The following is a 70871-nucleotide window of genomic DNA, read 5'->3' as shown; positions in this document are numbered from 1 at the left end:
AAGAGGGGAAAAGATCTGAATGAACATTTCTCTAAAGAAGTTATACAAATGGCTAATAAGCACATGAAAAGATGCTCTCAGGGAAATGCAACTCAAAACCCTTCACACCCACGTGTAATAAAAAAAGATGGAAAATAACAAATGTTGACAAGGATGTGGAGAAATTGGAATACTCATACATTGCCAATGAGAATATAAAATGGTTGTTACTTTGGAAAACAATTTGGCAGTTCCTCAAAAAGTTAGATTCAGATTTACCATATTACCCAGCAATGCCGAGCCTAGGTATATACCCAAGATCAGTGAAAACATATGTCCAAAGGGTTGCACACAAATGCTCATAGCGACATTATTCATAATAGCCCCCAAATGGAGAAAACATAAATGTCCACCAACTGGTGAATGGATAAACAAAACATGGTATATCTATACAATGGAATATTGTTTGGGAATAAAAAGGAATGAAGTACTGATGCTACAATATGGATGAAACCTGAAAGCATTAAGCTAAGTGAAAGAAGCCAGTCACAAAAGAACACATATGTCTGATTCCATTTATTTGAAAAGTCCATGATGTGCAGATCTGTAGAGACAGGAAGTAGTTGCTGATTGCCTTGGGCTGGGGGGTACGGCAGGATTGGGAGTGAAGACTAAAGGGTAAGGGTCACTTTGGGGCTTATGAAAAGGTTCAAAAATTTGATTGTGGTGATGGTTGCACAACTCTGAATATAGCACAACTGAAAACCATCAAACTGTACACTTTAAATGGATGACTTATATGGCATGTGAATTATATTTTAATGAAGCTCTTTCCGAAAAAAGCCTCTGATGCACAGCAACACCTAAAAAAAGTCAAGTTTATATTCAGAAAACATTACAGCACATACAGCACATGCTATTCTAAAATTTCATATTTTCCACTTTCACACTTGGGAGTAACAGTGGCACCCCTCTTTAGAGGGTGGTGATCAAGCTCTGTCTGAATAACTGCTTGTGTGGGGACAAGATTACACACTGAGACACCGTGGGTAAGGGCTTTGCCGGGATCCGGGTCACCGAGATCTCCTGCTCTCCCCACAGTTGAGCGCAGGCTTCTGCTGCCGCTAGTGGGGCAGCTTCCAGGATGACTGAGGGCCCTGGCAGCAACGTCCGTGGTCACCAACGAGGCAGATCTTCTTGGCCAAGTATATTGTCTGGAGGGGCTACGGGAATGCTCGGCGCTCTCTCAGTGGTTACAGGAGGGCTGTTTACAGAACATTTTAGATGGAGTTCCAGACCACTGCTGGGGAGTGTGGGAATACGAGACTGTGCCCTAAGACTGCTTGGCCAGTCCCCAGTGTCTTTACAAGCGTGACAGCAAAACAGAGGAAGAAAAGCCAGGTACACGCCATACACCCGCTCATTTCTTCAGCTAGGGGATAGAAGATCAACTAGGACACTGGTCAACACCCCTTTGCCCGGTGCTGTTATGGACCCGCCACGCTCTGGGAGGCATCCGGTGTGGATAAGCTGGCTGCTAGCTCTGGGAGCTGTCCTGAGGCCCGAAGCACTGGCTTGGGGAAGCGGCATGGGCCTCTCGCTGGGCCATCTCTTGGATGTGTCTTGCCCCTAATGTGTAATATGGACTAAAACAACTCACCAGTCTGAATCTTTCTGCAACCTAGGACATGCATTTCAGATCCTCAGCCTAAAATTAAATGTCACAAACAAGGCAACAAGTGTTTTCTACCAGTTAGTCCCTTCAGCCATGGCTGAGCACAGCCCTTGCTCCCAGCAGGAGCATGTGCTACAATGTGCAGGTCCCCGTGTAACCCGACAGAGTGGTGGCTGAGGCAGGAGCCCTGTGGCTTCCCTAGTGATTCTCCTCTGGGCTGACAGGTGCCTCAGCCCAGCGTGGAACGCTGGCAGCAGCCTGTTCTTATTAATAAGAGTTGGACCGTGAGCAAAGGATGGGGAAGGTTCTAGACGGGTGATGTGTCCAACCTGCTACCTCCTGCATGAGCTGCCGCTTGTGGACTATGAAGGCATCCCCTGATCTCTTTAATTTGCTTCAAAAGTTTTAACACTAACACATGGTTTAGCAACACCACTCAATTCCAATATATCCCCAGGTTAAGTCATTCCTTAAATCCACATTTCTCAAACTGTGTTCCAGACACCTGAAATTTTTCAAAATTTTAATAAGAGCTCCTTTGAAATGTACCAAAGCAGAGTGGGAAAGGCTGCATGTCATCCCCCCAGAGCGGGGATGGAATTGGGAGAGCTGCCTCTCTTCCTCCCACTGGCCACGACCCCTGCATCCCTCTCCCTGATAGTCTCCCCTGTGCTTTCCAAATCACTGGGAGCTGGGGGCCTTAGGCACTTAGACATTCTTAACATTTTGTGTGCCAGGGACTTCTTTGGCAGAGGGATGAAGCCTATGAACCCCTCAGAATACTGACTAAGTCCACAAAATGAAATATATAATGTTAAAAAGAAAACCAATTGCATTGACATTCAGTTATCAAAACCTAAGAAAAAACAAATTTGTGATTAAAGTATGACATGCACCTCTTTATTAATTCATTAAATAATGAGACCCAGTGACAGGTCTATTGCCCACTATGTTTTGAAGCAATGATGCATGAAGATACTATTTTGAGGTGTCTGCAACAACTGTAGTGAGAGGTGAAAATACCTGTGACTTCTCTTGGAATAAAGCCCCAGGTACTGCTAGTGTTGCTGTAGTTTATAGCCAATATTCCTAATAGAATGGAAACTAAATTTCAGTTAGAGCTTATTGAGAATAAGGATGTTGAGTTTTCCCACTCAAGTTCATAGAGGCTTAAATTCTCTCCTTGGACCCCTTGGTAGGGGGTCCATGGACTCCAGGTTAAGAATTTAGAGGCTTAGAGCTTATTTATGCTTTACCTTGTCCCTGGTCAGTCTGGTTCTCTGTGAACATTCACTTGTGTAGTGGGGGCAGTAATTGTGCTTAGTGTCACCTGTGATTCTAAGAACTCAGTCTTTAAACGGATGAGATCACAAACCAATTTATGCAAGAGGAACCTTATTTTTTATTATTCGTGGAGTGACTTTGGGCATCTTGGAGAACTAGTGTTACGCACTTGACAGCTCAGAGCATTCCCCTGAGTTACAGGGGACCCTGGGCTGTGGATGTTCTCAGCATTTAGGGCAACCCGGTCAAGCCTGGGATGGTCAGAGCTCCTGGCCTAGGGCTCCTCAGAGGAAAGCTAGGTTTGGCCAAGCATCCCACAGTCCCTGTAGGTGACAAACCCAGTGGGTGACAAGTGGCATCTTGGGCTTGCTGCATGTGATCAGGGAGAAGCTGGACCGCTCGGACGTCTCCTCCAACAGAGCTGCAGAGGGTGCCACCGTCCACTGTGGACAAGGAGCTATGAAACATGGGGGTAGCTGGGGCTCTGTGCACCCAAGCAGAATTCTGTAGCCCAAGGGCGGCCACCCGGGGACTGTGGGGCAAGGGACCGGAGGAGGGTAGCTGGTGCAGGTGAGACAGGCTGGGACCTGGGAGCCTTTGCTGCAGTGCTTGCACCTGGACACGCATATCCTCGAGCAACAGAATACAAAGAACGATAAGGGACTAAAAATAACTGCATGCATGTGCAGTCGGGGCAAATTATGAACAACAAAACACAAAAACACCAAAAACCCACACAGCACCCCCAAGGGAATGGGCAGACTACCTAAGCCACCCCTCCAGCCCAACCCTTGGACCAAACCCTACGCTCACCCCATATAATTAACCAGCTAACCGAACCCCTGCCCCTTGGGGATCGAGGAAGGGAACCTGTTGTTTGTTCTCGCTCCCTCCTGCTGCAGCAGGGGCCCCAGTAAAGCCTTGCCTGAATTTCTTGTCTGGCCTCTGATCAGTTTCTATTGATTAAGGAGGCCAGGAACCCTGGTTGGTAACACAGGGAGGCCAGTCGGAGTTCCTGTAGGTACAACTCTAGATGGCAGTCCTGAATCTCTGTCTTCACAAAACAATCCAGTAGTCTCTGAATCTCAGGACATGCATTTTGGACCCTTGGCCTAAAATTAAATCCTACAAACAAAGCAAATGTTTTATCCAGCAATGGTCAGATAATCATACCTCTCTGCTGTGTACCCTCGCCTCTCACCCCGAGCCAGCTACAAGATGACTCTACTCCAATGAGAAACAGAAGTTCCCTAAACTAGTGTTTCTCATAACTTAACAGTTGACTTAAAAATGCTTCATTGGATTCAAAATCTCTCCATAAATTACTAGAAACTTCAACAATAAATTTGTCAGTTAAAGAAGAGGAATTGCAATGAGTCTTTAAATACATTTTGTAGTGCGGTAGTTTTCAAATTAATGTTGTAAAGAAAGTTATCACTACTTTGTAAAGTTTCTCATCAAGGTGGACTAGAAGGAATTTAAAGACACTGTTAGCTAAAAATATCTTAATTAAGAATTGTTTGTAACAATTTCCAGTATAAATTCTGATATAAAAAGTTAAGGTCATTAATCATACTTAAAAGCTTTTGCACAGCAAAGGAAACCATCAACCAAATAAATGAATAGACAACCTACAGAAAGGGAGAAAATACTTGCAAATGATATCACCAACAAGGGGTTAACTTCCAAAATATACAAATAGCTCATACAACTCAATATCAAAAAAAACAAACAACCCAGTCAAAAAATGGGCAGAAGACCTAAACAGACATTTCTCCAAAGACATACAGATGGCCAACAGGCACATGAAAAGATACTCAACATTGCTAATTATTAGAGAAATGCAAATCAAAACCACAATGAGGTATCACCTCACATTGGTCAGAATGGCCATCATCAAAAAGAATACAAATAAATGCTGGAGAGGGTGTGCAGAAAAGGGATTCCTCATACACTCTTGTTGGGAATGTAAGTTGGTGCATCCACTGTGGAGAACAGTATGGAGGTTTCTTTAAAAACTAAAAATAGAGCTACCATATAATCCAGCAATCCTACCCCTGGGCATATACCTGGAAAAGACAAAAACTCTAATTTCAAAAGATACATGAACCTCAATGTTCATTGCCAGCACTATCTACAATAGCCAAGACATGGAAGCAACCTAAGTGCCCATCAATAGGGGAATGGATAAAGAAGATGTGGTACATGTATACAATGGAATACTACTCAGCCATAAAAAAGAATGAAATAATGCCATTTGCAGTAACATGGATGGACCTAGAGATTATCCTACTAAGTCAGACAGAGAAAGACAAATATCATATGATATCACTTATATGTGAAATCTAAAAAATAATACAAATGAATTTATTTACACAACAGAAACAGACTCACAGGTATAAAACAAACTTATGGTTACCAAAAGGGAAAGGGGAGGGGGGAGGGATAAATTAGGAGTATGGGATTAACAGAAACAAACTACTACATATAAAATAGATAAGAAACAAGAATTTATTGTGTAACACAGGGAACAATATTCACTATTTTGTATTAACCTATAATGAAAAAAACCTGAAAAAAAATATGTAACTGAATCACTTTGCTGTACACCTGAAACTAACACAATATCGTGAATCAACTATATTGCAATAAAAAAAGTTAAGGTCATGAAAGAAAGCTCAGGGTTTTCATTAAAAATTTTGAAAAGATCATATTGGAAGTTTTATATAAATTCAATGTCTTTCCTAATACTTGCATTTTATTTTTATCATCAAAATTACATATTGCAGAGAAAATGTAATGAATTTTGTCTCATATAGACACCCTTAAATCCTCTCCAGTTTACCCCAGAGGGTTGTGCAAATATTATTGTCTATGCTTTTCATGGGAAGTCTTCCCTTAAATGAGAAGGGGGCCTCGGTGGCGAGGGAGGGTTTGGCATGGGTGCATTGTAGGCTACCCTTCTTCCTCTTCTTTTATGCCTGAGCTAAAATATTTCTGCAGTTAAAATGTGTTGTGATTAATAGTTAAACCTATGTGGGCTACTCAGATGACAGTTCATCCATTTATTAATTCATTCATCAAATATTTAACCAAGCAAACTCCTCATCTTAGAAGCCTGAGCTCCTGTGATTCCCTGAAGATGCCGGCGACACAGACCCCAGCTCCCAGAACCTCTGACAAGTGTGCGTGACGGGTCTAGTAACACACCTGCGCCCTTAGCAATTTGCATCACCAATGCTTAAAGAAGGCCCTAGTGCCCAGCGGGATGGGCCGAGTGAAATGAGTCTGAGAGCAGAGAGGGAAACCTCAAAGCTGGGTCTCCACTTACCAGCTGTACGCCCTTGGGCAGTTTCTTCATATGCAGAATGTGGACTCTGATACTCGCTCAGTGAGGTTGTCCTGAGGCCAGGTGAGATGCTGAATAGGGAAGAGAATCAAAAAGCTGTTGATGGGGCCTCACAGGTAATATCCGTCACTGAAGGGGGCAGCTGTAGGAAAGCATCCACTCAGGGGCGGGTAGCTGACCCTGGCTTCAGGGTCTGGGAGATGGTCAGAGGGAGAGGGGTAGGAGGACCTGGGCAGCCAGCCCGTCCAAAGCGAGCACTGCAACTCTGTTCCCTGTGGAGCTGTTCACAGGCTTCTTGGGAAAAGTTGCCAGTCAGATTTTAATGTGATTTTCCTGATTTTTAAATGGTGGCTGCAGTTAACACTGTGCAGTCTGAACAGTAAGGTTTGTAACCTCTACCCACACCAGTGTGGAGGTGATAAGGATGACCTGGGGCCAGGCTGCATCACCACAGCCAAGGCCTCTAGGACAGGGGTTGGGGAGGGCCGCAGGAGGACAGGCCACCTTCCCTTGTCTGCAGAGCTCCGAGGGACACTGAGGCCACAGCAGCTGGCTGTCTGCCACGTGCTCCTTCCATCCTCCAGGGAGAACGGAGCTCATAGAAGAGAGTGACTTCCATTTAGAGCTAAAACTATAAAACCTCTAGAAGAAAACAGGAGAAGATCTTCGTGATCCTGGGTTAGGCAAAGATTCTTTTTCTTAGATGGTGGCATTGGGTGATTTGTTTTCCCCTGGATTTAACAAATGCCGGCATTTCATCATATATGCTTCAAAACTTACCTAGCATCAAAGATTACCGAAAACTTTTCTGTGATCCTTTCTAATTTCTTGCCCTTTCTTCTATCCCCAGAAGCAAGTGCTATCCTGGTGATAGTGTTAACATTTCACAACCATATTTTTATATTTGTACTAATCCACAAAGAACACACTGCATGATTTCAGGTACTATAATTGTTATTTCTGTACACTAGAAAAAAACAAGTAGAAAATGAACTTAAAAATTGATACCATTAAAAAAAATTGATACCATTTACTGCATCATGAAAAATACATCTGTGCTTACTTAGAAATATATCTAATAAAAGATATGCAAGGCTCTAAAAAAGTTTACTAAACATTACTGAGATAAAGCAAGAATTTCCACCCTCATCCTCTGAAGAGGGAGACGGTGAAGGGAGAGTGGGGTTGGGATGCATCAGATGAGTCTTGTACTGGTGGCTCAGGGCTCCTGCCACATCGTGGTCCTGGAATATAACAGATATATCCACCAGCCAGTGGGTGGATTGGTCAACTGCTCTCACTTAATGCCCCTTTCAGCAGAAGTGCCCAGTAATGTAATAGCTGCCTTGTGGAGTGCAGAGCTCCTGGTCTCTGGAAAATTCTGGGACAGGAAGGGTGGGCAAGTGTTGGAGACAGGATTTCTTCTTATTAGGCTGGAATCAGTGACTGGCATGATTTTATGAGGGGCCTGCGACCTTCGGATTCTTCAGGGAACAACACACAACACATCAGTATCATCCTCGTGATGCTGGTGACAACTGTGGTGTGGTGATAATGACAGCTGAGTCTCGCTGAGCCCTTCCTATGTGCCAGGGGCTTTGTTCACTGTGTTCTTTTTCACTCATTCAAACCCTATAAGAAGCTTACATGGTGGGTGCTATGATTATCCCCATTTTAGTGATGACAAAACTGAGACAGGAGGCTTGGTAACTTGCCAACAGCAGTGGCAGGTGGCCGCGCTGGGCTGGAATCCGGGTGGCTGACTGCACGGTTGGTACCATCCTCGTGTCATCCACGGATCCGGCCTCAGGAGCTCTGCGAGGAGGGGTCCCTGGGGATCCTCAGGCCCCGCCCCCCTCTACCCTGAGTCAAGCCAATGTTTACAGAGCGAAACTGAGGTTTCAGTCGTGCATTAATGGCTCCTGACCGCACAAGGCAACTTTTGCTCAAACAGTGACCAGCGGCTAAGAGGCCATCTTTCCTTTGAACACTCTTGTTGAGCTTTAAAAATGTCAAGTAAAGCTTTCACAGACAAAGTCGATTTCCTCCCAAGATCAGGTTCTCTCCACTGCATTTCTCCTGGGAGGTGGGGAAGGGGATCTGAGGCTGATGAAACAGACACGAGAGGGTTCACAGTGCCCACGCTCATCATCCAGTCCTGAGGGCAAGGTGGGGAACAGCCTCCAGATGCCTACGGTGTCTTGGCTACATTTAATTTTTTGTCGTATAATGAAATGACCAATGTTAACTTTCAGATCCCCTTGGTGTTCACATACACACTAATACATATGCAGACCGGCAGAGCGCTCACCAGACAATTTGTCATCCCACAGTCATTTCTTTTACATAAACGTTCCCCGTCCTCCCTCATCACCACTCCTTGTCCATATGGGAGCTGCCAGGGGCCCCTCACTCCTAACATCTGTTCTCCATTAATCGTGTGGCCCAATTCCTCCTGGCCATTCTCGGTGTGGCTGCCCCTCTGCCCTCATGGCACGATCCTCCCCACCGTCCTCCCTGCCACTCTAGAGGGGGCGTCCTCGCCCGGTCCCCACACAGCTGGGGTGGAATTATGTCTGATTCCTCGTGTCACGGAGGCATTCAGCCGTCCCCCCAGTGGAAACAGAGCAATCTCAGCACATGCCTAGGGCGGCAGTTCCCCCGGGAAGAAGGGCACTCCTCCAATCAACTGGTTGCCCCAGTTGCTTTTTGGAGGTGAACACCAGGAGTACGCCCAGCCAGGTGGCAACCCTTGTGTCCCTTAAATCCACATTTCCCACAGGGGCAAAGGAGCTCGTCGCCCAGCATATAGCTTTCAGTTAGTTGGGAAAAAGAAGATGACTCAACAGTCTTTTGGGTCAACAGCCATGTAAATAAATCCAGTGATTTATAATTTCGTTTTTGAAAGGACAAATTGATGTTCACTTCAAACACGTACTGATTGCTTATTCTAAATGCAAGGTACTGTTTCATCATGAGATGAAATAACACACAAGTTCGGGGTGCTTCCTCCTTCCTGGAGCATCATGTCTGTGTGCGTGTGTGTGCTCCACGTGGGTGGGTTGGGTGGTGACCTCCTGGAGCCCAGAGGTGGTCAGGACGCCTCCAGAGCAACAACCTCGGGTCTATGGTGGGAGGTGACTGATTGTCCGTCTGTGGGCAAAGTTGCTGGGAAGCCAGCGCTCACCCACTGGTCTGAATAATCTCCTGTATCATTTGGTCTTGGCTTGAGTTTGGCTGCCTTTCGGTCAGAATTGGCAAATGCGTGGTGTACCTCACCCTTCAGTCCAGTGTCTATGGATCACTAGCTAATCACAATACTCTTTCCTACTGAGCCCGATGTGACCTCAGAATCCTTCTTAACCCAATGCTCCAGGCAGCAATGGCCAAACATGTGGAGAGCCGGTTTAAGTCCAGGTTTCCTTCTCATTCTCAAACCCTTGTGACTCAGCTTTGCCACTGGATACACAAGGATCTTGAGGCATTTTGTCTCTTTTATGTCTCATCCTGTAGGCGCTTCTCTTTAGAGGATCGGTCTTGGGGACAGTAATGCTCAAAGAACCAGGAGCTCTGAGTGTTCACTGGACCATTGTTTTCTGAGACATCAACCTTCCCTCCTGAAGATAGGCCTGAAAATACTCAGACTTTGTCAGTAAAATTGTTTATGCTTTTTGGTCTTAAATAACAAAAGATGTGCCATTTTTGCAGCTCTTTCCTAAGGTAACGGGTTTTCCTGGGGTCTTAGAAGCTTTCCTGTAGGAAGGTTTATTCGCTGGGCTTGTTTGGGTGGGACCGGCAGGTGCCTTCAACAGTATTTGTGTTCCTGAACGGAAGCACCAAGCGTAGGTTATAGAGCCTCCTTCAGACTGGGCCCTGGGGGAGAAGCTGGGGCAGGAAACATCGTTAGATGAACGAAAGGCAACTCCATAAGACTATTCATGGCCAGAGGGTCCCTGACCATCCTCTGCCATCACCCTTACCAGCAGGGTGACCACCTGCAGCCAGCACTGCTGCACCTGTCCGAGGTCTCCCCTGGCTGTGGTGCTAAGAGCTATCCTCCACACTGTCTCCTAGAGACGTCCTCAGCACCTTGCCTCTTCAGAGTCCAGGAAAAGGAGGAGACTCTGGGATTTTACCTGCCTCCCTATTAAAACCAGGTTTTGTTTGAAGACCTACATTTTCCACCAACACCTGACCAAATTATGCCTTCTCCAGAGGTGGCGAACTTCTGGAAGCTTTTCATGGACACCTTGTCTTAACCAACACACTAGTCCTGGTACTCAAGTAAGAGGAAGCATGGAGAGTCACAGGGCAGGTGGAGGTTCATGTCGTCAGAGGAAGCAGCACACAGTGTCACCGGGAGACGAGGAGGGCCTGAATTACGGCAAAGGCTGCTCAAAGGAACGCTCACGGCGTTGGACGGTTCCCAATAGGGAACACGGCAGAATGGACCAGATTTCCTCACTGAAGGGGATGCTGGGGTTACTAGTGGCCACCATGAGTTTGACTTAGGGGATGGGGATGCATTTGTTGGGGGCCCAGGAGGAGGTGGAGGTAATCTAGGGGAGAGAAGTGACTTTGGTTCAGTATCTTTTGACTCAGGCATGCGGGTGGGATATTCCAAGAGACGGCATCCCAGTTGCCGCCTGACTTTTAGTTTTCTTTAGTTCTGCTCACTAAATCAGAGATCCTGTCAGGGGCTGTTGCTTCCCCTTTGGTCCCTCAGGCAAGAGAGGAGCCAGCAGCGCAGTCTGCTGGGGGCCGCAGGGCAGGCTCTTAACCCAGCAGGGCCCTTCAGATGTTCCGTCACTGACAATCCCAGGCCTACCGCCTGCCAGCATCTGTTCACGGAGACACAGCATCACAAACTCTCTGGACTGGAAGGGATTTTAGAGGTCATCCACTGCAGCCTCGGGGCTGACATTTTCAAACTGGTCTAAGAATTTGAGAGTCCCCCCTACTATTATGCGGAAAGTGTGTCTTCTGACTTTCCCTTATCATGCTGTTAAAGATCACCCGTGGGCCTCCTTCGTAAGGAGAAGCGTGCTGGGGCTTGTGTTTGTGGGTCTAGCAGTGAGGGGCGTGACAAGGCCAGATTTGGGAACACGAATTCTTTTTGTCCTTCACACGACAGCTATGAGAATGGTCTCCATGGTTACGGCAGCTTCTTAGAGGTGTCTAGATTTTCATTTTCTATATTTCCCTAAATGTCTAATTTATGAATAATCTGTTTCGATAACCTGCTGGAAAGTTTCTGCAAGTATACGTATATCAAGGAATATATATTTATATATATTCACAACGACAACAAAAAGTAGGCTGATAGGCATTTTTGGAACATTTTTTTTTCTCCCACTAAAAACAGAAATTAGGATTGAATTAAAAAATTTCAAGTTAAACAAGATTCAATGAAACGAACACTGCCTTTATGTTCTTCAAAGGCACGTGTGCCGGAGAGGGGCTGGAGCTAACCTAATTATGTTTGCTTTAATGTGAAATAGCTATTTGCCTGACATTCTATTTGCATCTCACCATCACATTCAAATATCTGGGACATTGATTTTTTTTTTCCTAGCGTTCCCTTTGAACATCAAAGTGTTTTTTCCTGTTCTTTACCCCCCTTGTGAGAACAGTGATAAGCATGGATCGATAATTACATTGTTGGATAAAAATGAATATAAATTTTATTGAAAAACAACACGAGCAACAATGTGGGGGAAAGCATACTCAACAGCCAGTGGCCCACACAACTCAATGCACACGTTATGAAAACTAATCACCTCTTCAGAGCTCCAACTGCTCATCCAAATGAAAAGAAATGATCGACCTCAGATAAACTGACGGGGGACACAGATGCCGACAACCTCTGAATGCTTAGCCGACAGCAAAGGATGCGACCATACCATTCTGGTCCCCTGTTTGCTGTGGGTGATCGAGCGTATTTCAAGAATTAAACTGGTTTGGAAAGAACCTAGTCCTTCCGGTTAGTGTGGCATCAAAGACCCCAGACCACTGGGAAAACTTTTCTATTTTTCCCGTCCTTTAAGAAGAGGATTTCACAAACTTTCTTGGCAACTTGTCCCTCCTGCTTAACAACAGGAAATACTTTATGTCTAGCCTAAATCTTTCATGCTTCAGTTAATCTATTTATTTCCTTTTAATCTCAGCAGGCTGTGAGGGGTTCGCCCTGGTGGGACAATGTAACATATGGGGAACACACAATGATCACAATCAGATTGAAAACGGAGTCCAGCTGTGCTGGTGGCGCTTCCGAAACAAGCTGAAAAGAAGTTAATTGCGGTTGTGTTTGTAGCCCATTTGCCCCATCCTACTCCCCCCACCCTCCACGATACTCCATGCCCTTCTGGGGACTTGCAGCAAAAGCTCTCTGAGTTCGATCAGTTCCAATCCTTCACTGGCGCAGGAATGAGTGTGGTCAAACTGTTCCATCCACTCCTACGGGAAGGGATTTCCGGGCAAAATACTCCCCAATCCTATTACATTCACGTCGTCTCACCATGCCAGGAAGGGCCCCAGTCTCGCCTCACAACTTGTGCGTGGCAACGACGTGCTCCATGTATACACGAGGAAGCGCTGAGAAGCCACTAGAAAGCACTCAGTGAATTTAACATAAACATCTCAGCTGCATTTTTCAAATTCTGTGTAAAAACCCCGGTGATAGATTCAGCCTCAAGGGGATTTGCAGCGCCCGCAGCTCCGCACATCGGGCACCAGGAGGCGCCCGTGCCATTCCGCTGGCCGCTGGAACGCCTCGACCGGGAAACAAAGATAGGGATTTGAATAAAAGACTTCGAAATGCAACCCCGAATTCTACCCTGAGCAGCGTGCGTGTAAAAATTCATGAAGATTGGATTTCATTTCATGTATTTTTACTTTAGTGGGAAGAAATGCACGTGTCGTCTGACTGTGCCTACAGCTGTCTTTACAAGGGGCGGGGGCGCCTGTTGAAATGAGCAGGGAGGGCCGCTGATGCTCCCCAGCGCTTTGAGAGGCTGGGCCTCCGTCGCCGTCTAGGGACAGTTCTTATTTTTCTGGGTGGCATCCTTTGTGTGCTCTAGAATGTATAGATTAATTGTATTGTTTTGTAAAGGATGCATGCTGTTCCCGGCAGGACTAGCAGCCAGCTCTGGGTTCAGGGAGTGACATGAGTCATAGAAGGCACTTATTATTTTGATGAAACACAGCACATTTCTTTCAGCCCATAAAATCAAAGGGGTGAGAAAAGGCTGTTTTCAGGGTGTAGAAACTCCCCTTGTTTCCCTGTTGTGGTGCACAACGGTTCTGCGTCTGCGGCCTTTGTGCATTTTCCAGACATGAGTGACACGGTGCTGAATGCCTGGGTGGCAGAGCCTATCAGAGGACGGCTGGACACAGGCCAGGGCAGCTTGGCCCTCCATGGTGTACTGCCCTTGAGTTCCAGGGCCCCCTGCCTGGTGGAGGATGGGCACCCCGTAGTGACACGTCTCTGGACCGGGCCCATACTGGGTGACAGTGGGGGTTTTCGGGGCAGAGATCCTAGGGGGATGATGGACTGAAGTGTTAGGAGTCTGGAACTTGAAACAGGCCTGGGCAAGAGAGGCTGCTGCCACCCACCCTGAGCTCTGGGATGGCAAGGGCAGGGCCCCTTGGTTTCCTCTGTAACCCCAGCATGAAAGGTCAACCGACGCCGTACCTGGTGCTTATTAAGTGCTCCACGAACATTTGTTGAATATACAAACGTGAGGATGAAGGCTCAGGAGGCTGTGAGGATCCTTGGGGGCCCTGGCTGTAGCTGAGTCCGGGCATGTGGAGCGACAGTGTGCGGAGGAGAGTGCTGGGCAGTGCTGGCTCTCAGGGGCTGAGGCACTGATAGGCAGGGGCTGCAGAGCTGGAGAAGCCAGGAGGGCAGGCGGAACCACCTCCAGTGTCTCCATGTGCTGGGATGGTGCTGCAGTGGCCACACAGGGCCTCTTGGGGCCTCTCCATCCTTCCCTTCCTGCTGCCCTTGCTGGAGCCAGCCTTTCTGCTGTTGCCATGGCAACGTTGGCCCGAGGTGTTGCTAAGGGCCGGCTGGGCAGCGATGCTTCTCAGGCCTGAGCAAGTAAGGGGCTCTGGACTGTCCCTACGGAAGGCGGGCCCTGGGGGGTCTCTCTTGTCTGAGAAAGGGAGGAGGGAGCATAGGATAGCGTTCAGCACAGAAACTGCTCCCAAGACAGGTCGAGGTCCCCCCAGGTGTGGCTTTGGTGGTAGGGATCTTGGGGCTGGCAGGGCCCTGTTATCGTGGGGGCCCCTTGGCACTGCGGCAATCTCACTACTTCACCCAAAGTCTTTATTTAGGGTTATCTCCAGGGCTCCCCAAGGGCCCAGCAGCCTCCTGGGGCCTCCTGTGAAGGGTGTGGTGGGGGGGCCTGAGAGGGCCTGGAGGGGCCGAGTGAATTGCTCTTAGACAGAGTGGACTGAATTACTCCCTCTGAGAGCAGAGTCGGAGGTCTTACATCCTTAGACTCAGGTGGCAGGGCTGCCATGTATCCCTGCACCTCCTGGCCCCTACCCAGGACACCAAGAGCGGGCACCGGCTGCTCTTGGCCTTGGAGTCTCCCATAACTTTTCTGTTGCCACATTCCCAGCACACACAGGGATTGTGGAGGCCCTCAGCCCCTAGTCAGCTGGGGGGCAGTTAGTTTCCTCTCCACACCTTCCTTCTCGGACCCTGGAACAACAAGTGGCATCGGGAATGCGGAAGGTGGTCAGGTCTGGGAAAAAGATGATAGTCCAGCCTCCCCTGGGGTCCAGGAGTTGGTGAGAAACACTGTGATGCTCCTTGAAAGGGGCTCTAGGATTCAGGATGACTCAGCCTCGTAGAGTACGCCCTCTTCTCTCTCCCCATCATGGGAAAAGCTTTCGGCCCGGGCAGCATCCCTGCTTTCCCACACCAGCCAGATAACAACGACAGCATCAGCACGAGAAGGGGGCATCTGGGCAGTGGTGTACAGTTTACAATACTTTAGATTTACATAGCACCTTTGTCTTCTAAAGGGCCTTTGCCTCTGTCCCCTCGGCCACCAGAACACAAACGTCACAGCTCCCGCGGCAGAGCAGCGAGACTGAGGCAGAGGCCTAGAAGGGATTCCATGCAGACTCAGGGGTGTCTGGGGCTCTCTGCACTGCCCAGAGCAGGGGTGGCGGGGCCCCAGCCCTCACTGGGCGTTCACCTTGTATTTCAGGATGTAGGAGTAGAAGTTGTGGTTGGCATTCTCCAGCACCATGACGTAGACCTCCTGGCAGCCGGCTGTGTTGCAGCTGCCCTCCCAGTAGCCCTCGCGGTTCAGGGTCAGGGGCCACGTGTCCTGCCCCTTCACCAGGGCTTTGGCGACACCGTGCAGCTTCAGTTTGAATGGGACGTTGTGGTTGGCGGGCAGCACGCCCGACAGGGGCTCCAGTAGCTCATTGTCCTGCCCCCAGTTGCCGAAGCTCTCGGGGAACACGGGCCACTTCACCTTGCTGTTGGTGCAGCACAGGAGGTAATTGAAGACGAAGACGTAGTTGCCCGGTTCCTGCCTCTTCTTGACGAAGATCTTGAGCGCGAACTTGCCGGCGTGGGGCAACTGGACTTTCAGCTCTGTCCGCTTCTCCCGCTGCAGCTGGAAGATGTAGCGCCGCTGTGTCTCCTCGGTGACGGGGCCATCGTCCCCGTGCAGTGATGCCAGGACGCTGATGCCCTCCTCCACGCCGAAGCTGACGGAGCAGCGCCCGTCGCTGGTGTAGATGACGGGCTCAGGGTGGGACGGCTTCGTGATGCCCATCTGCTCCGAGAACCAGCTGGGCCCCACGGGCTGGTGCAGCTCCGCGGGCAGCCGGACGTCGATGTCTGCGTAGTGGCACTTGAGTGTGTACTCCAGCACCGAGCTGTAGATCTCCGAGTTGCCCTTGGCGAAGATCTGCAGCTTGTGGGTGCCCACGGTCGGAGGGTACACGTCCAGCTTCATCCCGTTCTTCCTGAGGCTCAGCAGTCCATGCTCCTGCTTGCCGTTGAGCATGAACATGAACAGCGTCGGGGCGCAGCTCTCGATGGTGACTGTGACCTTCCCGTTCACTGTGGGGAGAGAGCCGGGGTCAGGTGAGAGGGGTCTGGCCTGTGCAGATGTGCTGGTAAATGTTTAACAACAGGATCTCTGGGGGGAAAGCGCTGACATATAGCGTCTGCCCATTTCCATGGTGTAAATACCTTCACCACGATAGTGTTTTTTTTTTTTTTTGCAGTACGCGGGCCTCTCACTGTTGTGGCCTCTCCCGTTGCAGAGCACAGTCTCCGGACGCCCAGGCTCAGCGGCCATGGCTCACGGGCCCAGTCGCTCCGCGGCATGTGGGATCTTCCCGGACCGGGGCAGGAACCCATGTCCCCTGCAACGGCAGGCGGACTCTCAACCACTGCGCCACCAGGGAAGCCCAACCACGATAGTTTTAAGTCACCAGTGTGATCTCACTGAACATGATATAAGCCAGAAGCAGCACACCTCTGGAAGGGCTCCCCTACCCCCTCTAGGTGGCTCTCTTTGAGAGCTGCAAGCTGGGTGGGAGGGTGTCTCAAGAAAAAAATCTGCCCCCAGCTGTATGTGCTCGCCTTGCCCATTTGATTCGTATCAGATGAGTGTTACACAGAGCCTTAACCTGATTCTAGGGCAGGGGAGAGGGCCGAGGGACAAGGAGGGCCCAAGACCCTGGTTGGAGAGCCTCCAACTCTCAAGTCTTGCTTTCACACTGCTCCCTCCAGCATCTGGGCGTTACCTTATCACAGCTGTCATGTCAACACACCACCTTAAAAACGGGTTGGAATGGCTTCCCTCCTGGAGGCTGTGCTCAAGGGGCAGGGCTGCTTCCTTGCGTGTCCCCCACTCTCCCTGAGCCCCCCCTGCCACCCCAGGCCACATGTCTCTAATGGGGTCAGTGAGTGCAAGGGAGGGTCTTCTGCACCCACCTTCCCCGCTCCTTGCCTCTCCCCTTGCCCTCCAGTGCTGTCTTCCTCTGTCCTGGTCATTGCTGTCGGGGAGAGGGGCCGAGTTCTCCGGTTATTGCAGCCCACCAGCACACCCCTACCTGGCCCTCCCTGCTTCGCAGGGCCACAGGGAGGGGGAGGGCTTCTCTGAGAGCCTTGCCTTCCTCTCAGAAGCTGATCTCCTGCTCCTCCCAGCTACCTCCCCGGTCCCGTGCGTGGATGAGCACAAAGGAAGGAGACAGACTAGCGTCTGATCCATGCTCCGTAGTAGCCTTTCCCCAATCAGGGGTCCAGTGCTCTTGCTGGGTAGGCAGAAAGCCATGCCCAGGCTCTAGGACAAGTGTCCCTGAGACTTCCTGTCTAATCAGCCACAAGGTCCCCGACTCCAGGGTGCTCAGCGACTGCATTCAGTGCTACCTCCTCCATCTGGAAGACTTGCCCTGCCTTCCCAGGTACTGCCAACTCCTCACCTACCTTACTCTCCCAAACACCTGCCCACGGCAGTCCCCCTCCACCCAGTCAGCTCTCTGAAGTCTGGCCTCCGTTCCCATTCTCCAAGTGTTCTTGGATGAGCTGCGCCACTGGCCATGCCCTCCTGGAAGTCCTCTCCTCGCCTTGCATCCACCACCTTCTCCAGCCTGGCCCTCTCTCCACCCTCTGACCACCACCTGATCCCTTCCCTTTCCCATACACTAATTGTGGCATTCTTTGTGCTTATGTGCTATTTTCTTTGTCTACACTCTTTCTCCACTGCCACCAGCCACCATGGGACCTGGTGACCTCCAAAGGAAAGTGACCAAGAACAGCAAACTTGTTATCAACCTCTCTCGGTTGAATCCCTTCTCTCCCCTCACTTCCTAATCTAAAGCCAGCTCAGAGGGGAGAAGCTGTCTCAGCCCTCAGCTGCTCATGGACCCTGTCCTGCTCCATCCTGCACCACAGTTGGTTGTGTGGTCCCCGTGCAATTCACCTTTGATGCATGGAGTACTCCCAGCATCTCCACATGGCAGCCCGAGGGCTCCTGAAAATATCCACCCGGTCACTCTGGGGCTCACTTCACCATCAAACCAGAGGCCTGTCCCCTCCTGCCTTGCCTGAGTCAGGACCGTCTTCGGGCCCGCACGGTATTCCCTCACATCCTCCCGGGGAACACCCCTTCACGTCCCAGGGCCCTCACACATGCTCTTCCCCATACCGTTGTCCCCCAAACTTGGATAAGACCTCAGTGTAACGTTCTGACTGCAAAGAAAGCTTTCCTGATGTCCTGGGGTGAGGCTGAGCTGCCTGGAAGCCTCTCTCCTGGCTCTGCATCTCCTCCAGGGAACTTAGCACTGTACTAATGAATTGGTTATGGGTAACGTCCGTCTGTCCTCCCTGAGGGTGCCACAGGGAAGGGTCCACCTGCCTCCTTTCCTGCCATGTCCCAGGCCTGGCCGGGGCGCCTGGCCCAGGGCGTTCTTGGCAAAGGTAAGTTGACTGGCTGGGAAGACTTGAAATCAAGGATTGGAGACACCTGGGGACCAAGCTGGAGCCTGTGACCACCTCTTCCTCTCACCCCTCCTTTGCCTCCTCTCACTCTCTCCTCCCTGCCTTTTGCCCACCTCAGTTTTCCTCTCAGCTTTCTTCCCATCCCCAATCTTAAGAAAACTAGCTCCAGCAAAGAAATGTTCTATAAATATGCTTCATGAATATGCAATCACATTTTAGGTTTACTATATATTAAGAAACCCAGTGTTTACATTTCTCTGTCTCTTGAAAAGGCAAACCCCTTGGGGGCACTGTTTTGATGCTGGTGTGACCTGGCCCATTCCTCCCTGTGGCCCCGTGGCCCATGACAGCTGGAGCAGGGCCCCATCTGACATACGTGTAGGAGCCGCACTCCTGAGACGGCAGCTTCACGACGTTGTCTTAGCAGCGGGAGCTGCCAGGTATTTGTAGTGTTAGAAAAAGTATTCCCAAGCTCAGCAGCCTAGTTAAGGAGACTGTTGTGAGGTAGAAGGGACAAGTCAGCTGGGACTCATGTGGGTGCCCCTATATTCCTGAGTGTGGGGTGGGGGTCCCCCGAAGACCCTCCCACAGAGCCCGCTGTGCTCATACCAGGTGAGCTCAGGCCTTCTCTCCTGGGAGCACACAGGGCCCTGGGGGCAGAGATGGGGCCCGTAGGCAGTCCTTGGAGGAAGTGTGGGGGTGCACTGATCCTGCTGGGCTGAGCCCTGACTGTGGCTCGGGCACCCCTGGGCCCAGCCCCCCCCATAGGCCTTGTAGTTCCCAAACACACACAGCTGGCTGCCCGTGGCCCCTGGGGGGAGGTGGGGAACAAAGGTCACTCCAGGCCAGCCTTGGGGACAGCTCGGCCGGGGGTCCTGCACGCCCAGCCCTGGGGAAGTCGGCTGAAGAGGCTGGTCCTGCCTTTAGGAGGGAAGCAAACAGGGCAGCGGGCAGAGCCGGCCGGCATCCAGGCGGCGAGGGGAGCTCTGAGAGGCCAGGCAGCGCCCCTGGAGCCCGGCCGTCGTCTGGGGTGCTTGAGCTCAGACCTTGGAGGCCTTGCTGTGTCCTTCCTGGAGCACGTCCTTCCATGTCCCGTGATGCTTGCTCTCCTCCAGCTCCCAGCACCCAGCTCGGTGGCTACCTCCCTACTACAGCCCCCAGCGCTCTGTCCTGGGACACGCCCGCCGCTCGCCCACTAGGTGCTTAAGCCACTGACACACAGACCCTGGCTCAGCCGGGTCAACACACGTTCTCTGCCAGGAGTTTAGGAGCATCTGTCGGGCACCTGAGCTGGGAGGCAGGTGTAGCCAGGTCTGAGGCAGTCCTTTCCCTGCTGTGTGAGCTGAGAGAGACTCCCCCAGCTCGGGCCCACCAGCCCTGGTGCCCCGACCCCGGGCTGAGAACGTGGCCCTCAGGCCAGGGAAACCTCGGACCCCCTACGCATCCCTGTCTTGGTTTATGCTGGTGGGAGGGGCTTCTGTCCCCGCAAATGTGACCTGAGGCTGCGTCATGCCCTGATGGCCTGACGGCCCGGGCTGCCTCTGTCTCCCCTGCACAGCCCCCATATACAGCGTCCAGTGAGCTGGGCCCTGGCAGGGGAGCCCCACGGGCCCGGGTTACCTGTTTTGATGACGGAGGTCTGCGGGTGGGCGCTCAGCATCCCCTTGTTGTAGAACTCACTCTTGTGATACATGTTATTCTCAAACTGCCTCAGAGATTGAGGAGGCTTGAGCAGCTGCCAGTTCTTGTTGTCCGGGAAATGGTCCTCGATGAACAGTGCAGGGTGGGTGAGGAAGTAGAATTCATTGTAGCTGGAGGAGGAAAGCAGGTCAGTAGTCATGTGGGGGGAGCAGGCCCCGGCTGTGCAGAGGCGCAGGGGGGCCCACAGGGGGACTTTGGGGCCTTCTTTGGGCTAACGTATCCTAGGGGGGGTCCAAGCCACTACCCAGTGGGAAGAGGCACCATTTCCGACCCTAACGTGGGCGCTGCAGATGCCCCCTCAGTGGCCGCTTCTATGAATAGGAGGTGAGACAGGATCTGAGGCCCCTTTTAAGAGAAGGCCACCACCCAGGAGGGGCTGTGACCAGGCGGGGAATGGGCTGCCCCTGCTCTCAAAGCCAAAGAGATTTGAAGGGAGCAAAGCCGTGACCCGCAGACCAGGTGCCAGTGGAGTGGAGGGAGGGCAGGGAGGGAAAGCCTGGTGCACCGGCTCCGTCCACATGGTGACCTGATGGGAGTAGCTGTGCAGGTGGGAGGCCCTGATGTGGTCCCTGGGGCTGCCTAGACACGGCTCTCTGGTCAGTGATGCAGATCAGGAGAAGAACGGGGGACTCATCCGACATGGGCGAGCCTTCAGTGAGCAGCGCCCAGAGCTGAGGCAGCAAAGCAGGGGTGTGAGTGAACACGTCCTGCATGTACGGGCTCCGTGCACGCACTTGTAGCGGCCCCGTGTGCAGGACCACCAGGATTTTAGCTGCACAAATGGGGCCGTGCTCTCATTTCTCTGGATGAAAAGGCATCTGAGCTGCTGACGGCCATCAAGATCCAGCACGAATGTCAGGGCCTTAGCTTAAGGCTGGAGCCTCAGCAGACAGGTGCGCTCCAGCCCCCGCTGTGGCCACCGGGAACCTGCACACCCCAGCACCCCGTCCCGCACACCAGACCCCCTTTCTCAGAGGTGGGATTCAGCTGCATTCAGCCCAGAGAGCAGGAGGAGGAAGCCCGGTGTCTGCGAGAAGCAGTAGGAGACAACTCTGGCAACTGTAACACGGTCAGTGGCCAAAGGCCTGAGGGGAACCTACAGACACTTAGAGAAGCTTCTCAGCCCGGCCTTGCCTTGCACTTGGCCTGTGGGCAAACACTGTGCTTTTGGTACTTGGGTGGAGGGAGCGCTGGGGAGACAGAGGGGGGATTTAGACAGTGGAGAGTGAGGTGACAGGAAGGCCTGGGCCCTTATCTTGGCCTGGAGCTAGCTCACTCCCTCCACCAGAGGAAGGGTGGGAGCGGCCAGCAGCACACGGAGGAGGCCCCCCAGCCCTCCTTCCCCTTCCATCCAGCCTTCTCCACCTGCTGCCTCCTCCATCTCCACCCACCAGGCACCCCGCAGAACCGAGGTACTTACAGGAAGGTGAATTTGGAGGTGGTGGAATCCACCAGGCCGCTGCCCCAGGTGCTGTCCACCAGGTGCCATCTCCCCTCCAGGAACACGGCGTTCCAGGCGTGGTCAAACTCCCCGGAGAAGCTCTGCCCCGGCTGGTAGCCAAAGCCCTTGGAGTAGCCAGGCACCGTCATGCACTGCACGCCAGCGATCCTGGGGCGGGACAGGGCTCTGAGAGGCGGCTCCTGCTGGGGCTGCGTCCAGCACAAGTCTGTCTGTCTGTGGCCCCAAGCCTTAGGTGCATTTGCTGTCCGGAAGTCCCTCCGGGCCTCTCCTCTTCCCTGACTCTCGCCCAGTCACACACACACAGAGTTTTGTCTGCAGAGCCGGAGGACAGGGGGACACAGGGCTGGCTGGTCCCTCTGGCACAGCCTGGCTGCGGTCCCCGCTGTCTGCTCCCCCTCCAGCCTCTACAGAGCACTTGGGAATGTCTCTCCCCAGAGCCTGCCTGAGGGCTCCGCCGGCAGCCGCAGGAGGACAGTGGTGCAATGGTGAGGGGCGCCTGGCGGACACGGAAACCAGGGGCATGCCAATGCTCTCGACTCGATTCACGTGGCTGGGGAGTTGGGTTGAGGTGCCACGGGTGGGGCGTCAGGCAGGGTGCTGCACGCGAGGGTTAGGGAGAAAGCTGAGCTCACCTCCACCGCCACGTCCTGCCCGCGGACACCTGTGCGGGGACCCCTGGGGCAGGCCAGCTGGGGTCCCCATCTTGACCTGGGGAGGACTGGCCCACTGCCAGGGCCACCACGGTGCATTAAGGCCATTTGCCGACTGATCGCCCTGGCCACGGTTTCAGAGTCCCCTGTAGCTGTTACTTCGGGAGTGGAAATGCTGAGCGGTCAGCTCGAGCTTTTATCAAGACCCCCTTGACAGTGTGTTCCCTCACTGCTCACAACCAAGCTGGCCTGGACGGTGGGGCGATGGGCGCTGGTCACCTCTGGGGACCAAATGGCAAGCTCTAATCTGGGCACTTGCAGCTGGAACACTGAGGCCCAGACCTGGGCTGTGGGCAGCACCACACGGCCACGGCAAGCACCCCGAGAGTCTTGCCATGGCCAGCTGGTCCTCTCCTTCAGCAGCCCTGCCCCCAAATGGCAGCTCTTCTGGTGCAGGGGACCCCTAGTGCCAGCCCTTCTGGGGCCTCTGTGTGAGCTAGAACAAGGTGCTCCTTCTTCAGGACACTTTCCTTTCACTGTGGAAGGTTGGTGTAATCAACGCCCAAACCCGTGATATCCAGGATGTTCGTGATGGCCCATCGGATGGGGCTCAGCACGAGCTGCCCGCTGACTCTGCCCTCCCCTTGCACGAACCGGGGCTGTGCTCCGGGTGTAGGCCCGGCCTGAATCAGGGAAGCGGCCTCGGGCAGCTGGGGTCCCTCCGGGAGCAGGTCTGCAGTCTCAGTTGCTCTGAACAAGAGGCCATGGAGCCTCAGGCTAATGGGGTGAAATGGCCATGCACACAGGATAGGAATGGGGAAATTTTCCGTATAAAAACGACCATTTAATTAACAATTAGTAGAATATTGGATTAAATACGACTTATCTCTATTTACATATCATTTGTTGAAAGACCTAGTGAGGCAAAATATGGAGCCTGCAAATTACCAGATTCCACCTTGCCATGGGGGCCGCTCATGTGCCCACGCGGCCTGAGCTCCCCTCTCCTGCCGGGGGGCAAGCCTGCTCTGCTGAGGCTCCTTATGGGCTGGGAAGTTTTGCAGCCCCCCACCCTTCTGCCTGCCAAAAGGACGTCCAGGCCTCCCAGGCTGCCTAAGAAATCCCATGGGAACAGACCAGCCGGGCCCGTGGGGAGGATTTCGGGACCCCTTGGGGGGCGGGAGCAGAGAATGAGAGAAACCAGATTCCCGTGGATGTCAGGATTCTGCTGGTAAAAGCCAACACGGACTCCCTGGAGCAGAAGGGCCGCCCAGAGGCTCGAGGCCTGGGAGGGGTGGGCCCAGGACCCCAGGGGAGGGAAGTGCAGCAGCATGCCTGGAGAGCCCCCTCCTCACTTAGCTGCAATGGGATGAGGCCCAGGAGGTTCTCAGCCTGTGTGATCTGAGTGAGTTTATAGTCTTAGAAGAAACAGCCAGCAGAGGGGAGAGGCAAGGGTGCCATGCCAGGCCAGAGGGCTGGGACTGAGGTACGTGGGAGGCATGGGGGCGCCTTCCATAGGAGGTAGGGCTCCCTATACTCAGAGAGTGGATGAGGAGAAGGAATGTTGTGAAAAACATTTAACGAGGTAGGAGATGTTCCTGACACGCTGTTAACTGACAAGAGCCTATAAACCCCTGCCATCAGCACAAGGGGGGTGTGTGTGTGTGTGTGCACGCGTGCGTGCGCGCACGCATGGAAAACAAGAGATGGGGGAGGGCAGAGTGAGAGAGACAGTCCAAAAGTCATCTGGTCTCTTAGTGATGGGATTATGGGTGATTTTAATTTTCTTCTTTAAGCTTCTCTTTAATTTTAAAATTTTCAATAACGATTATGCGTTACTTTTCGAATTGGAAAAGAATCCATAAATACTACTTGAAAACGACACTTTTAGTGAGTTATTTTCCTTTCTTGCCCAGAACGTCGGTGCATATGAATTTCTAGGATGACGTGGAGGAGTGTGGAGTACTGGGACACCAGTGTTTACACAAGGGGCTGCTTTGCAGGAAGGGAGGGGAGCTGCGGGCCTTGGGAGGGTGGCTGCTCAGCTCTGAGCGAAGTCAAGGGGGGAAGGAGAGGTGCTGAGCGCCCTTGCGGCCTCCAGATGCTGTGAGAAAGATGGGGCTGGGGCTGATGTGGGCAGATGGCTGACTCGAGCTCTGCCGGAGTGTCCTCCTGGGAGAAGCCGTGTCCCCGGGCAGAGGTATCCTCCCACCACGGGTGTGAAGTGGAGGTCAGAGTTGAGCACCAACTAGGGGAATAAGAGTGAACACCCCGCCCCAAGCCTGGAAAGGGCCTGAGGGGGGAGAAGCGAGTGGCCAGCTGTCCTCCCAGAGGGCTGGGGGCGGGGGCGGGCTGGAGGCGGCGGTGACTTGGCTGAGCCGGGAGGGCGGGGCTCACCCCAGTGTGACCTTGCCAGGCTCACTGTGGGCAACACAGAAGGTTGGCATTAAATGATCTCTAGGGGTTGATTCTCTTCTGACAGGCTGAGGAGAAGCTGGGAGGGCCGTGGGGAATGCCTAGGGCAGAGTAAAGATGAAAAAACCCCCTCAGCTGTAAGCTTCTGCCATGCTTGACTATGACATGAGGACGTTTTATTACCTGGCAGCCATGTGCTAGATGAATTGGACAAAGAAGTCATAATGTAAAGCATTATTGTTAATAATCCATAACTCTCATGCGAGGGTGTGGACCTAGTAATTCTAGCTGCTGGTTGCTAGACAGATGACCCACCACCATCTCAGGTCATCAAAAGATCACCAACGGTATACACTGCAAAGCACTGTACCAGGCGCAGGCACCAGGGGATAATATCACATATATCATTTCAAAATGTAATAAATAGCATAACATAATAAGTTGTAATATTCTAAACATAAAGGTCACTGGCCACCCTAGATGTGCTCATAGTCGGAAGGGGGCAGATATGTGAACCGTCACGAAAATGCTAGTGATAAGCACGGCCCTTTCAGGGAACCCAAAGGAGCAGGAATGTGCTGGAAAGCTCGGGGAGAGCACTGAATAAGCGGAGGACGAGAAACGTTTCCGCCTCTCAAAGAACCCCAACCAGCCATCCTAGAGCCCCAGATATCAGCCAGGGAGACGTATCTAATAACCTCGGGGTGCAGAATCTTGGTTTTTACTTTTGACAGTTTTGAAAATCCCAACACCAGTGGTTTTACTGAGGAGGCGATGGATCCAGACTGTGACTCATTTTAAACAGAGACGATCCGGGCCTCGGCAGCAGGGTGGCTAAGCGGCCTGGGGTGGGCGGTGTACCCTGCACATATCAGCCCCTGACCATAGTGGGCCTCCTCACCTCGGACCACTTCTCCCAGGATGTCTGAGCCACACAGAAAAAAACAGGGAGGGTGGGAAGGCTATAGGACAGGCAGTGAGCCATGCTCTTTTTTCCCATCTTGATGAAAACATTGTGATTTCTAATAGTAAAATTAGGAAACATGGTTTCGTTAATGTTAAGCCCAAGGGCCAGTTTAACTGGGCAAATGTGTGAATTAGAATTTTTAGGGCCTTGCTGTTTCTGAAATGGTCCTCAAGAAGGTCGTAGAAAACAAATTTATGGTTACCAAAGGGAAGGTGGGGGAGGGATAAATTGGGAGTTTGGGATTAAAATATACACTCTACTATATATAAAACAGATAACCAACAAGGTTCTACTGTATAGCACAGGGAACTATACTCAATATCTTGAAATAACCAATAATGGAAGAGAATGTAAAAGGATATATATATGTATGTATAACTGAATCACTTTGCTGTACACCTGAAACTAACCCAACATTTCAAATCAATGTTTTTCAATAAAAACTAAAAAAGGTATATTATATAAATCCAAAAAAAGGTAAATTCTAAACTGGCAAAAAAATTGTGATTTCTATACACATGAATAACCATGATTTCTGTTTCACGATTTATGTAGTTGATTTCTTGTAAATTTGACAGTGTCTTCATATTTCTGCTATATGGTCGGTCCCCTTACCCTTTTCTTATACCACCACCCTTACAGCAAGGTCAGTAACTGTAATCATGGTAATAATTTTCACTCCAAAGCCCTGTTTAGAGCCTTTTGAGGTTGACTTCAGTGGCTCCTCTCTGACAAGTGAGGAGTTGGCAGTTCAGAGAGGGAGGCTGACTTGGCTGGGGACACTCAGTAGTCCAGGGGCCAAAGCAGCGCCAGGACTCGTTTTTCCTGATGCACAGTTCAGTAGGCTCTGTAATTGCACCAGCCCTTTTGTACACCGAGATTTGTTTTAATCTATAAACTTCTGGGTGGTATACAGAGTGAAATTAAAGGCTGGTTTGCTATAGTGATGTACTTCATCTTCGTGAGCACTCTCCTTTGGTGTGTCTATAAGGATGGGAGAGTTTAGATGCCCCTTTCAGAGGCCGTATATGGTGAGGATCATTTAAGGTTATTTAATGTATCCAGGCTTCTGGGCCTTTGGAACCATGTGATGTTCTGGGATGGTCTGGGGCACGCAGCAGCACGCCACTGTGACAGCTGAAGGATGCATGGAAAACGCACCGACATCTGATTGGTGACAACGAGCCTCCTCACCACCAAAGTCTCAAACTGGCAATAAGCTCCCGGCCTTATCAGAAGTCCCCGGAAAATCTGCTAGCTGGTGGTGCCAGCGCGGTGATAACGGGGAGACATTGCACTGGAGGCTGACTTAGCGGCAGAATTCTGGGGAATTAAGCTTGACCCTTGCAAGGAAATGAAGCAAAATTCACGAAGGCTGTCAGGGAACTGAGGCAAAAGGAGAGACATCAATGCTGGACGAGAGAAGGTCAGAAAGAAACTGGTCCAGCAGTTACAAGCAACAGTGCTAACAAAAAAGGTATATTGGTTACTTGGGAAAGACGATGAAGAAATGAATGACATTGCAAAAATATCTGAATTCCCCACCAAATTACTTTATTATATCAGTCTTTAATGAGGCCACTGCAGGGAGGTGAAATGGACTGGCAGAAGTAATGACAGCCGTGTGGATACAACTCTTGCTAAGAGGCCACCTTGACAACTAAGCAGGGGTAAACCAGCAAGTGTGGATTACACGTCTTCAGTTATTAAGGAGTCCGGTAATGAATTTACCAAACCTTCAGCAGTTATTTTAAAGGTAAGGGGACTTAGGAAGGATGCATGGACAAGGTTACCGAACTTTAAAGCCAAAGTTAAAGGAATTCAGCGAACTGTGAGCTATTGTTAAATGTCCCAGGCAATGCAGAGAGTATTTCACATGGTAACTGCCAGGTTGGAACCTAGCTTTAAATGATGCAAAACGTTGGGATGTGTTTTAATGATCAGCTTCAGGCCAGAATACAGACGTTGTTAAGCATCTGGACCAGGCCAAAAGAGCTGACAGTTCCACTCAAGGCCAATGTCAATTTTCTGAGCCTATGTGAGTCTATGTGGGTCTGTAGGAAAGTTCTACAGAGCAAAGATACTCCAGTACTGTGGGAAGACAGGGAGGATTAAAAAAAACAACAAGCCCCAAGTCAGGTTAGCAAACTGCAAACTGCATGTTCTCATTTAGTCCTGCAGTCCTGCCAGTAGGTAATAAAGTCCGCAGTGTACAGATAAGAAAACTGAGGCTCCCAGAGGCTTAGTGCCTTCCAAAAGGAACAAAACTAATAAGTGGTACATTAAGGACTGGAAATCAAGGACTGGTAAACTAACTGAGGCCTGGAAGTCTTTCTGCTATAAATCTGATACTCCTTCCATATCATGCTAAGAAGGCTTCTACTGGATAAAGAAGGATATGTTCTATGACTTAAAACCCTGAGTGTTTTCAAATTTGCAAATTGAGATGAAAATGCTGAAAGGTGCTAGGCACAAATAGAGCTGAACACAGAGGGAGGGCTATTCCATTATTTAAAAAGAGAAGAAGGTCCATTTCATACAAGTCTGCTAGGAATATCCTGTCATTTCCTGTCATTGAGGACCTACTATGTGTAGGATTCTGAGATGTATATTCACAGGGAAAGCAGAAAGGGTCCGGGGAGACATATGAAGACACAGAAGACCTATAAGACCTATAAGAAGAAATGAGCACAGGCAAAGCCTACATGATAGAACAAAGTCCAGAAAGGAATATGACAAAATGTCAAGTGTCATCTCTAAGTGGTAGGATTCGGGTAACTTAATTTTCTTCTTTTTGCTTCTATGCACTTTATAAATCTATAGTTAAGTTTTATTTTAATTTACAGAAGTGAGTTAAAGAAAAGCCTAAGCAAGACCTGAGCTGGTGTACAGGTGTGCTGACGGCACCCCGGGAGGGGGAGGGGGGCCATCCTGCAGCGGGGCCCAAAGAGCATTAGGGAGAGGAGAGCAGAAAGGGCCTGAGGAGCTGGAAGTGGGGGGAGCGGCGGAGGCGGCAAGGCCAGGAGGGAGATGAGGCTGCAGTTGGGAGGACATCATGGGGCAGCGTAAGCCTTTAGTCTGGTTCAGGAACCCAGGGCCTCGGAGCCTGGGCAGGGGGCCGGTGAGGACCCCGGTTTCTGGAGAGGCCCAAAGGCATGTGGGGTGCCTGGGTCTAGGGTGGGGTGGGAATGTGGGGGTTGGGAGATGGGTTGCACCTCTGCACCCTGACCCGCCGTGGGCCCCTCTAAGAGCAAACGGTGAGCAGGAGGGGTGGAGAAGCATGTCTGCGCTTGCTGGGTGCGGGAGGCTGGACCACTGGGGGTCAGGCAGGGACTGGGATGCGTGTCCCCCAGGAGCAGGACATCCTGTGGCCGCTGTACAGCACCTACACACCACGCCCGCCCGCCCGTGGACTCTTAAGTGTCTGTTGCTACTCTTGGTTTGATGAATTGCCCCCTGCAGTCCTGGCTGGCTGATGTCTGGGTGCCTGAGAACCCCGGCTCCCAGAGGGCTGCAGGGGCAGTGGGCACAGTCTGTCTACACCCCTGGGGATGGGCTTTTCAGTGGTCCCCAGGGCTGGCTGACTGCTTCCCGGGGAACATGGCAGACCTCAGAGAGCAGGCACAGGAAGCTGTGCAGGTCGGCGGGGCTCCCCCAGCCTTGAGTCTGTCTCCAGGTCACCTAGAACCCGCAGTGAGGTCTCCAAACACAAATGAGAGCAGCCACTCGCCTGCTCTCACCCACCTGGGCAACCTGGCCAGGTGCTCGCTCCCGGAGCAATGGAAACGGAGCCCAAAGGCTCCAAGAGACAAGCTGCTTCCTAGTTATTCAGCTTTTCCAACTGACAAATCTTTTCGAGGGTGGAGCTTTTGTTTGCCCCAAGAGGGCCCCTGTGCCAGCCCTGAGGACAGCCTTTCACAGTCCTCTTGGCGCCCGCAGTCACTGTCCTTGCGTTCCCAGATCTGCCATTCTTCTAACCTTCAGCTGCACAGAGATGGGAGAAGGTGGAAAAAGGGCCTTTTATAACCAAATTATCTCTGTGCATTCATCTGCCATTATGTTAATGTATCCAGAAGCCCGACAGATGGTACAAAGTCAATTACGCTGGTGTTAAAAAGGGAGAAATTGACCTTTTCAGGACTCACTTGGATTCAGAGCAGAGTTTGCAAACTCGGGTTTCAGGCCTGGCACGTGGGTGAAGGCGCAGGGCACTTGGCAGGGGGTGGGTCAGGGTGGTCAGCCCGGGATACCTCTGTACCTGCACATTCTCTCAAAGAGCCCAGCGTAGCCATCACAGTTGGTCTTCTGGGTCTGCAGGATGGTGGTGGGTTTGAAGGCCTGGCGGTCCTTCTCCTGGGCGGCCTCGATGTCATACTCTGGAGGGCAGAGGAGGAGGCCGTGAGGAACCAGGTCCCTGGAGACGACCCGGCTGGTGCAGAGGAGAGAGGGGTCCACAATCTGTGGCGCTGCCCCTGCCCTCCACTGTACTTCCAGCATCACTTGGGCTGGCCTCCCTCAGGCCGGGGAGAAACCGCTATGGACTGAAGGGAACAGGGTCCCAGTCTAGGTGCTATCTGGCAAATGTCCCCTCTGTGTGGGTGAGGGCAGGAAGAGCAAGGCATTGGCTGAGGGGCCACTGGCTCCTTAGGCCTCGTAGGAGTGGCTGGGAGGGGAGGGACAAAGACAGCACTGGGCTGGGGTTTGCCTGCGTGTCCCCACCACAACACAGCTCTGCAGGCGGGGCCAGTGAGGCAGCTCACCCATCCCTGCGGCAGCCCCCAAGGCCAAAGCCTCACACTGACCTGCAGGGGGCGAACTGAGCTACTATTAAAACTTGTCCCAAACAGAGAAGACAGACTGTCACTTCAGTAACAGTAGAGCTTAAGGCATGGGGGAGGACCTGAGCCTGTGGCCTTTGAGGGCACAAAGGAGGTGTGTGTGTGTTGGGGGGGGCTGGGGGGTGGTGTGTGTGCGTGTGGTGGTGGTATGTGTATGTGTGTGCGTGTGTGTGTGCATGCGCACGTGTCTGTGTGCATGTGTGTGTGGGGCTGGTGGTGTGGTGTGTGTGTGGGCTGTGTGTGCGCGTGTGTGTGTGGTGTGTGTGTGCGTGTGTGTGTGTGCTGGGGTGGGTTGTGCGTGTGTGTGCTGGGTTGGGTTGTGTGTGTGTGTGCACATGTGTGTACATGTGTGTGCATGTGTGTGCACATGTGTGTGTGGCGTGGGTGGGGTGTGTGCGGGTGTGTGTCTGTGTGTGCATGTGTGGGGTGTGTGTATGCCTGTGTGGGTGTGTGTGTGATTGCGGTGTGTGTGTGTGCGCGTGTGTGGGGGTGGGTTGGGTTGTGTGTGTGGTGTGTGTGGGGATGTGTGTGTGGGGTGTGTGTGTGTGTGTGTGGGGGTCTGTGTATGTGTGTGTGTGGGTGTGCGTGTTTTTGATGTGTGTGTGTTTGTGCGAGTGCATGTGTGGTGTGTGTGTGTGTGCATGTGTGTGCGGGGTGAGGTGGGGTGTGTGCGTGTGGGGGGGGGTTGTGGGTGGGTGTGCGTGTTTTTGGTGTGTGCGTGTGGAGTGGGGTGGTTTGTGTGTGTGTGTGCGCGTGTGTGTTTGGTGTTTGTGGGTGGATGTGCGTGTTTTTGGTGTGTGTGTGTGTTTGTGCACGTGCGTCTGTGGGGTGGGGTGGGCTGTGTGTGGGTGTGTGTGGGGTGGGGTGGGGTGCGTGCGTGTGTATATGTGTATGGGTGCGTGTATTTGGTGTGTGCATGTGGGGTGTGTGTGTGTGGGGGGTGGTTGTGGGTGGGTGTGCATGTTTTTGGTGTGTGTGTGTGCGTGTGCATCTGTGGGGTGGGGTGGGCTGTGTGTGGGTTTGCGTGTGTGCGTAGGGTGTGTGTGTGTGTGTGTGTAGGGGGTGGGGTGGGGTGTGTGTGCTTGTGTGTGGGGTGTGTGTGTGGGAGTGTTGTGGGTGGGTGTGCGTGTTTTGGGTGTGTGCGTGTGGGGTGGGGTGGTTTGTGTGTGTGCATATGTGTGTGGTGTGTGTGTGTGTGTGGTTGTGGGTGGGTGTGCATGCTTTTGGTGTGTGTGTGTGCGTGTGGGGTGGGGTGGTTTGTGTGTGTATGCTTGTGTGTGTGTGTGGTCGTGTGTGTTTTTGGTGTGTGTGTGTTTGTGCGTGTGCATCTGTGGGGTGAGGTGGGCTGTGTGTGTGTGGGGTGTGTGTGTGTGTGCGTGCATGTGTGCATGTGGGGTGGGGTGGTTTGTGTGTGTGGGGGGTGTGTGTGTAGTTGTGGGTGTGTGTGTGTTTTTGGTGTGTGTGTGTTGTGCGTGTGCATCTGTGGAGTGGGGTGGGCTGTGTGTGTGTGGGGTGTGTGTGTGTGTGCGTGCATGTGTGCGTGTGGGGTGGGGTGGTTTGTGTGCGTGTGGGGTGGGGTGGTTTGTGTGTGTTTGTGTGTGTGTGCATGTGTGTGGGGTGTATGTGTGCACGTGTGTGTGTGTGTGGTTGTGGGGCGGTGTGGGTGTTTTGGGGGTGTGTGTGTGTGTGTTTGTGTGCGTGCATGTTGGGGGTGGGGTGGGCTGTGTGTGAGTGTGTGTGGTGTGTGTGGTGCATGTGTGTGGTGTGTGTTTGTGTGTGGTGTGTGTGGGGATGTGTGTGTGTGGTTTGTGTGGGGTTGTATGTGTGTGTGTGTGGGTGTGTGTGCGTGTGCATGTGTGTGTGTGGGGTGGGGTGGTTTGTCTGTGTGTGTGCATGTGTGGGTGTGCAGGGGTGTGTGTGGTGTGTGTGTGCACGCGTGTTTGGAGTATGCATGTGTGGGGTTTGTGTGCGTGCATGTGTGTGGGGGTGGGGTGTGTGGGGGGATGTATGTGTGTGTGTGTGCATGCATGTGTGCATGTGGGGTGGGGTGTTTTGTGTGTGTGGTGTGTGCGCGTGGGTGTGCGTGTGTGTGGGTGTGCGTGTGTGTGCGTGTGTTTGGGATGTGCATGTGTGGGGTTTGTGTGTGTGCGTGTGTGTGGATGTGTGTGTGTGTGTTCATGTGTGTGTGTGGGTGTGGGTGTGTGTGGGCGGTGCAGCAAAGTCCTGACGGATGTCCTGTTTCCCATCCTGCCCCCTTAAAGCCCAGGCTGAGTGCCAGGGCTGGAGTTGGAGGAATGGCTCCTCAGGTCCTATGGCAGATGCCCTACCTGTGTCAGGTGAGTTCATCCTCTAAGCTGCATCCCTAACTGCTGCTCTGGGAGGACAAAGAGAAAGCCCAGTGGCAGCAGGTCAGGGAAGCCCTGCTGGTCTCTATGTCACAGGGAAGTCACTAGAAGTCCATCCCACCAGCCAGCTCCTCCATGGACTGCAGGGTGCAGCATCCAGCTTCCCCTTAGCAACCGCCTGTGGGATTGGCTTGAGCTGGTCAGACTCTCAAGGGTGTCCCATGCAGAGCTGTGGGCAGCTGCGCAGGCCCAGGTCCCCTGGGGTGGCTCTGAGAACCTGGAGACTGGGCTGAGAGCAGAAGCTGAGGCCCCCACTGTGGGAGCAGGCAGCCGGGAGAGGGGTGCCCACTCACCCACCACTCCCGGGTGTTTTGAGAAACCTCTGGTGTTACAGCAACTTTTCAAATAGCTATGGCTCATCCCCAGCCTCTTCCTTCTTGGAGATGACCTTCTGCCCTGGGTTCTCATCTCTGTGGAGCAGGTCACCCAGGAAGGCAGGACTGAGGGAAGGCTGCCGCTGGGTGAGGGGCCTCAGCTCTGGCTATGGGCAGAGGGCCACGTGGGATCCTTGCCCATGCACCCTTCATGGAGACTGCTAGCACACAGTGAGTTAACCTTGGTTATTGAACCCAGCCATCTGAGAGCCCCTCTCCTCCACCTTCCCTCTTCCTCCACACACATGGGTGATGGAGTCAAGCCCAGAGATGTTCCTCTGGGAACAGGGTCCCAGAGCCAGTGGCCCTACCGGCAGGCCTACCTATGTGGTGGCAGATCCAGATCCAGATGGCGCGGACCCTCTCCAGGTCACTGTGGGCCTCCTGGAGCAGGTCGCTCACCAGCGCGTCCAGGCCGCTCTTGACTGTCACCTGGGAAGTGGAAGGAGTGTGCTACGTCAGGGCCCAGACAAGGGCTGTGAGGAGCCCGGTGCCTTGCCACCTGCAGCCAGCACTGCCCTTCCTCTGGGCAGAGAAGGAGGAGAGGCCCAGAGGCTCAAAGGCTGGGCTTAGGGCAACCTTGATGCGGTCTGGACGCAGTGGGAAGTGCTGACCAGCTGAACCACTGGCTCTAGAGCCATCACATCTCTCTGCAGCAGCTCCTGGGGCCAGTTAAGTGGCCATCCGGGCGCTGTAGCAGCCCCTAGTCATGGTCAACACTACCCAAAGCAATCAACAGATTTAGCACAATCCCTATAAAAGTCCAACAGCCTTTTTTGCAAAAACGAAAAAACCAGTCCTCAAATTCATATGGAATTCTAAGGGGCCTGGAATAGCCAAAACCATTTTGAAAAAAGATGAACAAAGTTGGAGGACACAGATTTCTGGATTTCAAACTTACTTAAAGTTACAGTAATCACAACAGTGTGATATCGACATAAGGGTTATATAGACTAATGAAACAGAACTGAGTCTAGAAATAAACTCATACGTCTATGGCTAATTGACTTTTGACCAGGGTGCCAGGTCCATTCAATGGGGAAAGAATAGTCTCTTTAATAGATGGTACCTGACAACTGGATATCCATATGCAAAAGAAGGAAGTTGGACCCCTACATCATACCATATATAAAAATTAACTCAAAAATAATCAATGACCTAAATATAAGAACTGAAACCGTAAAACTCTTAGAAGAAAACACAGGGGTAAATCGCGGTGACCTTGGATTTGGCAATGGATTCTTTGATATGATACCAAAAGCTCAGGATATAAAAGAAAAAATAGATTAATTTGGCTTCATAACAATAAAAATCTTCTGTGCATCAAAGGACAATATTAAGAAAGTGAAAAGATAATTTATAGAATGGAAGAAAATATTTGCAAATCATATACCTGATAAGGGTTTAATATCCAGAATATATAAAGAACCCGTATAATTCAACAACAAAATGACAACCTAATTTTAAAATGGGCTTGAATATACATTTCTCCAAAAATATATAAATGGCCAATAGACACATGAAAAGATGCTCAATGTCATTAGTCACTAGGGAAATGCAAATCAAAACCACAATGAAATACTACTCCATACCCACTAGTATGACTATAGTAAAAAAAAAAGGCAATCATAAAAAAATTGGCAAAAATTTGAAGAAATTAGAACCCTTGTACATTGCTGGTGGGAATGTAAAACGGTGCAGCTGCTGTGGGAAACAATTTGTCAGTTCCTCAAAAATTTCAACATGGAATTACCATATGACCCAGCAATTCCACTCCTAGGTATATATACAAAAAGAATTGCAGACAGATACTCAGATACCTGTTCACCAATGTTCATGGGGCAATATTCACAATAGCCAAAAGGTAGAAACAATGCAAGTGCCCATCACAGATGAATGGATAAACAAAATGTGGTATATCCATGCAATGAAATATTACTCATCCATTAAAAGTAATGAAGTTCTCAGACATGTTACAACATGGATGAACCTTGAAAACACAGTGCTAAGTGAAACAAGTCAGACACAAAAGACACAGTGTATGATTCTTACTTATATGAAATACCTAGACTAGACAAATTCATAGAGACAGTAAATAAATTAGAGGTTACCAGGGGCTGGGAGGAGGGAGAATGGGGAGTTATTGCTTAACGGGTACAAAGTTTCTGCTTGGGGTGATTTTGGAAGTAGACAGTGGTGACGGTTGTACAACACTGGGAATGTAATTGATGTCACTGAATTGTACACTTAAAAACGATTCCAATGGCAAATTATATGGCATATGTTTTACCATAATATATAAAAAAAGAGCAAGTTAGGTTTTCTGCATGGATCCTCAGGAGAAAACAGGGCTGGGGTTGCTGGAAAGGCAGCCCTGGCCATGCTCACTCTTTCTAGAGAAGTAGGGGCACCTGTGCGCTTACCTCTGCAATGGTTGCCCGCGCCTCCGTCAGCTCCCACCCTAGGTCCTCCTGACCTAGGAGGTTCCGCCGCTCACACGGGAGCTCCAGGACCCACCCTCTGAGCACAGGAAGACCGCCAGGCCCCTCTGCGTGTCCCCTTGCCCAGCTGCTCCAACACCACAGTCCTGTCTTTGTCCCTCTCCCAGGGCCTAGAAGCACACGTCGCAGGCCTGCATTACAGCCCGGCTGACTCCTGACTTAATCCCCAGCTTCGGTTCTATGGTTTCTGGCCCTTTGGTCCCCACTCACTGCTCTCTGAGGCTGTCCAGCAGCCTGTCCATCCCTTTTGGCAGCCATGACAACATATCCCACCTTGCACAGACTCTGGAGGCCCCCTTCCCTTCCCTCACTCTCGCAGATGACCAGGCCTCAGACTCAACAAGGCCCAGGCAAGACTTCCTTACCAACGAGCCCTCCTCCTCCGCTGGGCTCTCTGCTGGCCTCGGGGCCAAGCCGCCTGCCTTGGCAAAGCTGCCCTTCCTTCCTCAGGCGCTGCCCTCGCTCCGCTGCATCCTCACCTCCTCCTCCCGGGCCTGGCGGCCCCAGCCTCTCCTGTCTGCCGTGTCTCTTCAAAACGCCCCCCAGTCTCCCTCTCAGGACTGCCCACATCTAGTCTCCCTTCCTTGCCAGGCTCCTGTGGGGTCTTCCCTCCACTCCCTCCCCCTTCAACCCCCATTTGCCCTTCAGCCTGCCGGAGCCTGGCCGAGGCCTTCAACCTCCTCTGAGCTGCCCCCCTGGAAGTACGAAGGGCCTCAGTGCTGAGCAGTGGAAGGGAGCCTGTCTAGCCTCGCCTGGCCAGAGTGAACCATGACCGCACCTTCTAGAACACTGACCCTTCCTGGTCTCGCCCGGCCTCAGGTGGCTCCTGGCCCTGCCTTCCCCAAGATGGCACCCTCCCTATGGCTTTAGCTCTTAGCTGAATCTGACGGCTCCCAAAGCAGGGTTTCCGGCCAGACCTCTCCAGGCTAGATACAGCTCCGGGCTCGGCTATCCAGCTGCCCAGGGGTCACCTCCACAGGCGCTAGAGCCCACTGCACCCCACACAAACCATCACCCCCGACACGTGCTCCAGCTCCCTCACTCCGCGCGCCGAGAAGCTACCCTGCCTGCCCTCCACCGCTCAGCGCGGTGACTGGGCAAGCCCTGCCCCACCTTTACCTCACTGCACACACACTGGGGAGGGGTCCTTCCCCTCTGCTTCCAGCTCCTCTCCGTTCTCAGTGTCCCCGCTTCATCCAGGGATGCCTCCTCCTGCCAGGACAGCTGGACACCCCCTACTGATGCCCCTGCCTTGAATCAGACTCTCTGATCCGAGCTCCTATCGTCACTCATCAGTTCAGCAAACAAGCTTCCTGAGTATCCACTATGTGCCAACCCCAGGGTGTTTTTTCTAGGACTGTAGACGATCTCCCGGCTTATCGGCCTAGGATTGCTCACCCTGACCTTAGCGACGGGTCCAGCTCCTTAGCTGCTCCAATCAGACTCTCTGTGGTATGGCTCCTGCCTGGCTCCCAGGACCCCAGTGGGTCCCTCAGGCATCAGCTCTTGTAGCTGCCCCTCCCCACACCTGCCCCAGATGTGCCCAGGCCCAGAGGTGTGGGAGCTCAGCCGCCCACGTGTTCAGGGGTGAGGACTGCCATGGTCATGTGGGTCCTGGCCATCTGCATCTGTGGTCCTCCCCCCATCCTCACGTCCCTTCCTTCATGGGCTGGGGCTGGCAGGGCTCAGCAGCAGCAGTGCCCCAGTGGGCAGGGGAGGACAGGACAGGGCTGGCCGGAGGCGCCTGCCAACAGGGCGGCGCGGGGTGTGTAGCCTGGGGTGACAGCATCAGGACCGTGGGTGGGGTGGGAGGGTGAAATGGCCTCTGTCCGGGGCCCTTCTGTCCCCCTCCCACATACTGTGGAAAGGCGCTCCGTACTATCCACCCAAGGGACTCAGGATACACTCAGGAGGGGTCTGGGGAGAGCCTTTGCCGCTCTGGTTTGGGAAACTCCAAGCCGCCTTGTGGAGGTGACCATCACAGGCAGAGGGCCCAGCTCTCCTACCTGTGAGGCATAGGTGTCCAGTTTCTCAAACTGCCGCAGGTCCAGGGGCATGGATTTCAGGCTGGAGCGATCCCAGGGGTAGGCTGGAAACACAAGGAGGTTGGTCAGGGTCTGAGACCGGCCAACGGGACTGCCTGGCCCAGGGCTCCCTGTCTTTTTGAGGAGCTGTGACGGCCTGACCTTCAACATGGTTCCCGGACTGAAACACTGCTCTCAAGAGCTAGATCTCTTAGAAGGGCTCCTCGGTCCAACTGGTTTGGGAACCATGGCAACTCCTCTAGTCCTCTGGGAGACCCACAGGGATAGTAAGCAGACCCCAGAAGCCAGCAGTGAAAGAAGTGATGGATTGCACCTCAGTGAATTCAGCAGCCCCAGACGGACTGATGACAGAATCCCTCCTCCCCACCCCACAGTTTCCTGCAGATTCCCTGCTAGCTTTGCCAGGAATGAATGCTCCGTGGGAAGCACCCAGGCAGCGCTGCTTGCCACTGATGTCCTGGCCACGGTGCCCAGGGTGGTCTGAAGGGCACCCGGGTGTGGGAGAGGGCAAGATGGTCCTGGGCCACCTGGATCTCTGTAGGGTGAGGTGCGTTTGGCACCCAGACAGGCTTCTTCCCTTGCCCATGGTCATCTGGAGACTGACCGCTTGCACCCCAAGAAAGTTAAGAGTTCTGGCAACAGGTGCCCAAAGTACAGTGTGGGGGGGCCCTGAGGGAAGCTGGGCCTCAGAATCACTCTTCTACGCACAGCCTTTCTCAGAGGAAGCCAGGACACAGGACAGCCCCAGGCAGCTGCTGCAGGGTTGACTGACCAGTGGTCAGACCAATCCATGGATGGATGGGCAGCAAACCCCTGTCCCAGCCCAGAGAAGAGCCTGGGCTCTGGCTGGGTCTTTCTTATTCAAGGCCCTCTGAGCCAGGCTGACCAAAATCAGGCAAGCTGGATAGGAGGACAGGGCGGGGGTGAGAGGCGGATGGGGCCAAAGGGGCACTGATCCCCTGACTCCAGTGAATCAACTCTCAGCCTGCTATGTCAGGAACCTCTGGGTGCTGGGTGAGTCAGGGGTGCTGGTGGGACCCCAGGACATGCCAGCAAGCCTGGGAAGAGCAGAGTAACATGGGAAAGTGCCTGGTGGGGCTGCACAAGGCCTGGGATCTAGCCCGGTGACCTCCCCCTCACTGGGCAGTGCTAAAGCCAGCAGCCCAGCCTCCGGCGCAATCTATGGGGCACCTGGGAGAGTGAAAGAGACGGTGGATCACGTGGTAAGGTCAGCAGCACTCTTCTCCCTGGGAGGGTGCAGGGTGAGGGTCCTCTGCAGGCAAGCGCAGAGCAGGGGTGCGAAGCCGCTGTGCCCGGTGCGGGGCTGCGCCTGCATGTACCCACACAACCCTCGTGGACTGTGAGAGTCCTTTTTTTTTTCAGTTTAAAAAGAAAAGTAATTTATTAAATGTCTTCAAGTAACTGCGTGAGCTACAGGAAGACCAGAGCAGCAAGTGTAGAGGCTGCATAGCCAGAACCAGGGCTGTAAGTCAGACTGTGGAACTGCGGGGGACAGGATGTTGGAGAGTGTCGCCATTCCCACCGAGATGCGTACAGTGGTTTCCTTGGTGCTATAGACTTGAGAGGTGTGGTGAGAGGGTGGGGACGCCACCAGCGCTGGCTGGAGCTGCTCCACGACCCTCCCTGGGCCAGCATTGCATGTCAGGCAGTGCCAGCTGGTCAGGGAGCTGGTCAACGTCTGGCCACAGAGGAGCTCCCAGCCTCCAGTCAAGTTCAGCCGTCAGGAGCAGGCCACACGGGTCCTTCTGCACTTCTGCACCGCTGTGGGTCCCTTCCTGTTAGGACCCAGGCCTTCGTCCTTCTCAGCCTCAGACTGGATTTGGCCCCCTCTCCCTGCTCCCTCAGTCCCTGCTGACGCCCTGCAGGAGTCCTCGTGGGGGGGGGGGTGCGGGGGGGGAGGAGGGTGTGGGGCAGGGCGAGGTGCTGGTCCCTGTGACCTCTGACACATCCAGGATCCGAGGCTGTTCCTCTCCTAAGAGGGGACAGGGTGCGTGGTGGGCAGGCAGGCTGTGCAAACTCTATGGTGAGGCTGTGGCCTCGCCCAGCAACCTATCATTTTCTTTCTTCATTTTCTGCTCCTCTAATAAGCACCAAGACTCCCTGGACGTCCCCTGCCCCCAGCCTTCTGTCCTGTACAGTCTTACCCTGGAGCTCCCTAGAAGCCCAGCGCCATAGCGGCTCAGTGACTGTCTGGTGCCAGAGCTGGGATTTCTCGCCTCCCATCACTCAGATCACTTCAGGGCCTATCTCGGGTGGTCTACCATGCGGCCCTTGTCCAGCCAGACCCTCAGAAGGGAGGGGGGACACAGCAGGAGGCCCTGCCAAGCTTCCCCCCTTCTTGTTGCCCTCTTCCCCCCACGGACTCTGGTTCCTGCCATCCCCTGACAAGGGCCGTCACAGTGACCTAAGTGGATATGAAGTGGACTTACACATTTAACAAGCGTCAGCTCTGCAAATGAGGTCTCCCCACCCCCATTTCAAAGAAGGATGCTGTTTCTAAAATGGGATTGAAAAACCCTATTATTAAGAAAGTTTTACCCTTTCTTGGTTCCATTCTACAATATCTGAACATTAAGAATATCCACAATGATTTATGCCTCATTAAATTTACTTTCTGAGCAGATTATATAATATTTGAATATGATTTTGCATAAATACATTTTAAACACCAGTGGCATTAACTAAGTTATTCTAATTTTAAAGCAAAACAATGGGAAGAAGTACCAAACTGTACTAAACCTTAGATGCCATCTGGTCTGAGCCGAGGGGGAAACTGAGGCCCAGGGAAGGTGAGTGAGCGCCAAAAGCAGGATTTGAACCCAGGCCGTCTATTACCCATTCGGGATTTCTTCCTCTGCCCCACTCTGCTTATTCTCCTGCCTCCCTCCTTACGGATGCTTGGCATTCCATTTAAAGTTAATACAATTCTGAATTCTGTTTTTAATGTTTCCCATAATGGGCTGCCTTGTTATTGGTGGGGTTTATGCTTTAACTCTGGGATCACATCTAGTGTGTGAGCTTTTTACTTCTCTACCTGTGTCCATGGCAGACGCTGCCAATCAATCATGATACTCCTGTCCCCTGAGCCCAGAGGTGGCCCCAGACTCCCAGCACAGTGCTCCAGGGAGCCATTTCCAATTGAGCACAGATTGGCTCATGAGGCTAAACCAACTTACCGTCTCAGAGAATGGCTCCAAAGAAGGTACCACAACTTACCGTGGGCGTCTTTCCCTCCAGGCTGCCGGGCTCTTGTGTTTCCATTTTTATCGCCTTGTAAACCTACAATATCCCAAAGGTCAGAAGTAGAGACATTTCAGAAGAAATAGAAATGCAAGCACAGACGATTCTCTGTGTGGGTGTCCTTGTTTCTGATGTCTCCTCTTCACTCTCCCGCTCACAGCCTTCTTGGTCCCATCCCCACCCACCATGGAATTGCTGCTGGGATTGCCCCGGGCTTCCTGCTGAGGAGTAGGGAGGACTGACAGCCAGGGACGGGATGACAAGAAAGAGAAGTGCAGTCTGTGAGCAGAGGGAGAATTTGCTTGGGCATCAAGCCTTGCGATTATTCAGTGGGCCTGCCTGGAGCTCCGTGTTCCTCCCTCCTCTGGACGCTCCTGCCATCTCGGACCACAGATGGGGATCCTGAGAGCACCAGTGAATTCACTACCAGATGACCCCAGGACAAGAACTGACCATGGGCAGCTCATGAAAGGGGGGAGAGGGGAATTATTCCTCGGGAAGGTTCAAGGACAACCAAATCCTATAAATCCAGGACTGTTAAGGCAGAATGGTCAGCAATTGTTATTAGACTCCACAGGCAACAGGAGAGAATTTCCTGCTGATCTGAAGCCAGGTCAGGAAGATGTGGGTCCCTGTTGGAACCAGAAGGAGCCAGAGGTGGGGAAGCCAAGGCAAGTTTTTCTCTGCCCTTGAAGGCCACTGTAGGCCTTCAAATGTACAGAAGGTTGCAAATGTACATAGGCCACTCTGAGAAACAGTGGACCTTGTCTTTCTTACGGCCACATTTTGTTTCCACCTACATTCTTTGGTAGAGTGATGGGGGTTCAAAAGAGTAGCCAGATTTTTTGTGTACTTACTACACCTGGCTTGTGCATTATTGACGATCTCATTTTAGCTCATGACAATCCTATGAGGGATGTTGAATTATTTTCCTCCTTTTATACATGAGGAAATTGAGTCCAAAAGAGAGGTTGAGCCACTTGCCTGAGGTCACACAGCTGGGATCTGAACCCAGCCAGTCAACTCCCAGGGCCTGACCTCTCTACACCTGCCTGCCCTCCCGAGGCCCTGGCTGCTGAGGGCTGCAGGACCAGGCAGCCTTAGAGGAGCTGCCTCGGCCCCCGCCACGAGCAGACATGAAGGTTCACTTCATGAACCTCAGCCTTGGCTGTCCTGCAACCTCCGTTCCTTGGCCGGCATTTCCCCAGGGCCCTGTTTACCCACAGGATGGACAGATGCAGGGAGAGGACCAAGAAGGGAGCAGAGGAGACATCGTGGGCATGGGTCTGGGCCTGTGCGCACAGCACAGAAGGCAGCCGGGTGCGGTGGTGAAGGGTACAGGCTTCATTAGGACCTGGGTTCTGATCCGCTTCCTAACTGGGTGACTGGCAGCTATTTCACCTCTCTGTGCCTTTGCTGATCTACAAGGTGGGGATAATACTGCTGCATATCAAAGAGTTAAAAACTCATTGAGTGTACAGTGCTTAGCTCTGCGCATGCCACTTTTTAGGCAGTCAATAAATGGTGTCTAAAAACAATAGCACTCGTGTGATGAAATTCATCTTTAGCTAAATGCCTTGTGTTACCCACACCTAATGGCAGAGACTTAAGAACAGGGGTTGTTGAGTGTGGAGAAGAGAGTGCTCAGGATGAAGCTGTCGTGTCTCTGCCTCTTCCCAGTGTGTAGGCCCAGGTCACTCCTCTCCTTCCCCAAGAAGGTGTCCAGGCTGGGCTCTGGCCCTTCCAGCTACCCTCAATCCTCCCTGCCAGCCCTTCACACATGAGTAGCCCTGTACGTACGTACGTTTAGCCAAGGAGAACTTCTTGAGCAGCTGGGGCATGGCATCCTGAGGGTGGACCTCCACAGTCAGCTGTGTCCCTGCAGAGGAATAGGGGGTGATATTCTCAGCCAGACGCTGCCAGGAAAGGGTGCAATGTCTCATGACAGATGTTTGATCAATAAAACACAATTGGTTTTAGAGCTTTCTTTTGAATATGCAAATAATTTTTGCATAACCAAAAAACACGAAATAAGCAGACAGTTTCCAGATCTGGGCAAGATGGAGTAAACAAATTCTACCTTGTCTCTCCCACCGAATGCAACTGTAGACATTGGAAAGAATGCATGGGCTAACTCTTTGAGGACTCCGCAAAGTAAATGATAGGCAAATTGGGAAAGAAGATTAGAATTTAAAGCATCATCAGATTGGCAGAGTTGACCATTCCCCACCCCCAACTGTATTACCTAGACTGGACTCAAAGGCAGCCCCAAACCCAGCAGTGCACAATAGATGCAGAGAAAAAGTGCTCTAAGAGAAGCCCTTTCTTTTGGCCTGTGGAGTGAGAAAGGGAAACTCTAAGAGCCAGAGTGTGGGAAATCCCCTGTTGTTTTTTTACCCCTTTTTTCCATTATCTCCTGACTCAGCCTCCAGGGAAGTTCTGCTGGTATCAGTGCAGCAGTGTGTTTGGTGGCCCGGCAGGCACCTAAGACTTTGAGGGGAGGTACCAGTGAAGCTATGAGTCCCAAGAGTGTGGGAGAAAATACTCATTGATTTTTTTTTCCTCTCTTTGTTCTCTGCTGATTGGTTCCAGATGCAGGCAGAATTGTGAGAACTACCCAGAAGAGTGGAGAAACTAAAACCCCAGTTTTGGGGCCAGAGGACTGGGAAGCGGGTCATAAAGAGGAGGGAGCTCAAGAAAGCAATTCCATAAAGTTATGGATGAACTCCTGTGGTCACCTCTTCATGGATGGACCTCATTCATGTTGTGCATGCTTTGATCTCATCCTAAGCATCATATCACAGTCTTTGAGAACTAAACTAGGGGGTAGACCAATGCCCAGACTGGCTGCTGGGTGGTGCATGTGCAGGGCAGATCTGTATAGCATTGCAAAGGCTACAATCCCAAATTACTCAGTATAGAGAAACCCTAGAGAATATCAACTTAAAAAGGAAAAGAAAATCAACAGATGCTAACCCCATGATGATACAGATTTTGGAATTATCAGACAAAGACTTTGAAAGAGCCATGATAACCATGCTCTGAAAAGTGAGGGCAAATAGTTTAAAATAAATGGAAAGATACAAAGTATCAGAAAAATGTAGAAGACATAAAGAAGAAAGAAATAAAAATTTTAGAACTGAAAACTATAGTTGTTTAAAAAATTATCTGGTTATGCTCAATAGCAAAATAGAGATGACAAAGGAAAGAGTCAGTGAACTTGAACATAGATCAATAGGAATTATTAAGGAAAAACAGAGAGAAACAGTGAACAGAGCCTCATGAACTTGTGTGACAATGCCTGAAGATCTAATGTTCATGTCACTGAGATCCCAGAAAGAGAGGAGAAATAGTGTGGTGCAGAAAAAAAAAATATTTGAAGAAATAATTATAGAATAATCAACAAAATAGATAAAACTCTAACCAGAGTGACCAAATAAAAAAGTGGTAAGACACAAATCAGGAATCAAGACACCAATATCAGAAATGAAATGAGTGATATCACTACAGACCCCGTATATATTAAAATAATAATAAGGCAATAGTACACATAACTCTATGAAGAGAAATTCTGCAACTAAAATGAAGTGAACCAATTCCTTGAAAGTTACAAACTACCAAAACTCACCCAATGAGTAGATAACCTGAATTTTCCTATATGTATTTTTAAAACTAAATTTGTAGTTCAAAATTTTCCAAAAACAAACAAACAAAAACCAGACCCAGATGGTTTCACTGGCAAGTTCTAACAAAATTTAAAAAGAAATAACACCAATGACAATTTTTCACAAGATCCTTCAGAAAACAGAAGAGTATCGAATAATTTATATCCTTTTATGATACCAAAACCAGACAAAGACAGTATAAGAAAAGAATATTACAGACCAATATCCCTTATGGACATAAACATAAAAATCCTCAACAAAATATTAGAAAAATAAAATCCAGCAACATAGTAAAAGAATAACATACCACAACCAAGTGTGGTTTACTTTGGGAATGCAAGGCTAATTCAATATTTGAAAATCAATGAATGTAATTCACCATATTAGCAGGCTAAAGAAGAAAACCCACATGATCATACAAACTGATGCAGAAAAAGCATTTGACAAAATTTAACATCCATTCAACAAAACCTCCCAAGAAGCTAGGAATAGAAGGGAACTTCTTAATCTGAAAAAAGGGCATCTACCAAAAACTCAGAGCTAAGAGCATATTTAGTAGTGAAAACTGGAATGCTCTCCCCCTAGGATTGGGAATAAGGCATGGATGGTCACTCTTACTGTTCCTAATAAACATTGTACTGAAAGTCCTACTCAGTGAAATAGGACAAGAGAAAGAAATAAAAGTCATATAGATCAGAAAGGAAGAAATAAAAGTCTTCTATTCACAGATGACATGTCTGTCTACAAAGAAAAATCCCAAATAATCTACAAAAGAATTTTCTAGAATTAAAAAGTAAGTTTAGCATGGTCACAGGATACAAGGTCAGCACCACAAAATCAATTATATTTGTATTGGCAATAAGTGATTAGAAATTGAATTTAAAATTACTATTTCTCATATCTCTAAAAATGAAATACTTAAGTATAAATCTAAAAAAAGTGCAGGAACTCTAGGCTGAAAGCTAAAGAATATGATCACACAAATTAAAGAAGACTTAAATAAGTGGGGAAACATATCATGTTCTGAACTGGAAGTCTCAATATTGTCAAGTTGGCAATTCTCCCTAAATTTATCTATAGAGCTAATGCAATTTCAATCAAACTCCTTGCAGGAATTTTATAGATGGTACATATAGGCAAGATGATTCTAAAATTTAGATGGAAAGGTACAGCAACTAGAATAACCAAACTAATTTTGAAAAAAAATTAACAGGACTCCAGCTGATTTTAAAATGTACTATAGGACTCCTCTGGTGGCAAAGTGGATGAGAATCCGCCTGCCGATGCAGGGGACATGGGTTTGATCCGTGGTCTGGGAAGATCCCACACGCCATGGAGCAACTAAGCCCGTGCGCCACAACTGCTGAGCCTGTTCTCTGGAGCCTGCGAGCCACAACTACTGAGCCCATGTGCCACAGCTACTGAAGCCCGCGCACCTAGAGCCCGTGCTCTGCAACAAGAGAAGCCACTGCAATGAGAAGCCTGCGCGCCACAACGAAGAGTAGCCCCTGCTCGCCGCAACTAGCGAAAGCCGGTGCGCAGCAATGAAGACCCAATGCAGCCAAAAATAAATAAATTAATTAAAATCACTTAAAAAGAATAAAAGATGTACTATAAAGCTAGAGTAGGGCTTCCCTGGTGGCGCAGTGGTTGAGAGTCCGCCTGCTCATGCAGGGGACACGGGTTTGTGCCCTGGTCTGGGAAGATCCCACATGCCGCGGAGCGGCTGGGCCCGTGAGCCATGGCCGCTGAGCCTGCACGTCCGGAGCCTGTGCTCCGCAATGGGAGAGACCACAACAGTGAGAGGCCCGCGTACCGCAAAAAAAAAAAAAAAAAAAAAAAAGCTAGAGTAATCACAACAGTGTGATATTGGCAAAGGGATAGATATATAGCTCAATGGAACATAACAGCGTTAAGAAATAGACCCACGCAAATATGGCAAATTGATTTTTTACAAAAGTGCAAGGACAATCCGATTAGAAAATGGGTAAAAGAATAGATATATCACCAAATAAGATGTTCAACATCTTGTTGTTGTTCAACATGATTAGCCATTAGGAAAATGCAAATTGAAAGCAGAATGAGATATCACACCTATTAGAAGACCAATACTAAAAAAAATAGTGGCAATACTATATGCTGACAAGTATATGCAGGTGGGATTGTAAAATGATACTGCAGTTTGGCAGTTCCTTATAAAACAAAACATGTACTTAACATATGACTCAACAATTACACTTTTGGGCTTTTATCCCAGAGAAATGAAAACTCATGTTCACACAAAGACATATACACAAATGTTTATAGAAGTTCTATTCATAATCACCCCAAACTGGAAACAACCTAAATGTCCTTCGATGGGTGAATGGATAAACACTTTGTGGTACATCTATATCAAGCTGTACTTCTCAACAATTCTCTTAGGAATGAATGATGGGAGGATGTGACTACAAAGAGTCTGCACAAGAGACTTTTTGGGGTGACAGAACTTCCCTGTATTCTGATTGTGGTGGTGGTGACGTGAATCTGTGCATGTGTTAAAACGCATAGAACTCCACACCAGAAAATCCAATTTTACTGTATGCTAATTTAACTGAAGATAAAAATTTTAAAATACCAACCAAACCCCAAAGTCAAAGCAGAATGAAAACAAAACAAAAACTTGTATGATACAGAAAGATGTAAAAATAGAAGGTGACCCTGAAAAGCAGGATTATAATAAACATGCTTTTTGCATCCTGCTTTCCTCACTTAAGTCTTTACATGTCAGTGAATATAAAGTCATCTTCACAAGTCATCATTTTAAATGGCTGCATAATACTCTGTTCTACAAATGGCTTATAATCATTATAAGCAATCCCTTTTCGTTGGATAGTTAACATTTCCCGTATGTTTTGCTATTTAAACAGTGATGTGATGAACGTTCTGATACACACTGCTTTACACACTCTTCACATCAATTCCTTCAAATACATTCTTAAACATGGATCAAAAGGTATGGAGATTTTTAAGGCTTTTGTTAGATACTGGCAAACTTTTCACATGAATGATTTTAAGTTTACGATCCTCTCAACAGTGCAAGAGAATGCCTATTTTGCTCATCCTTGCTGTGTTTGATGGCGAAATTGGCCACAATACTTTGTACTTCTTCCTAAGAAGAGGGCTTTTATTCCTTCCATCACATTTGGCCCAGCCTAATGATGTGATCTGGCCAGTTAGCAGGTGGTAGAAGTGATGCTGTGCAAGCTCCGAGCCTAGGCCTAGAGCCTTTGCCGCTGCCACTTCCATTCTTGGGATTCCAGCCACAACTGCCAGGTGACTGCACCCAGGCTAGCCTCCTGGAGGATGACAGACCACGTGGAGCAGAGCAGAGCCATCTCAGGTGAGGCCACCCTAGACCAGCTGCTCTCCAGCCAACCCTCCAACTGACCACACGCATGAACGAGCCCAGCCAGGACCTGCGATCAGCCAGGTGTGGCTCAGACGAGAATATCCAGCCAACCTGTACACTTGTAAGCTGGTCATTGTTTTAAGCCACTGAGTCTTGGGGTGGTTTGTAATGTAAAAATAGAGTACCAATACACTCACTGACATTTGATTGTTATTAATCCTTTACATTTTTATCAATGGACAATGACATCTCATTGTTTTTGTGTATTTCTTTAATTTTCAGTGTAGTATTTTTCATATACTTATTTGCCATTTTAAATCTTATTTAATGAATCACCCATTTGCCTATTGATGCGTTATTTTTTCCCTGTTGATTTTGTAAGAGCTCTTTTTACTAACCCTTTGCCTGTTAAATGTGTTTTCACAGAATAACAATACTGACTTTCCTGTGTAGCTCATGAACTTGCTCTGCCTGCCAAAGAGGGTAATTCTCAAACAATTTTAAAAGATACAATGTGGCCTCCCGAGGGATTACTTTAAAGGGGTTAATATTCATTTTGAGTGTAGTTTCTAGCACATTCACTGTCAAAGAAAATCAGCCTGCGATTTGACAAGACGTTAAGCATTTCAGAGTTCAAAGCATCATTCAGGTCTGGTCACAGGATCGGGTACCATCGCCATGGGCAGCCAACTCTGCCTGTGTGTCTTCCCACGAGGCACAAGGCACAGCCTGCTCACCTCTGCCTTTGCACTTTCTCCCCCAGAGACACTTGGAGTCAGTTTTCAAAGTGGGTGCCAAGCTGTACTTGGCTGCCAGATTCCTTGTGAGAAAAATGCCCACTTTCTCCCCTTTTGTAGTTCGCAACACACAATGCTCTGAGAAGTCCTGCAGAAGTCAACTGGACCCAGTACTATTTTATCAAACAAAATCTGGGAAATGCTGAGCTGCAACGATCTCCAGAAGTGGAGGGAAGCTGCAAAACTGACCCACCTGTTGGTTTAGGGCTCAACAACAAACCTCTTCCCCAAACTTCTCCTAACGTCTGGGTACTTCCAACCACTCCAATCCAGCCACGTCACTCTGTCAGAGAATGAGCAAGCCGAAAAACAAAATACTCTTTAAGCCCTTCTGAGGTGGTCTCACGCGGGGAACTCGCCCTGGCCGGAAGCTCCACCCATCACTGTTTCTCATCCCTTCCTGCTTCCTGCACTGCCTCTTCTCTCTCCCCTCTGACGCCCAGCATCCTCCTGAGGTCCACTCCTGGCTCTGTCCCAAAGTGGCGCTGCTGATTATCGCTCCCCTCCCCGCCTCCCTGACGGGTGTGGGAGTGTGATTCCTGCTCTCATTCACAGCTGTGTAAGAGCCCTTCTGGGAGGCTTCTCTGCTCTACACAGGCCTGGGTCTGGGCATGCTGTCCCCGGGTGAGCAGGGTCACAGTACCCGTGCTTCCTAAAGGTGTGAAGTGCTAAGAGTTTGCTGACTACAACATTCCTGTGTCAAATAAGACTCTTAATTTATGGAAAAAAAATAATTTGGCCAATGATAAAGAGTGGAGCATTATTGGAGCACCATTTAAAGTGAGATCTAAACCCTAAGTGCAGTCAGATACCATGACACTAATCTTAGTCACATCTAAACCCAAAGCAGCCCCTTCCTGGGATTTCGGGCCACCTGGCTGGCTCTCTCATGGCACCCCTCCCCACTTCTACCAGTTGTCACCCAAACAGCATTTTCAGAAGCTGAAACTTTGGCTGTCTTAGTAAAAGTGTATTAGCGATTATTTTCTGCTACATCTGAGAAGTGGTTCCCAGGCCATTTTCCCAGATGCTACGGGCTCTGCTTCCGTCTCCCCACCCTCGCAGACGTGGAGATGCAGCAGGCAAGCCCAAGCCCGTCCACTGGCCTGCTGCCCTGGGCCTGCCTTCTACCCTGTCAGGAGAGTCCTCCCACCCGAGAGCTTATCTCCAGGTCTCTGCGGCTTTGAATCAGGCTTTGTCTAAAGGCCTAATTTGCTCAGAATTCCTAATGCAGAGATGGCAAACAGATTTCGTGTTGTTCATTAACTCTGACTGATTGGAAGTAGCTGCCTGGAGCGCTTATCAATTAGCAAAGATTGTCAGGTATGTGCGTGTGTATGTGAATGTGTGTGTGTGAGTGCACACACACACATGTGGGTGTATATCAGTGTGTGGAGGCTGCAGGATTCACATCAGATGTTTGCCATCATTGACTTAAGGTGGTCCTTAATGCTCCCCGTAACTGGCTGCCTGCCGCCTTTACAACCTGGATCCTCTGCCTTGGAATTTTTTCCTGCAGTAGCTGAGAGTCAGAAACCCTCAGCTAAAGCATTTGTAATTATTAAAAAAATGACCCTTAAACAGCCCCTGGCTGGGTGTTCAACAGAGGTTTCTACCCAGAGTATGGCAGTCAGCTTTAGTGCCGGAAGCGTAAGCTCTGACATCCCAGGAACAGTGAGCTGAATGATGACCCGGGACGGTGCATCTCTGTAGATCCCGCACCGGGTACTGCAGTGGCTGTAGTCGTGGGATGACAGAGAGTGTGCAGAGCTCAGGGCCAAGACCTCAGGGGCACCCGTCAGGGGGTGATGAAGGGCATCTCCTGCAGCCCTGACTGACCCTGGCTTCCACTGGGCTCTTGAAAACCCAGGGCCATTCATGATTCTTTCTGCAGAATGGAGCTCGACAGGGATGTCACAAGTCTGGAGGCACGGCAGTTGGAGCCTAGTGCATGCGTGATCCAAGAAGGCACAGAGTGTCTGCGTGGGGATGAGGGTGGGTGACCTGGAAGGATGAGGCCTCAACCCAAATCTGATTCGTCACGAATAACTTTCGGGGCCTGAGGTCACTGGGGCTCCTGTGATCGTTCCCCTCTCATTCAACGCACACACCCATTGCAGATGAATCCTCCGAAGCCCTCTTCCGCACGAAGATCCAAGATTCCAGTGATCTTTCCGTCACCTGTCGCATGAAGTTACCACACCCGGTGTCCCTCTGCTGGGAGCTCTTACCCGGAGGCCGCATGACCCGCTGCTCCACCGCCTCCCTTACTCAGATGTCACCTTCCCAGGGAGGCCTTTCTCAATCACTCTATTTTAAATCATTCCCTGTAGTAGCTGCATGATGGCCCTTAAAGCTATCCATGTCCTAATTCTGGAACCTGTGAAAGTTACCTTATATGGCAAAGGGGACTCTGCAGATGCGATTCGCTTAAGGATCTCGGGATAGGAAGGCAATCCTGGATTTTCCGGGTGGGCCCAATGTCATCACCAGGATTCTTATAAAACAGAGGGGAATGTATCTACTTTATGGAGAGAAGGCAACGTGATAGTGGAAGTGGAGATTGGAGTGACGCAGCTACAAGTTGGCGAGTGCCAGCAGCCTCTAGAAGCCGGCAGAGTCAAGGAAAAGGTTCTTACCCAGAGCCTCCAAAAGGAGAGGAACCTGCCTGCCAACCGAGAGACTGATTAGCCCAGTGAGGCTGACTTGGGACTTGTAGTCTCAGAACTGTTAAAGAGAATACATTGTGTTAAGCTACCAAGTTTGTGACAATGTGTTACAGCAGCCGTAGGAAACTAATACACACCCATGTGCACCCCCCATCCCCCTTCCTGCTTTATTTTCTCCCCCAGCCTTATCTGACACCTTGCATTTTTCTTGTTAGGGTCATCTGTCTCCCTCGCTAGGTGTCAGCTCTGCGGGGACAGGAGCCTTGTCTGTTGTGTTCTCTGATGGATCCCCAGTGCCGGCACCCAGAGCTGCTTTTTGTGGAATGGACGGATCAGCGTCAGTGTGGACTCTGGCTCAGCCCCAGAGCAGGGCAGCCTCTCCCTCGCCGTGGTCCAGGCTCCCTTAAGACCTGGGGCGGCCCATCCTATCCCAACCTACAATGGACCCTCTCCTGTTTGTTGGATGCCAAGGCGACCCTCCTTCCTGCCCTCTGGAAGCCTCAGATACTGGGAGGTGGCACGTGAATGGCCCATGAGAGCCAGGGCATGGTGTGCCAGGTGAGGCTCTGGAGAGTGGCAGGCCCCATTCCACTAGTCCCACCCCACAGGTCTGACAGGAGCACCCCGCTGGGGGACTGCAGCATCCCCAGTCTCAGACTCCTCCTCTGTAAACAGGAATAACACCATGACCCCATCAGGGATGTGGCCAGAACTAAGCGAGAGAAGTGGTTGCTAATCCACTCTCACTCTAGTGAGGTATCACTTACTCTTATTTGGGGTGAGCTGTGCTGCTAGGTCCATTTCAGAGAAGCAGGGGGCCTGGGTTTGTCCTGCAGCCATAGTCCCAGGAATTCTGCCCTAAATGGATACTGACCTAGATTGCAAGGACAGCTGGCCACCTCCTGCTGGGAACTTGAGCTGACAGGCCCTTCCTCACTACCTGCCAGTGCCTTTCCCTGGGGATGGTGGGTTAGCCGGTGTCTCAGACAGCGATTCCCCGAGGACCTCCGAATCCTCCAGGGCATCCTCCTTCCACACTGCACCCTGGACGTAACCCTTATAGATTAGGTCATCAGTGCTGAGAGCACCAGTGGTGACATCTTGGGGCTGAGTCTACGAGAGCTCTCAGGCACCAGGCCCTGAGCAGAAAAACCGGGGTAGCAGGAGGGGAGGTTAGTGAGGTGGGGGGAGTGGAGGTCTCTAACCTGGCCTCTCCTCCAGCTGTAGCTGTGGAGCCATCCCGTCTCTACCCCGCCGTGCTCTCAGATCCAGTCACCTGCAGAGTCCGCACGGGGCTGCCCTTGCCTGCCCTCCCTGAGCCCCCAGGACCCGTCCTGGCAAAGTGAGGATTCTTGAGGAAGGGCTCTCTCACTCCCCATTGCTGAGTTAAACTTGTCCCTGGGTGGAAGGGCCTGGAAGGCTCAGCCTCAGGAGGAGAGGCCAGGGAACCGCTGTGCCTCAGTGGGAGGGAAGGCTTGCACACGGCGAGCCAGTAGGGGGAGGCCAGTTTCTACGAGAAGCAGAGCTGTGAGAAGTGTAACAGCTGAGGCCCTGGTGGTGGTTGGGGCCGGGGGGCAGGGAGGGGGTCAGGCGGCTCCCGCTCTGACTTTTGCTGGCCATGTGATCTTGGACGAAAGAAAACCTTTCTAAGCCTCAGCTCACTCATCTGCGAGATGAAGATAGTAAGGGCACTGATCAAATACGACTGTCGTGAGGCATAACCCGCATGAGAATGACCATGTACGTGGTCTGGCCGGGTGCCTGCCATGAAGCTGGCACCCAACAAATGTTAGGTATCGTGATGACAACCAGGGGGATGATGATGACAGCAGTGCATGCTGGAGCCCGAGGACTTTACTTCTCTGTTCCACGACACATGCAGCCTCTCACTGTTTTCCATGGCATGTGGGAGAGGAGAAGGGTGCTCCAGCATCCCCAGGACAGAGAGGCCCCTGCTCCCCACGGTCTGGGCTCTGCACCTGCTGTCTCTGGCCAGAACAGTGGATCCGGGCACACAGGAGCCGGGGGGGGAGGTCACAGGCAGTGGCGGAACCTTACCTTGGTTGTCGTAGGAGGTGATGACCTGGGTCTGCTGGGAGTGCTGCTTCTCCACCAGGTTTCCTATTTAAGGAAGACAGAGGGAACTGCAGTGACCACTGGGCCCACGGTGGGGTGGATTTTTCCCCAGGCAGAGGAGAGAGCTGCCAGGCTTGGTCTAAACACGTGTGAATCAGCAGAGTCACACACCTGAACACAGGCAAGTGACCGGGAGCCCGTGTACGCACAGCCTCACGCTCTCGGCAGGTGCCGGCAGAGGCTGGGTTTTTCTAGAGAAGCTGGGGACGCCTCCCATGGGCTAAGTGACCACAGCTCCTGACTTTGCTGCAGCCGGGCCCAGTTCCCAAAGTGCAGAGGGTTGCCCCGCTGATCTCTACACCTTTCTTTGGAACAGCCAGGGAGGCTCCTATCCTGATTACGGGCCTGAAGCTTCGACTGGTTAACTTTGCCAAAGACCCCACAGCCAGGTGAGACCCGGGACTTGAACCCAAGTCTCCAGCCTCCTGCCTGTCTCTGAGATGAATGGGGGGGTGTGGGTACCCTGCCACCTACTGTAGCCTAGGAGCTGGGGTGCTTGCAGTTTGGTTCAGTTTCACAGACATTTGCAGGGCACCTGTTCTGCAGGGTGAATGCTCTCCATGCACTGGCGATATTCATGTCCCGGGACACAGAGCTGTCCTCAGAGCCTAGTGGAGCCAGGCTGCTGTGGAGAGATGCTCAGCTGCTGCCACAGGCCATGGAGGGGGAACCCACAGGCTTATCTGCCCCTCCTACAGGAAGCATCGCCTTCTCTCCATCTTTCCCGTTACAGCTGCTGTGGTGGCCGGGTCTTGCCCTTGAACCTCTGCTTCAGAGGGGTGGGGGAAGGGCCACTACCACCCTGGCCTGCCATCTTCTCCCCTGGTCTCCCACTGGGCTGCAGAAAGGCTGTTGGGCCTGTCACTGGAAGTGACCACTGGCACCTGTGCCTGGACCTGGTGCAAGCACTCAGGGGCACTGGCCTGACCGGGTTCCATTCATACGACATCCCTTGTGTACCCAACCAGATCTGTCACTCAGCGTTTCCCATGCCTGGGCTCAGGCAGAAGCCAGTCAGGGTGGATGGGTGGGTGGGTCACTGAGCTGGGCTGGACGTGCGATCCTCCTGGCTGGGAAGCACATCCTCTCCAGCCTTCTCTATAAGCAGGCCCAGCCAGGACCCTTAGCCCCCACCGGGCTGAGGTCGGTTGGTTGGCCAAGGGCCAGGACCGCTGTGTGTGCCAACCCAGGGTGATGCAGTATGCTGGGCTGGAGCTCCAGGCCAGACCCAGGCGAGGACAGGGCAGCTGCCTCCTGCGGGCACAGCTGGCCGCATCCCTGCTCTGCTGGCTGATGGAAGAAATAGGATCTGGGAAGGGAATCCTCAAGGAGGATGATTGGCTGGCATAGCTGCTGTGGGCTATTTATAGTCAGGGTTGCACAGTTGGTTTCCCTGTAGCTGTGGGGCGTTAGTCCCTGTGCTGCTAGGCAGACTTCGGCCAGGACCAAGGAAAGCAGCCAATCACAGCAGGGGAAGCCCGTTGCCGGGCAAGCTGGTGGCTCAGCCCAAACACCTGCTGCTTGGAAAAGTTTGAAGTACTCGGGCTCCCCCCACCCTGCCAACGCCCCAGCCCAAGGAGTGCACAGTGCAGAAAGAGGGGGGACATGTGCCCTTTGGACCAACCCCACATTCAGCCACATTTGTGCACACTCCACCAAGCACAAGCCATCAGCTGCTTCCTTCTCAGATGAAAGCCATCCAGTTACCAGGGCTGGGTGCCTTGGGCACCAGCAAGGCAAGCATGTACCCAGGACCTCACCATCAGAAAACACAGAAAGAAGCTGGAATTTTAACCTCTGCATGGATGCAAGCATGCCACTCAAAAAAATAAATAAAATTTGACTTAGTAAATTTTAAATTGCGTTATGTTGGTGGAGTGGTGGAACTATCATCTTTCCCAGGCTCAAGGCCTCTGTGCGGCCTCTCTCCAGCCCTGCACTTACCTGAAACCCTCAGTTCTTGGGTGGTATTGCAAGAACTATAATCATTCTCTTTGTCGGCTGGTACATTGTACTAAGACCCACTTCATGTCTTAAGGAAGAGTCTTGTAAGAGTTATCACGTCTCTTTGTGTTTTGTTATATTTTTCCACTAAACTTCCCCCAAACCAGGAACCCCGAAGACGGTAAAAAGAGGATGAATTCAGTATATTTCAATCCTCTCCTGAGGACTGATAACATTAATAACATGCCCGAGGAGCCATAAGATGAATTTCCAACAACTCAGGCAAAGTAAGAGCTGCAACAAGCACAGACGCAGTGTCTCTTTCCTCCCACGTGGCCCACCTGCCCTCCACCCACCCGCACACTGGCCGAGCACGCCTCCCTGCACGGGCTGCTATGTGCTTCTGTGGCTGTCAGGTGTCTGGAGGTCTGATTCTTACTGTAATTCTCAAGAGCCCACAGCACAGTTTCGCTAACCTTGGCGTCTGCTTAGGTAGAGCTGGAACTGGTGCGTCTACCATCTGATGGCCTCGTATCAAGGTTTAGGAAGCCGTCCCACCCATGCATGCCCACCAGCCAGGACTCAGAGGGTGGTCCCTGGTGGGGGGGGTGTCTTGAGGATAAGTTATCTCCATGCACAGTGCAGAGGACACAGGCAAGCTCTTCACTTCCAGGGTGCTGAGACTCAGCTGTGGTGAATGGCATTATGATGCAATCATTCTAACATGGCCCCAGGAGGGCAGGCACTCCCGACTGTCCCATTCATTGTTCCATCTCCAATAATTAGAACCCTTCCCGGCACAAAGTAATCCCTGTCGACCTTTACTGAGGGAATGAATGCATGAACTTACTTTTAGAATTTCATCCTCCCCTTTTGTTACTGTCAGAAGGATGGCAGAGCATAGGTGCTCTGTTTTGTTCAATTGGGGTCCTGCCTGTTTCCGCATTTGTGGAGGGTCATGGGGGCGTGGATCCCTTCCTACTGGCATTTGATGAGTCAGTCATCCGATCCTGGGGCTCACACAGTTGGAATCTGACTGAATCCCCTACTGGGGCTCAGGGAATGGAGGTCTGATTCTTACTGGAATTCTCACATGCCCACAGTGCAGTTCCACAGTGTTTGTTCCTGGAGGCCGGGCTTACAAATCTCACAATAAGGGCACAGAATAAGGCCCAGTATAACGGTTCATGCATGGCCTGGTCAGAGAAATTCTGGGCCTGCGAGGGAAAGACACCTGGCACCATAAAGAGGCTTTGGAAGCTGATTTCTTCAGATCTTATTGTATTCTGGATCCCAGGCCAGGAGCCACAGAACCCTTGAGTGGCATCTCCCGAGGCCTTGAGTAACACCGCCCAAGGCAGGCTGCTCTCTTCTCTGTTCAGAAATATTTTCAAAAGATGGGTGCCCCAAGATGCATGGGATGCATGACCTGGGAAGCCCCACCTCCCATGGGAACACACCCAAACCCACCATCCCATATGATGTCAAGTTCTTTATAGCTCAGTCAGCGAACAAGTGGGTGCTCAGGGTTATAGCATCGCTCCGCCTGCCTCCCCACACACCCTCCAGGAAATTGGTGGACCTGTTGCCAAGGAAAATTTTCCAGGGTCACAGTGCCCCCAGAGGCCTGGCTGCATCACAAGCAGCCACTGTCTGAGTGGTTAGATGTCTAGACTAGTCCTCAAGCAAGTGAAACCCAATGCTTCCAGGCATTTTTCAGTGTGTTGAATTCCAGAGATAGAAAAGAAAACAAAATGAAAATGAGAGAATTTACCATGTAGGTCATTTCTTTCTAATTTCTGCCATCTCCGGATTCCGTTTCCAACACCTTGAAGCCCTGTGAAGTAACAAGGACTGGCGTGAGGCTCTCTGCGGTGGGGAGACTCAGGTCAAGTGTGTGATGCACCGGTTGCAAACTGATCTGGGCTAAAGCGGGGCTGGTGGAGCTTGGCTCTCCCGGGATCCGAGGGAGGCTGCCCACGAATGAAGTGCACTTGAAGGAATGAATGCAAACCTCCACGTTCAAAACATTAAAAAAATATTACCACGGTAGTTTCCAAGAGTGGCGGGTTGGTTATCAGGATCATTCAGGGAGAATTTTCACAATAGAGGTGCCCCTTTGTCACTCCCACATTTCCACTGCATAAATATGGAAGCATTATTGTGAAGACATTTGCCATTCATTTTTCCTGCCTACTTCTCTGTATGTGGTGAATCTCCCACTTTTAGGGTCTTGATGTGGGTGGCGGGTGGGCAAAGATGGAAACTGATGGATCCTTATGGGAACTGAACGTGATGGTTGCCTGCTCTCCCAGCCTCCCTTGCAGCTAGAGCATGGACCTGTGTGGCCGAGGCATCCACTGATATGAACCTGTGTCCCATTCTGTCTTGGGACCTAGTGAGGCAACAGGGAAGCGAATGGAACCTCTCTCTCTCTCTCTCTCTCTCTCTCTGGTGGTGGCTGGAAGTGATGGCTGCAAGGTCGAGTTCCTGGCACAGAACTGGCAAACGTTCTGGCAGCGCAAGCTGCTGCAATAATTTCAAGTTCCTGGCGCAGAAGGAGCGTCTAGGGCTCCTTGGTGGCAGCGGAGGCTTCCTCACCAAACAAGCCATTCCGCACAGCTTATGGTCACGTTCTTGGAAGCTCAGCCTCCAGTCTGGGTCTCCAACCCTTTGCACAACTCTGAGCGCCCCCAGGCCTTTCTTGACACCCTTCTTTTCCGCAGAGCCCTCCATAGTCAGTGTCTGGGCCTTACCACTCAGAACCTTCACTGACACTTGGGGAGTGGAATGCACACATCCCATCCACTTTGGGGATAAAACCTAAGACGTTGAAGCTTATTCAGACCTGGTGTGGCAGCTTTAGGCTACCTCCTCCATGGCCAGGGGAATATACAATAGGAGTTGAGGGCTTCTAGGCATGTTTTGGAGAAGTGCGGCTCTAAGGAAACTGCTGGGGAAATACTAGGGCCCTGCAAGAAAGGGGAGGGAGTATCTGTTGACTTGCAGCCCAAATTCCCAGTGCACACGCTCCCTGCCCCCTTGTCCCTCTGACTCTTTTCTGCCACAGGGACACAACAGAAAGCCACCTGGTCACACCCTTACTCAGTCCTCTGCATGTGAGAGTAACCAAGCTTTGCTCTTTTCTCAAAGCAGAGCTCAGGCCCTCCTTTGCAGAGCCGGGGAAGATTCCCTGTCCAGCCGGGGGCCTGGAGCGGGGAGGAGACTGGAGGAGACGCCTGGAAGTGGGAGAGGGGTGGGTTTTGGATCTCTGTGCACTAACAGGAGGCCTTGGAACAAGCTGTTCTTGTCCAGCATTTCCCCTCCTTAGCTTGTCCCAAGGAGTGGGCCCGCAGGCTGGCTTAGCCAGCGGTCTCTTGGACATTACTGCTGCCCAGTGGGCCTTGGAGGTCATGCATGCTCCCTCTTCCCTGCTCTGGTGCAGAGCTGTCTGATCATCAATAAGTGACACGGGTCTCTCTGCTGCCATAGCGCCTGGGAGAAATGTCTGTCAGGAAAATATTTGGAGAAAAATTTCAGCAGAGAGGGCTCAGCAAACAACGGTCTTCTTTCCCTGAGTCACGGTCATGAGTGTGAAGTGCATTGGTCTGGCCTCATGTAGGCTTTATGCCGGGTGCTGGACACTTCTCTGAGCAGCCTCGATCTCTGGCATCTCTGGGCCTTCTCTGTGTTCTCTGCCCTCTCTTTCTAGTGTCAGAGCCTTTCGGAGAGATGTGATCAGAAGGAGCGAGGGAGGAGGGGACTCATGCGCTAACCTGGAGCTCGCCTCGTGGGGGGCCTCTGGCCTTCCGGACCGCAGTCCATGCAGTAGGGGCAGACACTTTTATATCAAGGAAGGCCAACGGCCTCTGCCAATTTCCTCATTACAAATACCCCTGCGCGGGCCATCTCCCCTACTCCCAGGGGCAGCTCTGAGAACTAAAGAACCATCTAACCCAAATAACTCCTGGGCCCCAAATCCCTCGGGAGACTGGGGCACCTGCCAACATTCTCAGCTCTCCAGAATCTCTATTCTTTCCCCTGTCTGCCTCCCCAGGAGGTCACCAGGAGCTATGGGGCAGCTGCAGCTTGTGGGGCTGGTGGGGGGCAAAGCCACCCACGGCACCGTTGCTCAGCAGGGTAGGTGGAAGGTGCACGTTCAATGTGCATAGGGGCTGCAGGGACAGAAGAACTGGGGACCACCTTCAAGGAGCTCTGGAGCTGGAAGGGAGACAGGAGGCAGGTCATTTTACCTTGAGGGCTGTGAAGCTTTGCTCCCAAAAAACCAGGACACAGTGTGTCTAGTGCGCCCTCACACCAGCCTCCTCAAGGGCTCCTGAGGGCTTCCTCAGGGACTCGGGACCAGGGGGTTCCCAGATGTATGAGGGGCTGATTTAACCGCCATTGTTCTCCATCTCTACTCTCTTCACGTTGTGTCCTGTTCTCTGGAGAGTACAGAGGCCAGAGCCCTGCTTTCCACAATCTATGAAAAGTCGCTTTATTTTACCAGTCTACTCTTCCCCAGAAAGTCTGTAGGACAAGTAGAATCAACAGAGAAGCCTAAGTGGGGAGAGCAGATTTCAAGTCTAAGTCTACCCAAGCTTGTGTGCCTTCTACACCTGGCATGCCTTCTGCTGTAGGAGGCTGGGAGAGGGCTCAAGAAAGGGGACAGTGAGGCCATGAACTGTGCAAGGACACTAAGGGAGGGTCCCACCTCAAAGTTGACTCAGCACACGAATCCCCCTGGGTCCCCTGTGCCCTGCAATGCGGCCTCGGGCACGCAGGAGTCAGGCCCGAGGTCCCTTTCCTCCAGGGCATCTTCCAACCTGATCTGCACCCTTCAAAGAGTGACCAGGAGGAAACCTGCTCCCGGGGGTGACGGAAGCATGGCAGGCCTGCACGGGGTGTCAACTGGGGCAATCGCGGAGCTGCGCGTTGCCACGGGATGCCAGAGGCGCAGCGCGGAGGCGCAGCCAGCCTTGGGGAGCGGGTCGGCCTCGGGGACCCCTTTCGGGGGTGCGCCCCCCCAACAGGCGGGCCCTGGGGTGAGGAGGTCCAGGGGCTGGAGGCCGGGGCCCTGCCTGGGGGCGCATTACCTCCTCTGCGCTGCGGAGGCGCGCCCGGGTCCGCCTGGCGGTCCGAGTGCGCGCCCTGTGCGGCGTGCCGCTTCTCCGAGTGCACGATCAGCAGCATGTCGATGGATACGGCGTTGCTGTCCTTCTTCAGCTCCATGGTGCAGCCAGCTCCGGCCCGTGCGCGGCGGCCGCTCGCGAGGCTGCCTGAGCTGCAAATGGCTCGTACGCGCCGCTGCCCGGCGCGGGAGACGGCGAGGGTGCGGGAGAGGGCGCTCCTCGCCGCCCGGCAGCCGCGCCGCGTTTCGCTGACTCTGCCAAACTCGCCATTAGGGCCCGCCCGGGAGGGCGCTACCCTAATGAAGAGGTTCTAAGTCACCTTTGAAAGGAAATTCCCGTCCGGCCGCTCTCCGGAGCCTCCCTCCCCGCGCCCCCTGTCTCCCGCCCCTGCCGGCCGGGCGCTGCCCCATCCCGCGCTCCCCCGGGCCTTCCTGAGATGGCCAGCAGCAGATCTCCGAAAGCCGCGGCAAATACAGAAATTGTACAGTGCTGTCAACAGGGAGAATCAGTGCAGGGAAAGAGAAACGGCAAGGGGGCCCCAGATTCAATTCCAAAATGTGGAGAAATTGGCCAAGTTTTGGCCTGGGCTCCACTGCCTCCCCGGGTGGACTTGGAGGTTGACAGCTCCCTTCCTCAGAGGGAGGTGTGTGGGGCGTTGGGGTCAGGACACCCCTCCCCCATTATGGCCCCATCAGAACTTGGAACTTGCCCACCGGGAGTCAGCCAAACAGCCCTGCCTGGTCTGAAGTGAAAGTCTTAACATCTCTGTACCTTCTAGAAGCCTGGCCCTAGCCCGCTGGGGAAGGGGGAGAGGGAGGGGAGGAGGCTGGGTGTAAGGAGCGGCCTGCCTCGGTTGGCAGCCAGGGAGCTGGACCTGAGGGCCCGTCTATTTTTAGTGAGGCCTGGCCTGCCCAGCCAGCGGCAGCAGAGCCTTTGGCTCTGGGACTCAGGAGTGTTTACAGCGCATCTGCTTGGCAGCCCTCGGCACCGCGGGCCTACCGGGCTGGGGTCAGTCCCTTAACTTGAGTTTCCACTGTTAAGAAATACCGTGGGCGTGGAGACCTTTTGCTCTGGGACCCTCCTTGCTGTGGAGTTAGGTGACCCTACCTTGCAGCGTGGCCGCTGAGACCTCCCGCTACCTCTTGGAGGCAGACCGTTGGCACAGGCCTGGGTTCCACACTTGCTACCCCTGTGACCTTGGACAAGCCACTTCCCCTCATTTTGTCACTCGTATCATGGGCATAATGCAGGTCCTGCTGTAACAGTGACATGCATGTGAGGTGCCTGGTGCATTGTAAGTGGTCTTCAAGTGGTACCTGTCATTCTTACCTGATTCTAAGGGCGAGGAAAGGGACAGGTGAAGTGACAAGTCAGTGATGGCGCTGGGGGTCACAAAGCTGAACTCTCAGACTCTGAAGATCTTTCCTCGCTGACTGTGGCTCACAGTTTAGTCGCATGTAAAGACCGCCACCCCATTGTATCACCGCCGCCCCATTGCCCACCGGGCATCCGATGAAAGGAGCGGTCACTGGCTTCCGGCAGTGTTGACTGGAGTCCTGAGAGAGCTGAGTGCAGGACCAGTAAAGATGATGACTTGCAAGTCAGTTTCTTCATGCAGCAAGCCCTGTCCTTCCCTGTCCTGTCTGCATGTGGGCATGTACACACACACACACACACACACACACACACACACACACACACACGCAGGGCTGGGAGGCTGGCTAAGCCTTGCTCTCTAGATGACTAGGGAAGTAAGAACTATGGATTATTCAATATCTGAAGCTGCTGGGGTCTTGGAGATTGTCCAGGCAGCTCTCTGTTCCTAGCATCACCTCACCACTGGGGCTAAGTCCTTTGAGGGTGCGGATCCCAACAGAAGCTCCTGTGCAGCACCTGAATGGGGCTGCGTGGGGAGGGCAGGGAGCTGAAGCCCCCTCAGCAGACATTTGCGTTCCATCCCCCATGCTTACTCCCCTGCTGGGAGTGTCATTTTAGGAACTCGCTCACCATGGCGTACCTTCCATAGCTGCCTTTGGAGGAGGGGATGATGACCTGGGGCAGGGGGGAGGTGGTGGTGCTAGCCTGAGCTCCAGGAAGATGGTCTGGGACCCCCTGCCTTTCCAGAGTACTTGAAAACAGATCTTTGGGGCAGGGCTTCTCCCCCACGGCACTATGGACATTTGAGGCCAGAGAGCTCTTTGCTGTAGGGGGACGTCCTGTGCACTGTGGGATATTTAGCAGCACCCCTGGCTTCTACCTAACTAGGTGCCAGGAGCACCCACTTCCCAGTTGTGACAATCCAGAACAACTCCAGTTGTTGACGTATGTTTCTTGGGGGGCAAAAATGCAGTCAGAACACTGCTTTGGAAAAAACCCGTAAATATAGGGGCCACGTTGCCTTGACTGCTTTGGGAGATGCTGCCGCTCCTGGATCCTGATGCTGCCCAGAACCTGGACCCACTCTGGAGAGGCTCCCACCCACAGCCCTCAGTCTTTGGGCCTGCCAGAAGCATGAGCAGAAAGAAGAGATGCTTTCCTCACCCCCACCCTCCCCCATCCCCGGCCTCAGGTGACCCATACCCTCATCTAGAGCCGCATCGGTTCCGGGCTGAGAGGGAGACACCACGGGGAAGGTGATGTGGGCGAGGGCATTTGGGTGTATCAGGAAAGGGAAGGGGGAGCAGGACTGAAGACTGAGGCTACGAGGTACCCGTCAGAGGATCTATCCCTCTGCTTAAAATCCCTCTCCAGTTGTTCCTACAACCAGCGGGACAGAGAACAGACAGCCTATGATTCACACCCTAGTCCAGCCTCCTTCTACAGACCCATGTCTTCCTCTTTCGCTGCCAACTCACACACGCTGCAGCCACAGCCATGCCCACTGCTCCCCGAGCACATCTGGCCTTTCTGCTGCCAGGCTTTGCTCTGCACCCCCTAATAACCCCTCTATCCTGCCACCATCCTGAACAACACGGGATTCAAGGACCTCAGTATTCTGACCCAGCTAATTAATCTACACCCTCGTCTGAGGATCTGACAAGCCGGGGGATATCTCCATTTTAGGGCAGAACTTTAATTATTTTAATCACAATGACTTGGAAATTTCAGGACACCGAGAGACAAAGAGCAGTCATATGGCTGTATTGTCTCCTTTATCCTCTGTCACATCTAATACCCAGACACATCCAGCTGTCACCCACATTGCTTTCACCCCTTTGCTTGAAGGGGGGATTTGTCAATTGAGTGGTTCTGAGCCCCGAGCCCACTTTGCTATTTTGGCGGTGGGGGGTGGTTGATGGGAGGAGGCTCGCCCTTGCCAGAAGGGGTTGTGTTCTGACTCACATTATTGTTTTTCCTCAGAAATAGTAGTTCCTCAGGGACCACCAGTCCTAACTCTTACTTCTCTAGAGATTCCAAGAGGCAAGTTCTCCCCTTTTCTATAGAGACCTAATAGGCAAGCCAACCGACGGAAGGCTCTTAGCCAGCAATCTGTAGACACAACGTGCTTTTCTCCATTGGTGCAGCGGGGAAGGGGTGCACGGAGAGGGGCCGACTCGGGGAAGGGCAGCAGACCGGGCCCCCGCCCCTTAACACTCTCGCTTCCCCTGAGAGGGGCAAACAGTTACACGGGGGACCCGACATCTTTCCCAGAAACCTTTTTCACAGCTGTTGTGGGCTTCTCCTGGAGTCATGACCAGCCTGGCTTGGCTGGCTTCTACTTCTGAGTCTTTGTTATTGCTTTCACTTCTTCCTGGAAGACTTTTTGGACGTCCCTGGCAAGCACGGTCTAGCCATCCTTCAAGGCCTGACATGAGACCTCACCTCCACCCTGAAGCCTTCCTGGGCACCCTAGTTCCTGCAAGTCCTAGAGAATGCCAGCTCTCTGTGGTGCCTCTCTTTGGATCCATCCCGATAGTTAACAGGACGTGGAAGATTATCCCAACTCTGGTCCCACACTCATCAAATTTACAAAACCTGTCAATTCCCACTGAAGCAGTTATGCCAGGAAGATGTATGCTTCCAGATTCCCTCCTGGCGGGGTGACCCTGGGCAATGTGCTTAACCTCTCTGATCTTCAGTTTTCCTCATCTGTCAAATGGGTGAGGGAGTTGAGATAAAGTGCTTAGCGATAGCTTAGTTAAAGCTATAGTGGTTTCCTGTATTCTGGTCAGACCCCTGTGTGTCCTGGTCTGAGGAGGTTCTCATGGATGTGGTTCCACAGTTGGGGAGGGTGGACAGAAGAAACTGGAGGCATCCTTGAACCCCTCCTGGAGCAGGAAGTTGCCTTCCCTCCTGTGTCACTGTCCTCTGTCGCTGTTCTGCCATTGCAGAGAAACTCAGTGAGCCACAGAATCCACTTCTTGCACAACTGACTTCAGATCTGTGCAGCGGAGTGTGGCTCAGCACAGCTCTTCTTCCCTCCCCCCATCCCCCCCCACCTATGCTCTGTGAACACGGTGTGCATCCGATGGGATGTGCCTCTGTATTATCTCCATTTTATGGATGAGAAAACTGAGACTCAGGGACCTAAGGAGACCTATACAAGGTCCCACAGTGTCTCATACATAGCACTGATGCCCTAACCCTAGACACCATACCCTGTATGACCCCGAAGCTCATGTGCTGAACCACCCCCCGCCCCTGAGACCATCACATGCTTCTGAGATGCCTAGCGTCCCAGCCGAGGGGAAGAACAGCCGTCAGCCTGCAGGGGAGATGCTTTCAATGGTCATAAGGAACACACCTTGAGCCAGGAGCCCAAGACACCTGTTAAGGTTCCTGGGAAAATTCTCTGAGCTCAAGCCCTGAGTCGGGCCTTTGGGGACAGATTTCTTAGGCTCTGTGTCATCTCAGTGGGTGAGAACTGGTGGCAGTGGCAATAGACGAATATTGGTGGTCGGTAACATTCAGCAGCCTTTAGGAGCTGTGAGGGATGGAGAGGGAGGCAGAGTTCTGCCATTTGCAGAATCATTAGGAGGTGTGCTGCAGAGAGGATGGTTAATCTGTAAAGAAGCCTTGCTATTTCTGCTGGGTTTGTCTTGAGGATGCTTCCTGGCACTGGCTGCAGCTTGTTCTTGAGACCCTACTGTGGGCAGTGCCATCATGATGAAATGACACAGTAAGCGCTCAGGGAGGCGGTACCTGTCCTCCTAAAGAGGAGGGTCCAGGAAGGCTATGAGGTGGGGCTGACATCCAGACAGTGTCCTTGGTGGTGAATGAGTCGGAAGAGCCCCAGAAGGGCGAAGACTTTCCAGGCTGAGGAACAGCCTGTGGGGGAGAGGGTGGGGGCAGGGAGAGTGCTGGAGGTGAGAGAGAAGATGACACGTTTCAGGAAGTGAAAGCAGGGTGGTCTGGTTGATGCCGCAGTACAGGGAGGAGGGCTCAGAGGGGAGCCCAAGAGCAGCAGGGGGTCAGCATGAGGGGAGGCCTGCAGTGAGTGGGGCTCCTGTTGCCACCCTGAGCCGTGATGGATGTTGTCAGCAGGGAAGGGAGAGCAGGGAGTGTTCACGAGGGCGAGGCCTGAGGGTACATACTGTGGGCTGGGCTTCTGGAGAGGCTGCTGGGTAAGGGGATGCTGGTGTGAAAAGATCGTCAGACACCACACTTGGGCTGTGTGATGAAGGGGCGTCTGGGAGTGTGGTGCGAACTGCCCAGGTGAGGTGGGGAGCTGGGCTCAGAGCAGGCAGGAGCACAGGCAGGCGCCAGGCGCTGGTGGAGCAGGCAGGTGACACGAGGGGCCTCCACTCCAGCTGGAGGGCAGACCCAGCTCAACCCTCAGACACAGGTGACCGTTCAGGGTGAGGGTGGGACCACCCCCAGCAGGGCTCCCTAGAGGGGTCTGTGAAACAAGCCATCCTGCCAAACTCATGCTCATTATTGGAATGCAAGCGTTATATAGGGAAGAAAATAAAATCACCCAATCTCATCATCCAGGGATAATCACTGTTAAACATTTTGTTGTTTAGCATTTCCTTCAACTACAACATATAATTATTACAACATATATAATAAATGTGTGTGCGTATATACATATATACACACATATATATGTGTATATACTTATTTAAAAAATAAAACTGGGATCACATCATATAGAGTTTGGTCTCGTGATCTTTTTAGTCTCAACACAGTAGTGAATAGTTTACTAAAAGGTATTCAAAACCTAATTTAAAAGCTGCTTCATCACCCACTATACCGATGTACCACAATCCATTTTTCTATTTTCTTGTTGTTGAACTTTTAGTTTGTTTTGCATTTTCCACTTTTATAAATAATATGTTGATAAATATCTGTGTGCTTATACCTTTGACCACATTTCTGATTATTTCTTTAGAAGTAGATTCCAGGTAGTGGAATTACTTGAGTCAAAGGTTATGACTGTTTTAAGGCTTGAGATAGATATAATGTCCAATCACTTTCCAGAGAAATCATGCCTGTTTACAATCTCACTAGCTGTGTACGTCCAACTCCCTGTAGACCGTCACAAGTAGTGAATACTGTCATTGTGTGAACCTTTGTCATAGTATAATTGATACATGGTAACTCTTTCTAATTTTCATTTTAAACTTACCACTGAGATTGAACAATATTTTTTACATAAATTTACGTGTGTGTGTGTGTGTGTTAAATCATTAAACTTCAAATAGTTTGAATCCTTAGTTCCTTTTTCTTACTGGAATGGCACAAACATTTAAATATCAGTTTGAAAAATGAATACTCTTCCAAACTACCTAGAGCTTTCCTATTTCATAGCAAAGTCTATGGTGAGGTCATGGCCACGCTGGGATCACGTTAAGGTCTTTGAGGACCAACTCATGGTCTTCCTCATTCCTGAGTCCCCCTTCCTGTGCCTCCTATGTGTCTCGCACACAAGAGGCGCTCGATAAATGTTTGAATCAAATGGGGTGGAATGAGTGTTCCCAGCCAGCAAGACTCTCCCTTTAGCTGAGAGAGGTACCAGCCATCCAGAGACTGGTAGCACTTGCTCTTCTGTGTCTCCCTCGGACCTTCAGGGGATGGAGGAGAAGGTGAAATGAGGACAAGCAGCTCTAAAAGTGCCTCCCCCGCTCCTGGCAGAACCATCTGGAGCACGGATCTGGGGAGAGTTTGGTTCTGACAGTGTTGTTCAGTCCCACGCAGCCGCCCTACCTCACCGCAGCCGGGAGCCAGAGCTGTGACATTTCTGTTAAACACGGTTTCCGTTCTCAACCTTTCTGGTATGTCCCTCCCCGATGGCCTGTCAGCCGTTCCCTGTCAGTATTTCTGTCCATGACACCCTCATCACCAGTCCCTATTTTTCTGTCCATGGCTCATTCTGACCCCCTTTCTTGCATATAATGAGGTGCACCTGTGGGAAGAACCACATCCAAGTTCCAGGTAGTTTAAATTTTGGAGTCTTTATACTCGCTGGCGTTCTTGGCCTTTTCCCGTGGATGGATATGATGAAAATCAATTTGTCTTTCATCATCACTTCCAAAATATCTCAGGCCATGCCAAGAGAGGTATCCAGTGGCACATGAAAGCCCATGGAGAGATTACCCCTTCAGCTTCACCAAGTGTTTATTGCCGAGCTATTGAAATGTCCCTTACATGTTCCTGGATCTGCTTCTCTCTCTGATGGAAGCAAGGCGTCCTCACACCTACTTCCTGCTTCAAAGTTCGTCCACCTGCCGTCACCTACTTCTGTGCAGAATTCTGCATTTTTACTTCCGTGAACTCATGTCGTCCTCGCTCTAACCCAAGGCTGGGTTGACGCCTTTTGTCTGTTTTATTGGCAGAGAAACAAGGAGCAAGAAATCTGTTCACACGGTTTCACCAGTGTACCAACTCTGGCTTCTAGATGGGCCCAGTGCTCACACACTTGCCGTCCTGCGTGTTTTAATAGAAAGGGCACAGATGTCTTTTCTGGGAGCAGGCTAAGACTTGGGTGGGCCACTTGTGGGGCCCAGAGCTGTGCTCCTGGTCACGCGTGTCCCCTGGGGAAGAGCCCTCGTGCCTCATGGTGGGAAGCTGTCTGACGGGGTGGTGAGGAGACTCCCAGAAAATGGCTTTGGAGTATCTGAACAAAAACACACATGAAGGGTTTCCCTGGTGGCGCAGTGGTTGAGAGTCTGCCTGCCAATGCAGGGGACACGGGTTCGAGCCCTGGTCTGGGAAGATCCCACATGCCACGGAGCAACTGGGCCCATGAGCCACAACTACAGAGCCTGCGCATCTGGAGCCTGTGCTCTGCAACAAGAGAGGCCGCGATAGTGAGGGGCCTGCGCACCGCGATAAAGAGCGGCCCCCGCTTGCCACAACTAGAGAAAGCCCTCACACAGAAATGAAGACCCAACACAGCCAAAAATAAATAATAAATAAGTTTTAAAACACACACACACACACACACACACACACACACACACACATGAAGTCAGAACAGCCTTTTGATCATTACTGGGGATCCCTGGGGACTGTCGGGAGGAAGCTGGTGCCCATCTGCCCCAAGCGGGACAGGCCCAGTGGCCTAGATCCCAGGGGGCACAAGGGAGCCGGTTTTCAGTGTCAGTGCGGGCTCCAGCCCTTCCTGTTCCTGGGCAGAGCCTCCAATAGGAGACATGGGTATTTTTAGTCTCACGTGTGCAGGCATAGGACAAGGCGAGCTGGAAGGGAACAGCTAATAAACCATGGTCCTTATTAAGTTGGGAAGGATGAAATGAGGGGAGGGTGGGGAGCCCGGTGGAACTTTTTTGCACATGCCTCATTTTCAGAGAACTCTCCATAATTCACAGAGAAAGATTGAGGTCAGGGTGATCATGCATATCCCTGGTTACAGAAGCCTGAAAGTGGAGCAGGCTCACATCCTGCAGCCTGCTGGTCCCCGCCCCACGGACCCACTCTACCCTCTGGTGAGCAGGTGGGATGGATGTTCAGCTTTGGGGCTTGGCTATCAAGGCTCTCGTGGTGGCAGGGTCTTCAAAAGGACCAGATTAGAACCCATGCCCAATAGGATCCTCGCAGCCTCGGGGGATAGTTGAGTGGTATCAACTATTATCCTGATTTCACAGGATTTGGAAATGGAGGTTCAGAGACATGCAGGCACTTGGATAAGGCCACACAGCTGGGAAGTGGTAGAGCTGGGATTGAAACTCAGTGTCCTAGATCAAGGTTTACTGTTGTTTACCAATACATTCCACTTTTCCCCAAATGATAGTCAGTCGTGTGTAAGACTCATTATCTGTTTTATAAACCATAAAACTTTTTTTTTCTATGCCAACTCTTTGTCAGGAACTCTATCATTGGAATGAGGCAGTGATCAGTGACAAGGATACAGCTGTTGCTCTCAAGAGCTCTGGTCTTGTTGAGGGTAACATAGACCCATCCCCCTCATTCACCCACTCCTCCATCCCCATCCCATTACCAATTCCTTCATTCCATCTAGAACCAGACACTGCGTTCCAGGCCTTGAGTCTGGTGTGGTGGGCACACAGAGATGAATGAGTCTCTCTCTTGTAGTGGACCTAGAAAACAGTGTGCAGATCCACGTATGAAGGAAACAGTGGAATTTAAGAGGATCCTGAGAGGAGCGACAGAAAGAATATTGCTGCAGGACAAACAGAAGAGAGGGGGCTGAAGGAGATCAATTAAGGTCACTAGCTTCTGCTTTGGGGGGAAGATGAAAGAAAGAAAGAAAGAAAGAGGGAGGGAGGGAGGGAGGGAGGGAGACGGAGGGACGGAGGGAGAAAAGAAGGAAGGAAGGAAGGAAGGAAG

The 70871-nt window shown here is 51.6% G+C and overlaps 1 protein-coding gene across 1 annotated transcript; it reads right to left on the bottom strand.

The window, feature by feature from the left end:
* Window positions 1-11993: 11993 nt before the first annotated feature.
* On the bottom strand, window positions 11994-61263 carry KY (kyphoscoliosis peptidase). The gene is made up of 11 exons (XM_082655439.1): window positions 61086-61263; window positions 57764-57826; window positions 53968-54030; window positions 43192-43266; window positions 41364-41426; window positions 38088-38170; window positions 33904-34012; window positions 30222-30339; window positions 21890-22078; window positions 20389-20579; window positions 11994-16380 (listed from the first exon to the last, which is right to left on the bottom strand). The coding sequence occupies exons 1-11, from the start codon at window positions 61219-61221 to the stop codon at window positions 15485-15487; spliced, it is 1986 nt and encodes a 661-aa protein (XP_082511565.1). The 5' UTR covers window positions 61222-61263; the 3' UTR covers window positions 11994-15484.
* Window positions 61264-70871: the final 9608 nt, after the last annotated feature.

Source organism: Grampus griseus (assembly GCF_964374135.1).
Source record: "Grampus griseus genome assembly, chromosome: 5".
Taxonomy (NCBI): Eukaryota; Metazoa; Chordata; class Mammalia; order Artiodactyla; family Delphinidae; genus Grampus; species Grampus griseus.
The sequence above is the reverse complement of the archived record's forward strand: the minus strand, read 5'-3'. Positions and strand labels throughout refer to the sequence as shown.

Bases quoted from the DNA above. Each gene is read 5' to 3' on its own strand.
- KY (XM_082655439.1), bottom strand. From the start codon at position 61,221: ATGGAGCTGAAGAAGGACAGCAACGCCGTATCCATCGACATGCTGCTG. The intron at 38,171-41,363 runs GTAAGTTGTGGT...TTGTGTTTCCAG, and splicing joins TGGAGGGAAAGACGCCCACG to CCTACCCCTGGGATCGCTCC. The intron at 20,580-21,889 runs GTAAGTACCTCG...TTCCTCCTCCAG, and splicing joins ACCTCCAAATTCACCTTCCT to CTACAATGAATTCTACTTCC.